The sequence below is a fragment of the Macaca mulatta genome, chromosome 1 (genome assembly GCF_049350105.2).
Source record: "Macaca mulatta isolate MMU2019108-1 chromosome 1, T2T-MMU8v2.0, whole genome shotgun sequence".
Classification (NCBI taxonomy): Eukaryota; Metazoa; Chordata; class Mammalia; order Primates; family Cercopithecidae; genus Macaca; species Macaca mulatta.
In genome coordinates this window covers 185,267,667-185,339,755 of record NC_133406.1, presented here as the reverse complement: position 1 = coordinate 185,339,755, position 72,089 = coordinate 185,267,667, and the positions used below count along the sequence as shown (strand labels likewise).

At 44.4% G+C, this 72,089-nt stretch overlaps 1 long non-coding RNA gene across 1 annotated transcript; it reads left to right on the top strand.

The window, feature by feature from the left end:
* The first annotated feature begins 33,402 nt into the window (after window positions 1-33,402).
* Window positions 33,403-37,855, top strand: LOC144333219 (uncharacterized). The gene is made up of 3 exons (XR_013401710.1): window positions 33,403-33,541; window positions 35,394-35,466; window positions 37,729-37,855. It is a non-coding gene; the product is annotated as an uncharacterized LOC144333219 (long non-coding RNA).
* Window positions 37,856-72,089: the final 34,234 nt, after the last annotated feature.

Here is a 72,089-nt window from a genome sequence, read left to right as displayed (position 1 = left end):
CACTATTTTATACACACACAGACACAGATGCACACTTTTTAATATATAGACACACACTATTATATATATATACACACACACATACACTATTATATATGTATATGTTTGTGTATGTGTATATACATATGCAGAGGGAGAGAGAGAGAGGGAACATGAGAGAGAAAGAGAGAGAGGTTTATTTTAATGAATTGGCTCACATGATTAAGGGGCCTGGTAAGCCTAAAGTCTGGATGACTGCTCAGTAGGCTGGCAATTCAATAGAGCTGATGTAGTCTTGAGTCCAAAATCTGTGTGACCGGCCAGCATGCTGGAAACCCAGGCAGAAACTCCACAGCTTCTTTGTTGCACACTTGAGGTAGAATTGCTTTTTTTTCAGGAAATCTGTGTCTTTGCTCTTAAAGCCTTCAACTGATTGGATGAGGTCCACCCACATTATTGAGGGAAATTTGCTTCAATTAAAGTCAATTGATTATAAATATTAATCACATCCACAAATACCTTTGCCCAAACATCTAGACTTGTGTTTGACCACACCTGGGCCCCACAGCCTAGCCAAGAGAGCACAACAGGTTGACCATCCCAGCCCCAGTGGATCATTTCTCCTAGGCCCGTGTCCTTCATGATGTGACTTTTCTTGCTTCTCTCAACAAGGGCTGAAGTTGATCTCTGTGCTCTCTTGACTCTAGTCTGCACTTGTAACTTGCTTTGGCCTATTGTAGAATGCAGCAGAATTGACACTCTGAGATGAAGGAGGCTTTTAAGGAGACTTTGTTTTCAGTCAGAGGGAAACACATGTGCCATGGCAAGAAGAGACAGGCCATGGAGAGGAACATAGACCCTGCACGGAGCAGAGAGGAGCAGTTCTCACTGAGCCCTGCCAAAATTCCTGATCCTCAGAATCAAGTGCAAAGAAAATGGTGTTGCTTTAAACCACTGAGGTTGGGGGTGGTTTATTATACAGCAATGGAAAACAGAAATGCTATTGCATTCCGTTTTAGTTGTCACACTGGGCAACAGGGTTGGAGCCCATGAATTCACAAATACTGAACAAATATTTTTATAATAAATACTTTGCGCATCATTGCTTATTGGAAGGAGCCCAGGCTTGGATCTGAGTTTGGACCTTGACCCTGTGGGTAATCTTTCTAAATGTCAGTTTCCAAATAGTGGAAACAAACAGAATATCATGAGTGTCAAAGGAGATAATGAATATAAAGCATGTGGGACATGTGAGTACCCAACAGATGGTGGCTATTAGTTTACTTTCATTACTGCAAAGAGGGCAGGGTCCTTGCTTTCAATATGACCACAATTTAGTAAGGAAGTATCATTAATTCTTGGGCTGAATATGATAATTAAAAATCTAATCATAAAACAGAGCATTGGAAAGGGTGAGAGGCATTCCTTCCAGGGAGTGGCTTCCTAAAGGAGGTGGCATTTGAACCAGGACTAGAAAAATATTTTAGCAAGCTAGCGTTTTAAATGATATGCAGTCATAAATGGCAGCAAATCTTCTTTTTTTTTTTTTTTTTTTGAGACGGAGTTTCACTCTTTTGCTCAAGCTAGGGTGAAGTGGTATCATCTTGGCTCACTGCAACCTCCGCCTCCCGGGTTCAAGGGATTCTCTCGCCTCAGTCTCCCGAGTAGCTGGGACTGCAGGCGCATGCTACCATGTTCAGCTAATTTTTGTATTTTTAGTAGAGATGAGGTTTTACCATGTTGGCCAGGCTGGTCTTGAACTCCCGACCTCAAGCAATCCGCCTGCCAAAGTGCTGGGATTACAGGCATGAGCCACCGCACCTGGCCTGGCAGCAATTCTTGTACTGGAGGTTTTCTGTATTGTTTGATTTTATTCCTTGTTTGTCTCTGCAGCCTTTTCCTCTTAAAGTACAATATACACACAGATCAGAGCTGAGCAATACAAGTGGGAGGTGGCCAGGGGAAGGCAAAGTGCTCCCATATGGCCTCCCCTGAGGCTGGACCTGGGGTGAGGAGGGAGCTCAGGATCTGTCCTGCATTTGCCCCAAAATTTGCAGCCCCCAGTACCATTGGTCGGAGTGTTAATAGGGATTCACCATCTTGGATTTCAGAACCACTAGGGGGGCTGGGCTCTAGCCAGATGCACACAGCATTTTGCCTTCATAAATCCTTCTGGATCAGGCAGCATCTTGGATTATATGTAATCCGGCAGGGGTGGCAGTGGACGTGTCAGGCAGGGGCCTTGGCAATGGAATCTTCAGCAATTCCTGAGTTACCCTTTCAATCTCCAGCTCCATTACAGTTTGCGACTTTGTTCAGTTTGCGACTTTGTTCAGTTACCTCTGTGCCCACTTTCCTCCTCTGTAAAATGAAGATAATGACACCTCTTCTCTAGGCCGCTGTGAGGAAGAGATGAAATACCACGTGGGGAGTATCAAGCCCCATGCCTGGCATGCTGTGGACCCTCAGCTCGTGCTCTTTCCTTTTCCCTTCCCCTCCCGCCATCACTGCTTGGCTTCACTTCAAGCAATGCCTCTGCCCTCGGCTTTCTCAGAAGTGCTGACTCCTCGGCTGTGGCTCACTAATCTTAGCAACCTCTGTTGGTGGGAGGAGTGTGGGCCTCATAGTACGTGAAAAGATGGGAGGCTTTGAAGAAGAAGGACCTGAGTTCAAATCTTTTTTTTTCTTTATAGAGACAGGGTCTTGCTCTGTAGCCTAGGCTGGAGTGTAGTGGTGTGATTACAGCTCACTGTAGCCTTGAACTCTTGGGCTCAAGCCATCCTCCTGCTTCAGCCTTCTGAGTAACTGGGACTACAGGTGCATCACACTAAGCTAATTTTTAATTTTTTTGTAGAGATACGGGTCTCACTATGTTGCCTAGGCTGGTCTCAAACTCCTGGCCTCAAGTGATCCTCCTGCCTTGCCCTCCCAAAGTGTTAGGATTATAGGTGTGAGCCACTGTGCCTGGTTCTGAGTTCAAATCTTGATGCAGTCATTCAGTAAGCGGGTGGCCTCAGAAAAATTATTTACACTTGCTAAGCTTCTGTTTTCTTACTTGAAAAACGACATCTAAATATCTACTTTATGCAGTCCTTATGAGATTGGACGACTTAATGAATGAAACATCCCAATCCAGTGCTTAATAAATATTTCACCACTTCACTTAGGAGCATGTAGTACCCCATCATGTTCCAACTTGTATTTTGATCAACAATTCTGATTTCTACATATTTTTAGCAGACAATGATCAAATGGACTGAATTTAATGACACTTCTAGAGTTTGTGGCCTCTGGTGACTTATCTGGAAGATGGAACACAGTATTGAGTGAAGTTTTCTGTTGGTCTGTCCTTGATGCCTGGTTGCCTTAGTTAACTGGAGCCAACAATCCCAGGTTAGATTCTAGGAATGGTGTGGTCCCGGGAGGAGCTGGATTTGTGATCACTTCTCGCCAGTAGATTCTGCCTCAGGCCCTGGGGCTACAGAGATAAATAAGAGAATTTCTTCCTCTCAGTAACTCAGAGTTTATCAGAAAAGACCAGCTAAACTAAATGCCCACAAGAGAAAGCAGGAAAGATCTGAAATCAACATCCTAACATCACAATTAAAAGAAGTAGAGAAGCAAGAGCAAACAAATTCAAAAGCTAGTAGAAGACAAGAAATAACTAAGATCAGAACAGAACTGAAGGAGATAGAGACACAAAAAACCCTTCAAAAAATCAATGAATCCAGGAGCTGGTTTTTGAAAAGATCAACAAAATTGATAGACCACTAGCAAGACTAATAAAGAAGGAAAGAGAGAAGAATCAAAAAGACGCAATAAAAAATGATAAAGGGGTATCACCACTGATCCCACAGAAATACAAACTACCATCAGAGAATACTATAAACACCTCTACGCAAATAAACTAGAAAATCTAGAAGAAAGGGATACATTCCTGGACACTTACATCCTCCCAAGACTAAACTGGGAAGAAGTTGAATCTCTGAATAGACCAATAACAAATTCTGAAATTAAGGCAATAATTAGTAGCCTACCAACTAAAAAAAATCCAGGACCAGACTGATTCACAGTGAATTCTACTAGAGGTACAAAGAGGAGCTGGTACCATTCCTTCTGAAACTATTCCAATCAATAGAAAAAGAGGGAATCTTTCCTAACTTATTTTATGACACCAGCATCATCCTGATACCAAAGCCTAGTAGAGACACAACAACAACAAAAAGAGAATTTTAGACCAATATCCCTGATGAACATTGATGCAAAACACCTCAATAAAATACTGGCAAACTGAATACAGCAGCACATCAAAAAGTGAATCCTCCATGATCAACTTGGCTTCATCCCTGGGATGCAAGGCTGGTTCAACATATGCAAATCAATAAACGTAATCCATCACATAAACAGAACCAATGACAAAAACCACGTGTTTATCTCAATAGATGCAGAAAAGGCCTTTGATAAAATTCAACAGCCTTTCATGCTAAAAACTCTCAATAAACTAGGTATTGATGGAATGTATCTCAAAATAAGAGCTATTTATGACAAACCCAGAGCCAATATCATATTGAATGGGCAAAACCTGGAAGCATTCCTTTTGAAAACTTGCCCAAGACAAGGATGCCCTCTTTCACCACTCCTATTCAATATACTATTGGAAGTTCTGGCCAGGGCAATAAGGCAAGAGAAAGAAATAAAGGGTATTCAATTAGGAAAAGAGAAAATGAAATTGTCTCTGTTTGCAGAAGACATGATTGTATATTTAGAAAACTCCATTGTCTCAGTCCAAAATCTCCTTAAGCTGATAAGCAACTTCAGCAAAGTCTCAGGATACAAAATCAATGTGTAAAAATCACAAGCATTCCTACACACCAATAACAGACAGAGAGCCAAATCATGAGTGAACTCCCATTCACAATTGCTTCAAAGAGAATACAATACTTAGGAATCCAACTTACAAGGGATGTGAAGGACCTCTTCAAGGAGAACTACAAACCACTGCTCAATGAAATAAAAGAGGACACAAACAAATGGAAGAACATACCATGCTCATGGATAGGAAGAATCAATATTGTGAAAATGGCCTTACTGCCCAAGGTAATTTATAGATTCAATGCCATCCCCATAAGCTACCAATGACTTTCTTCACAGAATTGGAAAAAACTACTTTAACATTCATATGGAACCAAAAAAGAGCCCACATTGCCAAGAGGATCCTAAGCCAAAAGAACGAAGCTGGAGGCACCACGCTACCTGACTTCAAACTATACTACAAGACTACAGTAACCAAAACAGCATGGTACTGGTACCAAAACAGAGATATAGACCAATGGAACAGAACAGAGCCCTCAGAAATGATACCACACATCTACAACCATCTGATCTTTGACAAACCTGACAAAAACAAGCAATAGGGAAAGGATTCCCTATTTAATAAATGCTGCTGGGAAAACTGGCTAGCCGTATGTACAAAGCTGAAATTGGATCCCTTCCTTACACCTTATACAAAAATTAATTCAAGATGGATTAAAGATTTAAATGTTAGATCTAAAACCATAAAAATCCTAGAAGAAAACCTAGGCACTAACATTCAGGACATAGACTTGGGCAAGGACTTCATGACTAAAACACCAAAAGCAATGGCAACAAAAGCCAAATGGGATCTGATAAAACTGAAGGGCTTCTGCACAACAAAAGAAACTACCATCAGAGTGAACAGGCAACCTACAGAATGGGAGAAAATGTTTACAATCTACCCATCTGACAAAGGGTAATATCCGGAATCTACAAAGAACTCAAACAAATTTTCAAGAAAAAAATCAAACAACCCCATCACAAAGTGGGTGAAGGATATGAACAGACACTTCTTAAAAGAAGACATTTATGCAGCCAACAGACACATGGAAAAAATGCTCATCATCACTGGCCATCAGAAAAATGCAAATCAAAACCACAGTGAGATACCATCTCACACCAGTTAAATGGCAATCACTAAAAAGTCAGGAAACAACAGGTGCTGGAGAGGATGTGGAGAAATAGGAACACTTTTACACTGTTGGTGGGACTGTAAACTAGTTCAACCATTGTGGAAGACGATGTGGTGATTCCTCAAGTATCTAGAACTAGAAATACCATTTTACTCAGCCATCCCATTACTGGGTATATACCCAAAGGATTATAAATCATGCTGCTATAAAGACACATGCGCACATATGTTTATTGCGGCACTATTCACAATAGCAAAGACTTGGAACCAACCCAAATGTCCATCAGTAATAGACTGGATTAAGAAAATGTGGCACATATACACCATAGAATACAATGCAGCCGTAAAAAACGATTAGTTCATGTCCTTTGTAGGGACATGGATGAAGCTGGAAACCATCATTCTGAGCAAACTATCACAAGGACAGAAAACCAAACACCGCATGTTCTCACTCATAGGTGGGAACTGAACAATGAGAACACTTGGACACAGGGTGGGGAACATCACACACTGGGGCCTGTCATGGGGTGGAGGGAGAGGGGAGGGGGGAGGGATAGCATTAGGAGATATGCCTAATGTAAATGACGAGTTAATGGGTGCAGCACACATACATGGCACATGTATACATATGTAACAAACCTGCATGTTGTGCACATGTACCCTAGAATTTAAAGTATTAAATTGTCTCCACCCAAAATCTCCTTAAGCTGATAAGCAATTTCAGCAAAGTCTCAGGATACAAAATCAATGTGCAAAAATCACAAGCATTACTATACACCAATAACAGACAAGCAGAGAGCCAAATCATGAGTGAACTCCCATTCACAATTACTACAACGAGAATAAAATACCTAGGAATCCAACTTACAACAGATGTAAAGGACCTCTTCAAGGAGAACTAAAAACCATTGCTCAGTGAAATAAAAGAGGACACAAACAAATGGAAGAAAGTTCCATGCTCATGGATAGGAAGAATCAATATCGTGAAAATGGCCATACTGCCCAAGGTAATTTATAGATTCAGTGCTATCTCCATCAAGCTACCACTGACTTTCTTCACAGAATTGGAAAAAACTACTTTAAATTTCATATGGAACCAAAAAAGAGCCTGTATTGCCAAGATAATCCTAAGCAAAAAGAACAAAGTTGGAGGCATCATGCTACCTGACTTCAAACTATACTATAAGGCTACAGTAACCAAAAACAGCATGGTACTGGTACCAAAACAGATATATAGACCAATGGAACAGAACAGAGGCCCCAAAATAACACCACACATCTACAACCATGTGATCTTTAACAAACCTGACAAAAACAAGCAATGGGGAAAGGATTTCCTATTTAATAAATGGTGCTGGGAAAACTGGCTAGTCATATGTAGAAAGCTGAAACTGGATCCCTTCCTTACACCTTATACAAAAATTAACTCACGATGGATTAAAGACTTAAATGTAAGACCTAAAACTGTTAAAACCCTAGAAGAAAACCTAGGCAATAACATTCAGAATATAGGCATGGGCAAAGACTTCATGACTAAAACACCAAAAGCAATGGCAACAAAAGCCAAAATAGACAAATGGGATCTAATTAAACTAAAGAGCTTCTGCACAGCAAAAGAAACTATCATCAGTGTGAACAGACAACCTACAATGGGAGAAAATTTTTGCAATCTATCTATCTTACAAAGGGCTAAGATCCAGAATCTACAAAGAACTTAAACAAACTTACAATAAAAAAAGAAACAACCCCATCAAAAAGTGGGCAAAGGATATGAACAGCCACTTCTCAAAAGAAGACATTATGCAGTCATAAATATCTTTCATAAATGAAGACATTTATGAAAAAATGCTTGTCATCTCTGGTCATCTGAAAAATGCAAATCAAAACCACAGTGAAATACCATCTCACACCAGTTAGAATGGCAATCATTAAAAAGTCAGGAACCATCAGATGCTGGAGAGGATGTGAAGAAACAGGAATGCTGTTGGTGGGAGTGTAAATTAGTTCAACTATTGTGGAAGATAGTGTGGCGATTCCTCAAGGATCTGGAAATAGAAATACCATTTGACCCAGCAATCCCATTACAGGGTATATACCCAAAGGATTATAAATCATGCTACTATAAAGACACATGTACACGTATGTGTATTGCAGCACTACTTACAATAGCAAAGACTTGGAACCAACCCAAATGTCCATCAATAATATACTGGATAAAGAAAATGTGGCACATATACATCATGGAATACTATGCAGCCATAAAAAAGGATAAGTTCATGTCCTTTGCAGGGACATGGGTGAAGCTGGAAACCATCATTTTCAGCAAAATATCACAAGGACAGAAAACCAAACACCACATGTTCTCACTCGTAAGTGGGAGTTGAGCAATGAGAACACATGGACACAGGGAGGGGAACATCACACACCAGGGTCTGTTGGGGAGTGGAGGACTGGGTGAGGGATAGTGTTAGGAGAAATACCTAATGTAAATGACAAGTTGATGGGTGCAAAAAACCAACATGGCGCACGTATACCTATGTAACAAACCTGCATGTTGTACACATGTACCCTAGAACTTAAAGTATAATAATAATTTTAAAAAAAAGACCAGCTAATACAATGAAAAGGTCTGACCTTATGTTTTGGGATACAGATATGGTCCTCCTCAGTGGTATCCTAGAGTAGAACCTTCTCATTACCCCTGTCCTGCTCTTACTGGGAAGAAGTCCACGCCTTCTCCTCCAGTAACCTCATTAGGACTCCATGGATACTTACTAGTGTGTGTGGAGAGGCCAAGTCCTATAGGCTCCCAAGTCATCACAAGAACGCAGTGGTCAGACCTTACCCTTTAAGACAGGAGGTGCCCTACCTTCCGCAGGAGATGGCTTGCCTTGAGATGCGCTGATGACTGCCAGGGTGTTTGGAGCGGAGAACTGGTGTAGCAATGGCAGTGAAGACAGTCTGAAGGGGCCTTTGCCTTTATTTTTCTTGCTACTCCTGTCCAGGTTTCTTCAAAGAAGGAAGGTTCTCTTTCCCAAGGTTAAACTTGGTAGCTAATCACACAGACAAACTCTTGCCTGGTAAACATGGCCAGGTATGGCCAAAAATGCTAGTGCTCAGCAGTATTCATGTTCTTTTCTTCTTTGTGGGCATGGAGCTCAACTATGTTTCCAGACTCCCTTGAAGTTAGGTGTTGTGTGAGTGGGTTCTTGCTGGGGGAATGTGAGTGGAGGTGACCGCAGCACTTCTAGAACTGGCTCACATGTGGTCCTTGCTCTTTCCTGACCTGCCTGCTATATGGAGAAGTCTCCGAGGCAACCTCCGCCTCCTGGGTTCAAGTGCTCCTCCAGCCTCAGGCTCCCCAGTAACTGGGATTACAGGCATGTGCCACTGCATCCAGCTGATTTTTGTATTTTTAGTAGAGACGGGGTTTCACCATGTTGCCCAGGCTGGTCTTGAACTTCCGATCTCAGGTGATCCATCCGCCTCGGCGTTCCGAAGTGCTGGGATTACAGGCGTGAGTCACTGCGCCCGGCCGAGAAGTAAACCTTTAATGATGTGAAGCCATGGATTTAGGCACTTAAGTGATTTTCTCTAAAAGCGACTTGCTGCCTTATTTCTAGATACAACAGAAACTGACCTCATTTTAAGTGTCCCTTGCCAAGGAGCCAATTCTACAAGTGATGAGGAAAATTCAATATGGTGAGATGAATGTGGTGATAGAGACACACAGAGGGCTCTGGGAACTCAGAGAAGGTGCCAAACCCAAGCTGAGAGCCTCAATCAGGAGAGGCACTGCCACTCAGAGCAGTTCAGAGGATGAGGCGGGGGATGGCGAGGACAAAGAGAAAGAGGCGAGCAGGTTTCTGTGCAGAGTAAGCAGGGGCGAGTGGAGTGCCTGGCCAGGGTCAGGTCAGGAGCAGAGGCTAAGGAAGAAATGAGGAACTTGAGGGCAAAGAGTTAAGATCCCAAGTCCTGTGAGAGCTGGCTTGGTGGGCTAGGTTTTAGGATTCAAGGCTGAGGAGGGACATTTGCATTTCAACAGGAGGGGAAGAAAACGGGTCACAGCCCTCCAGTCTCTGAATTACTGTGGGTTGGCTGTACTCACCACAGGATCTATAGGGAAGCACCTGCAGTCACCTGATGTATGCCAGGTAGGGTGCAGAGAGGGATGCTGGCTTTGAGGTCCATTTAAGAGGCAGAACCAGATTTGCTGACTATTTACAGATGGAGGATGTCAGGAAGAGAGGAGGTGAGGCCAATACCCAGGTTTTTGAGTCGAGTGCCTGCGTGGATGGTTCTGCCGTTCACTCACAGGGTGGACTTTGAGGTGGAACGGTGTTGTGCAGGAAGTAGGAAAATGAGTCTGATCTGGGGGGATCTTGAGTTCAAAGGGCCCATGAGACACCCAGTAAGAAAAGTCCCGTAGGCAGATTTGCAGAATGCGTCTGAATCTCACAAGTCAGGTTGGAGCTGGAGGCAGTAACTGAGAGGAGAAGCAGGCCAAGACTGAATCCTGGGGAGCACCAACATTGATGGGAATGATAAAGAAGGGCCTGTGAAGGTCCTTCAGGTCCCCACAGCCTCCAGTAGTAATACTTCCGTCTTGCTTAGCACACAACCGGGCATGGCCTGCATGGTTTCCTCAGCCCCCACTTCATTCTCTTAGATGAGCTGCTGGCCAAGGCCCACACACACACACCTCCTTTCTGAGCCCGCCTAAGCTAGGAGAGCCCTAGCAAGGCTAGTCACATTCTGCCTGAGGGCCCTGCTCTCCTAAGACTCCACAGCCAAACTTCAGCTTTCTACCTTCCCTGACTCAGCCCTAGTCTTGGGATTGGTGTTGGTGGCATGACTTTGGTCTGCAGAATGTCTTATGGGCCCCGCTCTCCTCCCCAGCCAGCCCGCTGACCGTCTGACTTAGGTGTGAGTTCACATTTTGGGAGTTTTAATAAATGCTGAGCATCCCAGCCAGTCTAGACTTCTCTGTTTCTCTGCCAGTGGTTTCTTTAAGGTGATCCACTTACCATTTGTCATTCTCTTTGCCAGACTTCCTCTGGCCCATTAATTAAAGTCCCCCCAAAAGAAGAAAGCATTTGGAAGGTGTGGTGAGTGCTCCTTTTAGCTAATTGACCAACATGTCTGAACGTCCATGTGGTTTTCTTTGCAGAGTCTGACCTGGATCAGAAACATTGGCTTCACTGGGGCTTATTCTCATTATTATTATTTTTTCCCTTCTTGAAACTTTTACGGAACTTTTCTTCCTCCAGATTGACTTAAGCCCAAATACTCACTTACCTTGTCTAAATTGTCACAGATGACTCGCTGACAACAAAAATACTGTAGATGGTCTGATTTGGTGTCATGGGCCGCAGAATGATCAGACTCCGTAAAAGCCACCCTGAGGACTTCTCCCAGCTCTCATGGAAGGATTACTTGGGCATTAGTCTTTATGTCTTCAGTTTGGGGAGGTCCCAGTTATCCCCGATTGGGTCCTTTATTACAGTGATTTCCTTCCTATTTCTGTCACTTTTTCTGCAGTGACCAGGTGAGCAGCGAGACCATTCACAAGAACAGGGATCCAGTAGCCATCCCAGACTCCTTCTTTCTTAAGCTCCATTTTCTATCAGCTCCAGGTCTGGCTGATTTGGCCTGCTGGTTTATTCAGCATGTATTTATTATGAGTCTACCATATAACAGGCACCACACTTTAGCCCTGGGGGTGCAGTGATGAGCAGGGTAGAAGCAGTCCCCACACTGGTAGAGATTTCACTTCACAAGGAAGCCAATAAAGCAATGACAATAGAGAGGAGTAAGTCTTCTGTAGGGGATATCACCCTGGGAGGATTCCATTCATCTCAGGCTAAATGAAGCAACACATGTGAAGTCCGTTTTAAGTTGCAAAGGGCTAATGCAAATGTTGGTCATGTGTTAAGATTATCGACTAGTTCTTAGAACCTGCTCTCCAAGGACAGAAAAGGAACCAGAGAAAAGGAAAAAAGCTGCTGGTTAAGGAGAGACACAGGAGGAGATGAGAAGCTAACAGTGAGAAAGAATGGGGCAGGACCACCAGTGTCAGGACTGAAGAAAGTTCATTTTCTTGAACTGTGCAAGTTACTAGTCTCTGTGGTGAAAGTGAATTTCCAAACAACTTGCTGGTCACCAGGAGGCCACCAGGACCACTTCATCCAATTGCTTTCTTTCTCCCCATCCAGCTACTTCCCATCAGGATTCTACAGCTGAGGGAAGCACGGGCCAGAGACAGGATGGGACTTGCCAAAGTCCGTTAGTAAGCCAGGTACAGACCTGGACTAGAACTTTGGCCTCCTGACTCCTGCTCCACGGCTTTTTCTCGCTATGCATGTTCTTCTTTTTCTTGGTCAAGAGGACTTTTAATCTAATAAAGAAAATGTACCGTTTCCTCTCTAACCAAAGATATCCTGTTCTATCTTTGGACATAGCAGCAAAAATGCAAACTGATTGACAGGCCTGGCAATGTGCTTTCTCAGGCAGAATCTGGGCCGTGCCCTGGCCTGGTTCCTGCCTCTCCTGGGGGCTGCTAGTGGTTATGAAAGGATCATCACAACACTCAGTTGTGGGGAATGGGGCCTCCCAGCAGGTTCCGCAACTGCAGCACATCTGAAGGATGCGCTGGCTAGTCCAGAAACCCCTAGCTTGCCAGTTTGGGGGCCCCCATTGTCCTAATCCCATCATGACTGGTCAGGTCTGAAGTTTCTCCTATAGGCTGTGCCCCAGAGTCCCTGAGGCACTCTGATGAGGGTGCAGCACCAGTTGCTTGACTTCAGCTAACTCAGCTCCTTGGATTTGAAATGAGCCTTGCTGTCTGGAATGAGCTGTCTGTGTGGCTTAAGATAACAGTAAGACCCAAAGTGTATTGAGAGTTTACAATTCGCCAGGCATTGTTGTAAATGATTCACATGCGATATCCTATTTGATCAACAGCCCTAGCAGAATAGTACTGTTTTGAATGCCTGCATCATATAGATGAGAAAACTGAGGCACAAGAGGGCACCTCTCACAGGCAGTAAATAGCTGAGCCAGGCAGACTCAGGCAGCATGATTTCAGAGGCCAGTGTACTTAACAATGAGAAACGTTGGGAATTGCAGCCTCTCCCAGTGGGTCCCGTACACCTGGGCTTTTGCCTCAGTTTTTCTAATCCGTACCCAAATTCCTTGATTAAGTTTAAGACCTTCTATATTAGTCAGGACTCTTAGTTCCATATGTCAGAAACTCAACTCAAATAGGTTTACACAAAACAGGGACTAGATTGGCTTCCTTCCAGTTCCTGAAACTGCAGGGATTGTGCTGAACTAAAGCATTACTGAAACTAGATACTCTGGTGATGGAGACGGGATTTTCCTTCTTTTCTCTGTCTTTCAACTCTGTGCTTCTTTGTATTTGCTGCATCCTCAGGCAGGTGCTTCCCAAGTGAGGGCAAGTTGGCCATGAGCAGCTCTTGGCTTATGTTCTGCTAGTTGGTGCTTCTTGTCCTAGTTTTAGAAGACATTTCCTGCCCCAGTTTTAGGAAAAGCCCTAATGCTGACTCTCAGTTTGTACTAAGTTGGGTCAAGTGTCCATTTGAGACCAATCATGAGGAAAGGATCATTCTCTCCTAAATACTCTAAGGCATAGTCCCCTGCATTAGTGTGGAGCCACAGCACCCCTATTTGAACCACGTGGAAAGAGAGTGGTAGGAGGTTGAGGTTCCTTAAGGGAAATGAGGCTGTAAAGACAAGGAAGAGAAATGGATGCCTGGCAGATAAAAACTGTCAGATGTTCCCAATACCTGCTCTGGGTCACTACTTAATGTTTGAGCCCTGAAACCCTATTCAACCTCTGCCAGCCCCTTCTACCTAACAGTTGTAGGTCATTTGACTCCAAACTGTCAGGTTCAGTGTTCCCAGTTAAGCTGGTCTCTCCGGACTTTGAATTTTGACCCTTTCCCAGAAATCCTTCTGCTGTGGCCCACCCATCCAGCCCAGGTGTTCTACAGAGGAACAGGGTGGAGGGAAAAAGCCTTACCAACCACAGTTCTGAGCTCTATCTCTTTGGGCCCCAGCTCCTCATCTGTAAAATGGGGATAATGACAAACCTTGCCGGGTTGCTGTCAGGATTAGAGAACATGTATGCTTTGGCGCCTGATAAGTCACTTGGGACATGTGACTAAGTGACTGAGTCTCAGTAACTAAGGCTAATAATGGTTCTGGAGACTAGGTTTTAGACTTCAGGACTGTTTCTAATGATGACCCTGAAATTAGCTACTTAGCACAATAATTCTGGTTAGTTTTTTAGGAGGGGCACCACCAGCGAGCGACCAGCTTCTCTGTGCCAGTCCCAGCTCACCTGGATTACAGCACAGTGCACCATGCAGAAGGTCAAGGGATAGCCTGTGCATCAGACAGGAAACAGACAGCACACTCCAATTAGGACAGATCAAGAATGTCATAGAGGAACTGTTTATGGCAGTATGGCAGGGTATAGGAAAGCCACAAAGAATGTTGCAGAACCCTGGATCTAATAACAGAGAAACTTCTTTACCTTTCCCAGCCCTGAAGGGATGGGGAAGGAGTGGTGACTGGAACAAGAAAAAGACAAGGCTGTATGGAAGGTCCTTCTTACAGCAGCAGAGACCTGCAGGTGAGGGATCCAGTCAGCCTGCAGTAACTGGAAAGAGCAGGAGCTGCAGGAATAAATACCCCAGTTTCCCTTTTCTCTTCTCCTCTAGTCTCCTGATCATATTTCCCATTGACTAGAGAGCAAGAAAGCCCATGGATGTAGTCTATACAAGTTAGGCACCAGGGATAGACAGCCAAGTCTAGAAAGGTGGATAGAGGGCCAAGTATAGAGTAGTGAAGGGGCATGGGTCAGCTGGCATATTGGCATGTGACCTTGTTTCTGCCTTTAGTTTGTTGGAGATGGGAGCAATAATTTAGCATAGAGAAAAAAGGTCAGTGTGCTGCACTGATATACTCTCAGTGCAGACCAGGGGCTGCTGCAGACTGAGGAAGAGCTGTGGGTAGAAGAAGGCAGGTGAACCCCCCCAGGCCCAAAACAGACCAACTGATAAAAAGCAGAGTCCACATTATTGAATAGATTCTGCCTTTTGGAGGATGTGAGGTTGGAGTTGAGGGGTTGGATGGTCTCTCTGCAGTTCTGAGTAGTTTTAAACATACAGGTTGCCTGAGTTCAAATTCTAACTCTTCTAGCTGTGTAACTTTTGGAGAGTTACTTAAACTCTGTGTTCCTCAGTTTCTTCATCTGTAAAATGGAAATCATGCTATTACCAGCCTGATGGGGTAGTGCTGCCGGTTAAATGAGTTAAAACATTCAAAGCACTTAGAACAATGTCTAGTACATATTAAATACTCAGTAAATCTTAGCTGCTTTTATTGTTATTATTATTGGAAAGAGTATTGAATGAAGACTCTTCAAACTTCTATACCAGTATTCACTCTGCCATGACTTGCTTCATGACCTTGGGCAAGTTACTTTCCCTCTTTGTTTCCTTTTCTGTAAGGTTAAGAGGTGGGATCTGACATATTTTGGCCAGAAAATTCTACATTCTGCCTGTCCCAAGTCCATTACAGATTTTGCAAAAGCCCCCAAAGGCAAACTGTGTTTCCAGGGCCTCACTGGCTTCTGCCAAAGAGAGCTCTGGTTTCTTCTGTTAGCATCAGCTGGAGGAGTTCCCAGTAAGGGGACCAGTAAGCCTCCTCCCTGCAGGTGTCTCAGGGGCTGTGCTAATCTCTTTTTGATGGCCTCCATCTGCAGTGGATCCCCTGGAAGCACTGGCTGCCAGGGGGAGGGGTAAGCCCTTTGCTGCTGGTCCTTGGGGCAAATCACTCATCTCTGATGGTCTCTCCCTTGGGGTCTGATGCCTGAGAGTTGGGAGAGGAGGTCCCCTGAGCTGGCTGGGGGAGGTGCAGATAGGCTTGGAGGCCGTTACACCAACCCTGGCTGGGAAGGATGGCCTGATTCCATGTGAGGCTCTGAAATCCCATCCTGGGGTTTTCAACTGCCAATATGATCTCAAATGGCTTAAACTCAGGAAATTTGCCTTCCAATTCTTTTTTCATGCTTCCTCATTGTGTTTCTTCTATTCTCTTCTCTTGATAAAAATGTAAGCCCCTCAGCACAACCCATGCATTTTGGCTCCTAGCTGCCTCTAAGCTCTCCTTGTTGCCATTGAAGTCCTTTGTTTTTGAGCTCCAGTCACTCTGGGGTCTCAGTTCCTTGGTTATACCAAGTGTTTTGTATTTCTGGAACTTAGCATGCCTGGAACACCTCTCCTTTCTATTTCCCTTAGCTAATTCCTGCTCAGCCTTCAGATCTCTGGGAGGTCATTTCCTCCTCAGAGCCTTCCCTGACACCTGAGGTTACAAGTGATGATAGGTATTGAGCATGTTGCCTATGACCGTCTTCTCTACGAGACCCCGAGGGCAGGGGCTGTTTCTGCCCTAATCAAGCTGGATGCCCCAAGCCTAGGACGGTGTCTGATGCTCAGTATCTATCATTAATGGAAACTTCTCCATCCATTACTCTTTCATTCTCTTTCTTGTCTTTCTTCTTACTTTTCTTTCAAAAATGTAAATTTGCTGATGTTGCTCACCCATTTAAGATTGTCTGACATTTCCCTCCTTCTTGGATAAAGGTTTTATTGACAAGGCTCATGAGGATGTTTTCTTCTTGTTCTTTTCCCAGCCCTGTCCCCATAAGCACACCACTCCACCCATGCCCACTTGCATAGTTTCCAAGGGTATTGTGTTGTTTCTCCTCTCCAGCCTTTTGTACAGGCTGTTCACTCAACCTTGCCTAGCCTTCCTGACCATCTTTACCTAATTAACTCTTGTTCTTTTAGATCACAGCTCATGAGTCCCTTTCCCCAGAAAATCTGTCCTTAACCTTCCAGATGGGTCAGTTGACTCTTCTCTCCCCCATGCTTGCCTGTGCCTGCTTTCCTCATTTTTCTGGTCATGCTGGCTAGGATTTGTTTATTGTTTGTTGTATTTCTCACTAGACTAAGAAGGACCTTAAAGGACTATGCCTTTTATTTCTGAATTCAGGCCACCTAATATACTGCCTTGCACATAGTGGGTACTCAGCAAATGTTTACTGAATAATGAGTGTCAGTAACAATTTAGTTAACCAGATCATGCCCAGCTTTGTATTGTGATAACATCACTTACAACCAGGATAGACCTCACTGGGTAAATGTATGTAATAGTCATTTCTTACTGATGAAGCTTCAATTTTGAAGTATTAGGTGCTTAGGGGAAATGGCTCTATCCTCATGCCTTGGAGGATGAGTCATATTGGTTTAAGTCATCCATGGTGGTGTCAAACTCTTTGTCATTTTTTGGGTTGGGTATAGACATATCAACCAATCATATGGTCCATGGGACTTGAGAAGAAACTCGCTATGGGGTTTCTGGGAAAGAATTTCATTGCTGATAGGAGAGATTCACAGGGGGAAAAAAATCCTCCTTTTTGGATAATATGTCCTCAAGTTACCCCTGCTGTACTGTCTTGTGACAAGGAGGAGAGACCTCAATGACATGCAGAGAATGGCATAGGACAGGGATGGTAAGCACCTGAGCCTTTGATGACATCTCCTGCCTCTGAGTTAACCAAAAGGAGAATTTCCCCTTATTTCTGGACTTCTTACTATGTGAATTAATAAGCCCTCTATTGTTTAAGCTATTTTAGATTAAGTCTTCTGCTACTTTTAGCTAAAATCATTTAAAATGATTTTCTGCCAATGTGTTCTTGGACAAGTCATTTATTCTTGCTGAACTTGAATTTCTTTACCTGTGAAAAAGAGATGCCAGTCTTTCTGCACATCTGTGCATCAGTGATCTTGTAAAATAAGCGAATTTGCTTGGAATGAGGGCAGCACTAGACAAAAGGAAGAAGGGATTAGCATTAGTCCCTGCTAGGGGACTTGGAATACAGTTATTGGAGCTGACTCTTGTTCTTTCTCTCCTTATTCCTTTCACTAGGTAATAGGTTTAAACACCCAAAGGTACAGAAACATATAAGAAAAAAAGATTCTCATCCTTCCCTTTCCCCAGTGTGCTAATTCATACTGCCCACCAGCACTTCAGCAAGTAGCCACTATTGCTCATTCCTTGTTTTTCTGCCCAGGGATGTTTTATATACATATAAATGCACACTACAAGATGTGGTTTGACTGTGTCCCCACCCAAATCTCATCTTGAATTGTGGCTCCCATAATTCCTACACACCATGGGAAGGACCCAGTGGGAGATAATTGAATCATGTGGGCAGTTTCCCCATACTGTTCTCATGGTAGTGAATAAGTCTCACGAGATCTGATGGTTTTAAAAGGGGTTTACCTTTTTGCTTGGCATTCATTCTCTCTTGTCTGCTGCCGTGTAAGATGTGACTTTCACCTTCTGCCATGATTGTGAGGGCTTCTCCAGCTATGTGGAACTGTGAGTCAATTAAACCTCTTTTTCTTTATAAATTACCCAGTCTCAGGTATGTCTTTATCAGCAGTGTGAAGCGGACTAATACAGTACACAAACGTAGAGTACTATTCGCTCACCTGATTTTTTTTAACTTAAAGAGCACAGTATACCACTGTCCTGGTCCACTTTACTTTTTCATTTAGCAGTGTATCTTGAGATTTTTCCATAACAGCACACAATGAACTTCTTGTTTTCTTTCATAGTGTCCTAACATTCCATTATAAGGATGCATTAATTTATTTCCTGAGTTCCTCATTGATTATCCTTTAGCTTGTTCCAAGATATTATCATTATTAACAGTGTTGTGGGCCGGGCGCGGTGGCTCAAGCCTGTAATCCCAGCACTTTGGGAGGCCGAGACGGGTGGATCACGAGGTCAGGAGATCGAGACCATCCTGGCTAACACGGTGAAACCCCGTCTCTACTAAAAAATACAAAAAACTAGCCGGGCGAGGCGGCGGGCGCCTGTAGTCCCAGCTACTCGGGAGGCTGAGGCAGGAGAATGGCGTGAACCCGGGAGGCGGAGCTTGCAGTGAGCTGAGATCCGGCCACTGCACTCCAGACTGGGCGACAGAGTGAGACTCCGTCTCAAAAAAAAAAAAAAAAAAAAAAACAGTGTTGTGATGAATAACATAATAAGTCTGGTTTAACTGTAGAAAACATTTTTAGGAGTGAAATTGTTGGGGCAAAGGATATATGCATTTATAGCATTTAAAAAGGTGGCTGCTTGCATCTTAATTACTAAACGAGGCCTGAGGGAAAGAGACTGCAGACTCCCGCTTTCACCCAGCCCCATGCCATACCTGCTCCAGATATTATCCTGGGTCAGTCTGACCTTTCTTCGCTCCACAAATGTTTATTGTGGACATTAGAAGAATAGTCATGTGGGATGGCTCTTTCCTGAATGAATGAGCTAGATGAGAACCAGGAGATGACTTGGTAGATGATGACTGGGAGCCCAGAGAGGTCAAGTGCTACAGGACTGCACAACAGAGCTGGAACGAAGACCTAGGGCTTTGTGATTCCCAGTCCAGGATTCTTGCTTTTGTGCTGGCGCTCATCTCTCCACTGCAGTGCTAGTCTGGAAACAACCTCAGGGAGACTTCACCATAATTAAGTTCACATCTCGAGTATTGTTTTGCATGGACTCCATGGGCTTTTCACACATTCTAGTCCTGTCATATGCAATCACTCATTCATTCATTCATTCATTCATCCATCCATTCATTCAGGGTTCACAGAAAGGAAACATCAGGGTATATCTCCAGAGGTGTTTGTGGGGGTGCTGTGTGCAGGGCAGTCCTGCTCTGCCTTGCAGTGGCTGGTCCTCACCAAGAGCAGGAGGTCATTCTAATCTGTTCCACTTCAAGAGGATAAAGACAAATTGGATATCCAGGGGAGGGAACCGGAGTGGGGAGGGGACTTGAAAACAGGTCCCATAAAGATGATTGGGGGAAGTAGAGCGGTTGTCTTGAAGAGGAGGTTTGGGGAGCCTGAGTTAGAGAGGGCAGAGGATTCTGCGCTGGTCCTGAGAAGAGGTAGAGACAGACTCCTGGGAGCTGTTGAGAGGGAGTAAGAGTGGACACTAACATCAGAGAGGTCCAACCCTGGGCTGGGCAGCTCTGAGGGGTAAGTGTGACATTCCTGCTGAACACCTTTCAGTGGAAGGGTCTTCCACTTCCTTAACTGGTAGAATGAAGGTCAAACTCTTTTTTTTTTTTTTTTTTTGAGGCGGAGTCTCGCTCTGTCGCCCAGTCTGGAGTGCAGTGGCCGGATCTCAGCTCACTGCAAGCTCCGCCTCCCGGGTTCACGCCATTCTCCTGCCTCAGCCTCCCGAGTAGCTGGGACTACAGGCGCCCGCCACCTCGCCCGGCTAGATTTTTGTATTTTTTAGTAGAGACGGGGTTTCACCGTGTTAGCCAGGATGGTCTCGATCTCCTGACCTCGTGATCCACCCGTCTCGGCCTCCCAAAGTGCTGGGATTACAGGCTTGAGCCACCGCGCCCGGCCGAAGGTCAAACTCTTTACCATGGCTTGTGAGAGCCCACACGCTGTGGCCTCCTGCCCCTGACACCTCCCTTTTAGCTTTGTCTTATGCTACTGGGCCTTCCTTCTTTAGCTCCCTGATCATGCTTACCTGCTTCAGTGCCCTTGCATATGCTGCTCCCTTTAGAATGAGACCAATGAGATTCCTTCCTTAATGGGATTACATTATAATACCAATAATAATACCAATAATAATAATAATAATACCAATGATAACAGTAACAGCAAATACATTTAGAGCACTTCCCACACTCCAGGGATTTTAAGCACTTCATATGTTTACTCATGTTGTGTGCACAAAAGCCCTATGAGGTAGGTGATGTGCTTGTTCTCATTTTATAGATGGGAATCCAGGAGATTGTTGCTCAGGAAGCCAACGCTGAGATGGACATGGGCATGCAGGCTGTTTAGGAGGGAGAGCTCTTGGGACCAACACCAGTGGGAAGAGGAAGAGGCAGGAGGGGCCCAGGGAGATTTTGAGCTGTAACATGGTCTCAGCCAAGACCTCAGCTGGCCTCATGGGGTGCTCTGGAACTTGGATGGTCCTTCAGTTGATTCAAGTTGGGATAAGGGGATTAGGCTTTGCACTCCTATGTTTATCAGACATCGAATGTGAACATGAACTTGGGTGAGTCAGTTTTCTTGACCCAAGCGGGCTTCCCAGAAAGGGCTGACAGTTGTGGGCTGTCTTGCCACAGCACTTCCAGCCACTGAGGGCAATGAGTTCTTCATTCTGGAAGGGGTACCCAGTGACACATCACAGCAGCCACCACAAGAACTCAGGCACGGAAAGGCCAAGTAACTGCCCGAAAGTCCTGCAGCTTTAAGTGGGGAGGGGATATCAGGATTGGAACTCAGGTTATATTGCCTCCTAGGGAATTTTTGTATGCATTTAGAATAGTGTCTGACAATAAGTGCTCAATAAATGTTAGCTGCTCTTATTATTGTTGTTATTATTTTATAGCTGGAAAACTAGACAGTGGTGAAGTTAAATCATGTTCCCAAGGTCACACAGCTGCTGGGGACTAGAGGTGGGGTTTTAACCCCATTTCATTAGCTAGAAAACGAATGTAAGTCCCATTAGTGCGAGGACTTCTTTATCAATAGGGTCTAGAATGCCTGGCACATTGTAGGTGTGCAGTAAAAATTTGTGGAGTTAACTATTTGCTTATTTAATTAAAATATTTATGAAGCTTTGAGTCTGACTCCCCAGGCCTTTGTTCCCTCCACCAGCAGATTTGAGTGTTTTCTGTCTGACATTGGAGACTATCTGGCCTAAACACTCTCATTTTACGGATGAGCAAACCAAATCTCAGAAGAGACTCACCCAAGTTTCCAGAGCCTCTCAGTGGCTGGTCAGGACTCCTACCCAGCTCTCTGGACTTTGTGGTCTTGTGTTCTTTTGCCTGTGTCAATGTGTACTGCAGCCGCCTGGAGATCAAATGCGAAGGCTGACTCAGAAGGTCCTGGTTGGATCCTGAGTTTCCGGATTTCCAATGAGCTCCCAGCTGGTGCCAATGCGATGATGCTGGTCCATGGACCACCCTTTGAGAAGCAAGGGAGTCAGCGGTCACAAACATTTGAGAGCAGGAGATCCCCAAGAGCCAAAGCAGGTCGGTGCTATGATTTGGTGTTGAATGGCTGGGGCCTGTTCCTCTTCCTGCCACACGTAATCCAGGTGCTGTCAACAGGCAGCAGGAACACCTGGTTGTGGGGTCACAAATTCACTCAGGTGCCTGGCTGTTCCCTACTGAGCCTCTCCAGTAAATCAGTCATCTGTCAGAACTGGCTTAGACCGCCCGGTGTGCCGGAGCTGTAGCAGCTGGGCCTGGTGGGTTCCCAGAAGGGGCGCCTGCAACATTGGTTGCACAGGCAAGTTGCGACTCTGACTCTGCTCAGGTGGGCCGGAGGCAGGCCCCAGTTTGAGCCCAGGATCTGCTACTTACTCACCTGGAGGTCTTGAGTGAGCCTCCTATGTCACCTCTCTGAGCCTCAGTCTCCTCATTTGTCAAATGGGATCATAGTACTTGCCTCCTCATAGGTAGTTGCGAGGCTTCAATGACATAATGCATGTAAAGTCCTCAGCAGGCACTTAGTAAATGCTTGATGAATATTTATTTTTCTTATGTTTATTTTTATGGGAGCTAGGTCTTCTAGAGAAATTCTTGGCAATAGGAAGGAAGGAGTGGAGGATTACTCAGCTTCCTATACATGGGGCTAGTAGGCATGAGTCAGGCTGGGGTCTGTGTGGGAGGGATTCCCACATCTTAACATCCACTTGTGTGTTCAGGCGGAAATCTGAGCATCAGCCTGGCCTCTGCCCTTACCCTCACCCCCACATCCAGTCAATCACCAGTTCCTCTCCTTTCTAACTTCTGAGTATCTCTTGGTTTCCTCTGAGTATCTATTATTTTCTGTGGCCTAAGTAAACGGACCATGCTTGGTGATGTACTGGTATTTTCTCTAACTTTCCCAGGCCCCTGCAAGACTTGTGAGAGAGACCTTATTATATTCACTTTACAGATGGAAATATCTAGGCTCACAGTGGTCAAGGGGCTTCCCCCGTTAGTCAGTGACCACATCCAACGAAACCCAGGTCTGCTGGGTAGCGGAGACTGTGCTTTAGATACTACATATTAGTTCTAGGTAAGCAATCTTTGCAATGTGTTTTGCTTAGCATTTTTATGCATTTATCACTTGATCTTGCCTGTGCCAGATGCCTCTCTTTGCCCAGTCATTGAACCACTTTCCTAACCGCTCATTTCCACATTCCAAAGCCTCCAGCATCTCTGGTTGGGGGACAAGGTTTGACTGCCTGCCCAGGGTCCCGTGAGTCAAGCACATCTTTGGATCAAAAGTGACACAGATTTGTCCTGAAGTCCTGAATTTCCTCAGAGAAATAATAGATGATGAGCCTTTCACCATAAATGACTGCTGAGCTCTTTGAAATCCCTTTCACACTTCCCCACTCCTCTCTTCACTGTCACTGGTCCAAGTCACCGTCATCTCTTGGATTTCTTTCTAAGCTTCTTGAATTGACTTTTTTACTTTTTCAGTCTCTGCCTCATACCACAACTAGACCTTGCTTTATAAATGCAAATCAGATTCCTATTTTTTTTTTTTGAGATGGAGCCTTGCTCTGTCACCCAGGCTGGTGTGCAGTGGCATGATCTTGGCTCACTGCAACCTCTGCCTCCTGGGTTCAAGTGATTCTCCTGCCTTAGCCCCCTGAGTAGCTGGGATTACAGTCATGTGCCACCACACCTGGCTAATTTTTGTATTTCTAGTAGAGAAGGGGTTTCACCATGTTGGCCAGGCTGGTCTCGAACTCCTAACCTCAGGTTATCTGCCCACCTTGGCCTCCCAAAATGCTGGGATTATAGGCGTGAGCCGCCGCGCCCAGCTGCAAATCAGATTCTTACACTCCTGCATAAAACCCTGCAAAGACTCTCTTTTATCCTTGGAATAAAGTGTGGAGTCCTCACCCTGACCTACAAGGGCCTTTACAATCTGGTTCCCACCTACCCCCACCTCTCCAGCCTTTTCATGTCCGTTTGTCCTGTCATTGCAGGCTCGTTAACTGTCTGTTTCCTCCCAGGCCTCTGCCTGGATGACTGTTCATGCTGTAAGTCCCCTCAGCTGGGCTCTGAGCCTATGTTCTGTCCCTCCGAGAAGCCCCTGCCTCTCTCGTTATAATGGGCCTCATGCTTTTACAATTGGCACATTGAATAGGTTGGTCTTGGTGAGATTTAAGCATGAAACGATTTTATTTTTCCTTGAATCCTTACCTTCACATGTGTTCAATGGAATACACCTTTATGGCAGATCTGAGCATTTTCTGGCCAGTTAGTCTTTTAAAACTGCAATCTCATTTCCAATTTGGGATTCATCTTTCTCCCTGGTCCAGGCAGGTTTTGGCATCTGGGTCTTTCAGGGTCGTGAAAGCCATGGGTGGAATAGAGCATAAACATCTATTATGTGCTAAGTACTATATTTTAAACAAATGAGTGGGTGAAGGGCATGGGGCTTTGGAGTTAATCCCAGTTTGGGGTTAAGATTACTTATTTCTCAGGATCTTGGGCAAGTTGCTTGCCTTCTCTAAGCCTCCATTTCTTTATCCCTAATGTGGAGTTAATAATCTCTACCTGGCACTTTGGGCTGAAGAGTAAATATAAAATGAGATGATAACTACAAACTTCTTAGCATAGCACTGAGTGCGTAATTGGTGCTCCATAGATGCCAATTCCTCTTCCTCATCTGTGACCATGGGGATGGTAATCTACTCCCCCGCAGGGCTGTGTTCACAACAGCATGGGAAAACATGGAAATGAGGGCTTACTAATTGTCATTTATTTTTTCAGGATTCCCGTTATGGTGTCTTCTAATGCCTCTAACTTTGCCTTGTGCAAATCAAACTCTCTAAAAAATATAGGCCAAATGGATTGAGGTGGGAGAAACCCCCCTCCTCCTCTGTTGGGTCACACAGCTAGCCTGTGTGAGGAGGGGTCTTGCTCAAGTTGAACTGGCTATCCCTGCCCTCCTCATACCCCCTCACGTTCCTGCTAGGAACGTGAACTCACTGAGCAAGCTGTCCCTGGCTAGCTACAGAGCCTGCACCTTGCAGGGTGCACGTCTGATGCCCCTGCAGCTTTTGAAAGTGCCTCATCTGGGGAGCGAGTACCTCTCCAGGTCTGGGAGCAGGGAGTTAACCGTTCAAGGCTTTTAGGTCCATGAGCAGGTGGTACAGAAGTAGGTGGTTGGGACACATGCCAAAAACGATTGGCAGAATGTGGGGAAAGCATTTCATTGAGGAAGTAGAAACGTGTGCACATGGGCACATATGTGCGTGCATGTGTGCATGTTTGTGTAGGTGTGGGGTACTGGTGGTAGCTGCCACACCTCAGTTCCAATTTCCCTTCAATCATATTCCACTCAGCACCCTCTCCCTAAGTCTCTGCTTTGTGCTGGGCTCTGTACTGGGCGATGGAGGCGGATACATGAGATAAGACTGCATCCCTGACCTCAGGGAGCTCAGAGTCTCACCAAAGACAAAGATACTCCCAGTTTAAATTTTGAGTAACGTAAGGTGTATTTTTCTAGGATGCAAAAGAGAGGTGGGAGCAATTTTTCTCTTGCCTGAATTAGATTTCAAAGATGCCATAGGCTTTTAGACCTTGAAGGAAATTTAACAGGACTCAGGCCACCCATATATTGTGTGAGTGGGAAACTAGAGGCCCAGAGAGGGGAAGGAAGCTGCTTGAAGTCACACTGTCATTTGTTGGTAGGAACAAGGGCATAGCACACTTTGCTGATTCCTGTCTCCTTTTGCTAGCCAGTTTTTACTGCTCCTTCCACTTAAATGACATTGCGTTAGAGAAGTCCTTCTTGTTATCCCCGTGCCCCTTGCTAGGGAAAGGCCTCACTTTTAAACTCACTTGCCCTTTAAGCTTCCTGTTGGATAATGGATAATTACTCATTCAACCTTCTCTCTCCAATTAGATTGTGAGTCCCAGGAGAGTAGGAGCCACATCCGTCTTGTTCACTGCTCTATCTACAGCACAGTAGGTGCTCAATAAATATTTGCTGAGGGATTAAATGCTTCATGCCCCCGACGTCTGTCCTCTGAGTGCATTGGGGTTTTCACCTGGCTCTTTTTTTCTGAGCATTACTAAAAAGGGTTGCATGGGAAGTGAGGAACAAGGAAATAGGAAATTGTATGTTCAGAGTCCCCTCTGTGCCTGCCACTGGGCGGGTAACCTTTCCAGGTGTATCAGTCCGTTTTCATACTTCTATAAAGAACTGCCGGAGACTCGGTAATTTGTGAAGGAAAGAGGTTTAACTGACTCACAGTTCAGCATGGCTGGGAGGCCTCAGGAGACTTACAATCATGGCGGAAGGCAAAGGGGAAGCAAGGACCTTCTTCACAAGGAGAAGTGCTGAGTGAAGGTGGAAGAGCCCCTTATAAAATGATCAGGTCTTGCGAGAACTCACTCACTATCATGAGAACAGCATGGGGGAAACTGCCCCCATGGTTCAATTACCTCCACCTGGTCTCTCCCTTGACACATGGGGACTATGGAGGTTACATTTCAGGATGAGATTTGGGTGGGGACACAAAGCCTAACCATATCACCAGGTGATCTCACTGGATCCTCTAGACGCCTGAGTGCCTCACAGGGCTGGAGAAGGGAACAGAGTCAGGAAATGGGCAATGGGGTGACAATGACACTCAGAGGCAGCCAGAGCCTTTCCAGGTGAGCTAGTCATTCAAAGTTCAGTGGGCCTTATGTCATCAAAACCAGCATGGGGAGGGCGTGGCTGGGTTTTGTTGGTGATGGTTCAAGCACAGGCACATCTTGGCAGTCCTGTTTGCTGGCTGGTCTGCTGCATGCCAAGTATTCATCAAACCAGTCAAGGGGGCTGTGGCTGTTGCCAGTGGCCTCTTAACAGTTCCCTGCTGGACATTCATTTGCTGTCCAGTATACTCAACCTTCCTGGAAGCTGAGTGGTGTCTTAGATAGCTGTGTGATCTTGGGTAAGTGCATATCCTCTCCGGGCTTCAAATGCCTCATCTGTAAAATGTGAAATAAAAGAGTACTCAGCTAATAGGCATTCCACGAGGGTTTAATTTCTTGAACCAAGCCAAATGCTTAGATGATGATATTCATACCTAATAAGACCCTGTTCTCTCCCTAACATCTAGAACAGTGTCTGGCATTGAATAGGTAATGGTATGAGTTTGCTAGGGCTGCTGTAATCAAGTCCTGTAGACTGGGTGGCTTAAACAACGAAATTTTTTTCTGCACAGTTCTGGAGGCTGGAAGTCCAAGATCAAGATGTTAGCAAGGTTGGTTTCTTCTGAGGCCTTTCTCCTTGGCTTGTATGTGGCTAATCTTCCCTGTGTCTTTACATTGTCTGTATGTGTATGTGTCCTCATTCCCCCTTTCTTATAAGGTCATTGGTCATTTTAGTTTAGGATCCATGCTGATGACCTGATTTTAACTTAATTACCTCTGTAAAGACTCTGTCTCCAAAACTTGAGTCTATTTAGGCGTGCATTCTCTGTTGCAACTGCACACCTCTGCTGTTGTAGTCAAAAGCAGCCATCAACAACATGTCAATGAATGAACATGGCGTGTTCCAATAAAACTTTGTTTATGAAACAGGCCATGGGCCAGTTTGCTCACCCCTGGCCCTCTGGGCCTCAGTTTCCTTATCCACAAATGGAGATAATAATAATTCCCTCCTTGAATTGTTGTCCCAAGTAAACACGATAGTTAGCAGTCCTCAGCTACATCTTATTTAGCTCTTAATTTATGCCAGGCTCTCTGATATTTTTATAACATTATAAAGGAAACACTCTTGTACAAGAGTCCTGGATTAGGAATCAGGAGATTTGAGTCTATGATGGTATGTTTCTCACTATTTATGTAGTCAGGGGTAAGTGATTTCCATTCTGAACCGAGTATCTTCATCTGTAAGGCAGGGACCATAGTGACTAGCTCAAAGGCAATAGGTGGAAACATGCCAGGGCAACACAAACCCACTCTTTTTTTTGAGACGGAAGCTTGCTCTGTTGCCAGGCTAGAGTGCTGTTGTGTGATCTCAGCTTACTGCAACCTCTGCCTACTGGGTTCAAGCGATTCTTGTATCTTAGCCTCCTGAGTAGCTGGGATTACAGGTATGCGCCACCACACCCAGCTAATTTTTGTTTTTTTAGTAGAGACAGGGTTTCATCATGTTGGCCAGGATTGTCTCGATCTCCTGACCTTAGGCTATCTGCCCACCTTGGCCTCCCAAAGTGCTGTGATTACAGGCATGAGCCACTGCGCCTGGCCACAAGCCAACTCTTACCGTTCCCCATAACCCACAAGGAAGAGAAAGGAAGCCACCCCATCGCTTGATGTTAGGTAAGTGTGGGCAGGCTTTTATTCAAGCTGCTAGATGGCTCCTGGCCGATTAAGTTGCCTCCAGTTGCCCCTTTTATCTGATACCCTGAACCCTCTTCTTGACCTCCTCATCCTTAGGCTCTCACCAAAGCATGGCTGCTGTGGAACTCAGACTCTCCCAGAGATTAGAAAGGAAACTTGCATAGGAAGTGCTTTCACTGGCTAAGGCAGAAGCAGTTTTTTTTTTTTTTCAGAGCTCTCCAAATTAGACAGTCCAAGGCCCCGAGGAGAAGTTTTCTTTTGGTGGGGCTGAGGTGGGACTTGGATGGGGGTAGGAGGCCATGTAGAGCTTCTCGCAGTGCTGGCTGTGAGACGGGAGACAGACCTGGTCTGGTCTTAAGCAGATAACCTTTTCAGAGCTGTAATTTTTCCAGGGCCTTGCAGAACTTAAACATTTGCTGAGATAGTTTTAAACCCGATTCTTTCTTCTCTTTCTCTGTTCATGCATGTGTGTGCGTGTGTGTGTGTGTGTGTGTGTGTGTGTGCGTGTGTGTGTGTGTGTGTGTGTGTGTGTGGGCATGTGCACACAAAGCCGTGGAGGCCGTTGAAAGACTTTCTACTTTCTTAGCTTGCTTAGAGGACATGAAGTTGGGGAGTGAACATAACTGTGATCTCTCCAGCACTTCCTATGTGGCACTCTGCTAGGTGGTTTGTACACATGATTTCTTTTAATAATGAGATAGACATCACCCTTCACAATTTAAAGATGAGGAAACGAAGTCTCAGAGAGGCTAAGCTCCCTCCCAAGGCCACATAGCTAGGAATGGAGGGAAAGAGGGCAAAACCCGGATCCACCTGGGTGTGAGAGTACATCGAGAAGGTCTCCATGATGGGAAACCTCACTCCATCCTACCTACTGCTCAGTTCTGAGTCCCTGGTTAGGTTGAGGCTCCTAGAGGTGGAAGATAGAGCAGCAGTTACCTTTTGCCTCAGGTGTTTATAGACCTCCACTCACTCCTGCATGGGGGATGTCCTTCCCATTGGGACTCCAGTTGCACTGAAATACTTCCGGCTGAGTCTGGCTTTGGGTTCAGAAAGTCTCTCTTATACCCCCCTCTGCATGTGGCCATTTCAACGGTGATGCAGCAGCTCTCACTTATTGAGCTGCTACTCTATGCAGGCAGTGGGCTAAGTGATTTTCATATTTTAATTCTCACCTAACTTTATGAATTAAGTACGACTTCATATTTGTATGTTACAGATCAGAAAACTTAGAGAGTCTAAATAATGCACCACACAGCTAGTAGGTTACAGAGCTGTGTAGTGCCTCTAGGTCTGTCCAAGTTTAAAGTCCATGCTCTGAACCTCTCTGCTTCATTGTCCTACTTATCACATGGTATGACACATTTCCATTTATGGGTCTGAGTCTCCTCTAGTATGAGACTCCCTGAGAGCGGGGCCCTAGGTGGTGGGCAGATGCTGGATTTAGAGCCAGAAAGAACTGGTTGGGACCATGATTTTGACCTTTAATGACTGTGTGCCCTTGGCACTTAATCTTTCCAAAGCTCTGGTTTTTTTTTTTTTTTTTTTTTAAGATTTTTGAAGTTGGGGTAATCATGTCCTGTATAGTGATATGATTATGGTAATACCACTCATGACAATATCAAAATGCCTTGTATATGTGCCACGAATATCAGATGATTGAACAAATTCAAGCTCAGCCTTCCTGCAAGGCCGACTCTGCTGATACCCTGGGTGCGCCCTCAAACTTGCAGTCCTGGGTTAAGGAGAGGCTATTTCTGCTTTCACTTCCTTACACCGACAAAAGCTACTTGATAGGGATGCCTATGTGGTGCCGCAGGAGATGGCAAGCGTCCAAAATATTCTCCCCACACAAAAAATCCAGCCTTATTAGGTTTCATATGACTCTCTAGCTTCCCGCTTCCCTTTCCTTTCCTTGACTAAAATAAACCTTGCACATCAAAATCTTACTCCGCATACCCTACAGGGACAAGTGCCTTCTCTGGAACCCCTTGGAGTCTTGAAACGCAAAGGCTAACTCAATCTCTAGGGAGAGGGGCTATTTTGAATTTCTCAAGAAACTAATTCAAGAAGTGTGCCTTCCCACTGCCCCCTACTCCCCAATTTCCCACAGTTGCAAGGATAATTCTGTGTGACAATCGGGCCTGAAACATCAGATAGAAACTCAGGCCAGGCTGGGAGGATGCTGTAAACCCAGCCTCCCAGTCTGGCCTGAGTTTTGTTGCTCCCTGCCCATCCCAGCCCCACCCTGGCTTCAGGACACATAATGAGGGCTGAGGAGACACCCTTGGAATGGATAGGAGAGGTAAGCTGGAAGGGGCATGGGTTTTGAATTGCGACAGGAAACAAAAGGCTTGAATCTCAGTGCTTTACTTTCTGACCACGTGACTTTGGGTTTATCCCCAAATTTCTCTGTGCCCCAGCTTCTTTGTATGTTAGCAGGGATAGCGTTGACTAATTTGCAGATGGCTGTTACATGGCATGTTATCAGAAAATTATCCTGCTTGGAGTCTGACATTGAAAAATCACTACTATTTATCAAACACCTATTATCATAGATGGGTCTAGCCGAGCCCAACAGAGCCTGAGAACATAATCAGGCCTGCTCAGCCTCTGGCTCCTGGTTCCTGATGTGTTTGTGGGGTAAGGGAGCTGCTGTGGAGGTTTTGTTCATGGGAGACCGAGATGAGGGAGGAAGAGAGCGTGGGAGCCCTTGGTGAAATTTGGGTTCTAAGTAGGGCTTTTTTGGAGCTCAGCCAACAAGGTAAAATACAGCTTTGGGGGTGAAGGCCCCTTCCCAGTTATCCATGGAATACGGAATGAGTGGAGGGCTGCAGTGAGGACTGAAGAGAGTTCAGTGAGTTTAGTGTGTGATGCTCAGGGAGCTGTGGGAGGGAAGCACTGTTCTCACTATGGGGATGGCAGCCAGGACGAACCCTCGAGAAGCCTGTAAGCTGAGGATATCACTGAGGGTAGCACAGAACGTAGTGTTTGTGAGTCTGAGATGTCTCAGCAAAACCAGGCGGGACTTTGAGGAAGGCCAAATTCCTTTATCAGCATGTGAGGGCTCTGAACCAGTAACATCTGAATTATTAATGTGACCTCATTTGTGCCGCCAGTCTCCTGGGACCTGGGGACATTATTTTAGCTGAGGGTCCCAGGGTAGGGTATGGCATCTGGATCAGCTGCGGTGGACTTGGGGCAAACCAGCATCTGGCAGTGGAGTGAGCTTCCAGGAGGAACTTGGGCTACACTTTGCTAATGATCCAGGCTCGGGTACAAAGGAGGGAGCAGGGGCAGGAAGACAGACCCCAGGCCTTCTGGGAGCAGGAGTGAGAGTCAGGGGCTCCAGCTGATGGGCTGGACTATGGAAGGTGACTAATAATTGGTGAGAAGCATGATAGCATGGCTAGAAGCGCTGTGGCCTACTAGTTAATTGCATGGATTGGAAGCACACTACCAAGGTTCAAAGTGTAAGGAACAGCTCTACAGTTCCTGACTCTGTCACCCTAGCCTGGCTGGCCACTTAGAAGCATGCTAAGTAGGCTTAGCGCGTCAACTTTTATGATGTATCTCACCTATTATTTTGTGTGCTGATGGTTGTACATTCAAGGTGGGTGGAGTCTGATCCTACAGTTGGGCCTTCAGTGGATCTGATAGGCAAAAGAGGGTGAAGCAACCAGGCTGCAGATAACAAAGTCTGGTCTTCCAAAAGCCTCCTGGCAAGCAAACAACAACAACAGACATTATGAATATTTTTGAGAAGGGGATATATTCATATTGGAAACATTCAACTAGTATAGAAAGGTATAGAGTGAAAACGACATTTCCATCTGACACTAGAACCTTATCTAGTCCTTCTTCTCAGGAGAATAGTTTCTTGAAATAGTCCATGCATATACAAGTGTATGTGAATGTGTATGTGTATAATATACATACTGTCGTGCACCTCAAATTAATTCTATGTAACTAATATTTTTTAAGTTCTTATGATTTCCCAAGAACAAGGCTAGTAACTTCACATATGCTGTCTCATTTAGTCCTATAACAACCTTGTGTGGTATCTGTTACTTTGACCATTACGCAAGTCAAAGGAAATGGAAGCTTGGTGACAGGAGCCACATAATTTGCCCATGGCCACAGGACTTAAGACCACAGCAGCTGGGAATCAAATCAGGTCTGACTGGCTTTAAGGGGGGTACACTCCCCACTACTTCATACCGCCTTTTAAATGCTTATTGGGAAAATGCTTTTTGTGAATTTCCTAACTTGACATTAGAAGGTCTACTGTGGGCTCTCAATGCTGAAAGGTATAGTTAGAGAATGGAGAGACCATCTGGGACAGAGTGAACTTACTGGGAGCTCTTGGCTCCTCCATGTGTCCATGGACCGTGTATCCATAGCTGTGCATTTATTATCGTCTGCTGCAGAAGTTGTGCTGGCTCCCATGGAACGTGGCTGGACTTTCTCGTAGGTCCAGCCTACCTCAGCTGAGTGTGTGTGTTTGTGTGTGTGTGTGTGTGTAAGTGTATGTTGGACATTTGGCTTAGGCCTAAGAAGCAGCCTGTTGCAGGTTTGCCATCAGTAAAGACCAAAGGGGACAGTGGAATGAACTTTTGATTGCTTGTTCAGACTTTGCCCAACCTCCTTTCCTTTTTGATTTTACCAGTTTTTATAAAAACTCAAAGAAGGGCCTGTCCCAGTGAAAGGAGTCACCTCTCATTTTGTAAAGCTCTGAAACATGACAATAATACTGACTTTGCTCTGTTATCGTGAGGACTGGAGATAACAGTACATGTTTGTACTTCTCCAACTCAGACTAGTTGTAACTTTGATTCCACAGTTACATTCATCAACCTCCAGAGAAGGCAAGGATGGCTAATGATGTTCTAAACTACGAATGCACAGTGAATTTGAAGATACAATTCATTTTATTAATTCAAAGAGAGCATGAGCACATTATGGAGGAAATACATCACAGTGGTTAAGGAAACAGCTTCTGGAGCCAGACTGTCTAGGTCCAAATTCTGGCTCCGATACTTCCTGGCTTGGCACTTCATCTTTCAGTTAAGTTACTTGAACTTCAGGTAAGTTACTTGAGCTCTTTGCACCTCAGTTTTCTTACCTGCAGAATGGATGTAATAATAGCACCAGTTTCATAGGCATGCTATGAAGATTGAAGAATTAATATATGTAAAGAGCTTAGAATAGCATCTGTTTTAGGTACTCAATAAATTTTAGCACGTACTACTATATGGAACAGAATACAAAAATCACATTCACTTAAAAGATAAAACAGAACACTGCAATGAATTTTTATACTTGTTGCAGTCTGCCCTGGGCTGTATTTTTGCGACAGACTGAATTTGGACGTTCATTCTGTGCAGCAAAGGACACTTTTCTGGAAAATTTGGCATATAGTTAGTATAAAATACATTACAGCTGTCATCATTGACATTGTTAGTATCATCCAAAGGAGTATAATGTCTGTGAAATTTGAGAGGCTGTTTGTTTATTTTAATGAATCGGCATTGTTACCTGAGGGAAACTTTCAGCTTCTCCTGGAACAGGGTCTTTAGAGGTTGTTGTAAAGCCTAGGAAAAAATCAGACCTAGATCTTTTTAAGGTTTGGAAGTTAAAAATGAGGTCTGACTGTTCTCCCTGTTGATTGCCCGCTTATTCGCCAGGTAGCTGTGAATGACTTCTGGTGATTTCTAAAAGTCAAATCCACTCTAAAAGGACAGAGATCAGCCACTATGAAAGAGCTTCTAAAAATTTGCTGGGTAATAAATATATGAAAATAATTTAACCTCATTAAAACCTCCTGAATGTAAATTAAAACAATTGGACCATATATATATATGTGTGTGTGTGTGTGTGTATATATGTATATAAATTAGCCAACATTGGGAAACTGATAAAACTCAGTGCTGACAAAGGGATGGTGAGATGGGTATTGGCATAGGGCTGAATTACATCTGATCTCATAAAGTGAAAACGGTATATAATCAACATCACCCCTGTACTGACCATTAAGCATAGCACGTGTGATCTGTGTTTTATAATTCTCCATATTATTTGATTTTAAAAACTTTTTATTTTGAAAATTTCCATCACATAAAGAAGTATTTTTTTTTTGGTGGGGGTGGGGTCTCACCCCAAGCTGGAGTGATCAGTGGTGATCATAGCTCATTGTAGCCTCTAACTCCTGGGCTCAAGCGATCCTCTTGCCTCAGCCTCCTGAGTAGCTGGGACCACAGGCCCCTGCCACTACACTTGGCTAATTTTTATTTTTATTTTTTGTAGAGATAAGATATTGCTATGTGGTCAAGGCTGGTCTGGAATTCCTGGGCTCAAATGATCCTCCCACCTCATCCTCCTAAAGTGTTGGGATTACAGGCAAGAGCCACCATGCCCAGCTGAGAAATAAATTGTGTATGATAAAATTCTTCTGTGGCCTTCATTCAATTTCTACAACCATCAGCATTTTGCTGCACTTGGTTCATCCATCGAATAGCCTCCCCAGCTTTTATTTTCTTGTAATATTTTAAAGCAAATTGTAGCCATCATGTCATTATGCCCTAAATATTTAAGTCTACTTTTTAAAAAGTGAAGGGTTTTAACCTAAGCATAGTATCATTATCACATTTAACAAATTAATACTTTATTGATGTCATCTAATACCAAGTTTCCTTTATTATCTAAAAAGTGTCTTTTTACAGTTGGTCTATTGGAATGAGGATTCCAACAAGGCCCACATTGTTCACACTAATTCTTATACATAACATATAGTTGAGAAGCTCTAAGCCCAATTAGGAGAAAAAAGGAAAGGACGATTATAATTGCAACCAATCATAATGGCTTAATGGAGGTCATGTTTTGAAAACTATTAATGTGCTTTTCTATTTTGCTTCCTTCCTTTCTCGACCTTTGCTCTAGGTGTCTTGAGGCATCCATCATCCTGGAAGAAGACTGTGATTTATAACAGAAGGAATGCAAAAAGAAAGAACAAGTTAATATTTCTCTTTTGGCATGTCAAATAGAATTATTCAGCAAGAAAATAACCTTGCAAGCCAGGTGTTGTCTTGAAAAACCATTTCTAAATTGCTTTAATCCTCCCCTTTGGCTTTTCAACAATGCAGCCTGATTGAACCAGTTTATGGAGTTCCCCCCAAGTGCGGAGAAAATACCCACATCCTTTATTAGGGTATCTCTAAGAAACTGCAGTATGGAGGGCATGATGCAGGGGAAATCTGTCATTTTAGGGCTCTTTGTGATAGAGAGAAAGAGATAGAGAAAAAGGAGGAAGAAGAAGGTGAGAGAATCAGTTTAGATCATGTATTCTCACAGCTTTGGCCCAGAAAATAGAGAGGGCTATTGGATAAGTGGGGATATCATCAAGGGCAGGGGAGGCTTTTGTCCTTCTCCCTGCTTGAGACTCTGCGGAATAGACTGTCATCCTGGGGTGTAACCACATCCACATGGCAGTGTGGTATGATGTGGCAGAGGGAGGCCTTGACACTTAGTTTTCCTGAGCCATTCTTATTTCCAGTGAGGCACAGATGGACCCAGAAAATGGTGGGATTTTGGCTGGGGAGTATTACCAATGGGAATCACCATGGTTGGGCAAGGTCAAGGTACTCTGCAGCAAGGGCTGCCCAGTGGACTACCTGGGCCAGGCCAATTGGAGTCACAGCAAATGGGAAGGAGTCTAGACTCAATAGATGAGTCCAAAGAGCTGCAGAGAGTGAGAGCTAGCAAGGCAGTCCCCTGGGCTCTGATCAGCTTAGGAAAGCCTAGGCTGTAAGTTACTCTTGTACAGACACAGACTTCAGCTGTGAATGCCAGTAGGGTAAGATGCATGCAGGTGGATCAGGGACCTCCACCTAATCCTGCTTAGAAGAGTAAGAGGAATCTGACCTTTTGCCTGCCGCGAAGGTGTTCAAGCTCCACCTCTCCCTCTTCATATGCAGATGTCATCTTGGAGGGGAGCTAGAAGACTGATGCGTTTGAGAAACTAAGCCTTTATTTCCCCTTAGAGGAGACCATTCTTTGAAGGGACCATTTAAATTATTGTGCAATATGAAGGTTCAAACCTTATTAGATATTAAAACAATCAGGTTGTCCTTTTGAATGGCTTTTGGCTATTTCCAAAAATCAAATGGTTTAGAAGACAAAGATTAGACATCCTGAAACGCTTCTAAAAATATTCTAACTGGTGAATATATGAGAAAAGAATTAACCTCATTAATTATCCACTCAAATGTAAACTAAAACAACTATTCTATACTTCCTTCTTTGAAATTCATAAGCATTGGAAAAAAATAGAGGAAATCTACTAGTTAGTAGGAAAAAGGTTATAGACAGAACAAAGGGGCCACATGCTCTTGGTCAATCTGAGTTTTGATGGAAGTTAAATGTTGCTGCCCTGGCATAACACTAACATTTATTAAGCACTTTCTTTGTGCCTGGTGTGTTTTAAGAAATTCAGGTGCATTATTTCACTAAACTTTGTCAACAACCTTACGAAATATATGCTATTATGGCCTCCTTTTATCAATGGGGAAACTGAGCCACAGAAAAAATAAATACCTTGTACAGTTAGAAAATGGCAAACTTGCCAGGTGTGGTGGCTCATGCCTGTAATCCTAGCACTTTGGGAGGCTGAGAGAGGCATTCAAGACCAGCCTGGCCAACATGGTGAAACCCCATCTCTACTAAAATACAAAAATTAGCTGGGCATTATGGCGGGTGCCTGTAATCCCAGCGACTCAGGAGTCTGAGACGGGGGAATCGCTTGAACCCGTGAGACGGTCGGTGGTTGCAGTGAGCCGAGATCACGCCACTGCACTCCAGCCCGGGCAGCTGAGCAACACTCCATCTCAAAAAAAAAAAAAAAAAAAAAGAAAAAAGAAAATGGCAAACTTAGGATTTGAATCCAGGAAGTCTGATGTGAGGGCCACTGGCCTTAACCTCTGCCCTCTGCTTGCCCACAGGTTGGGACATGCTCAAACCCTTCTTCCTATGTGACAAACATCAGATCCTTACCACTGACTAGGGGGTGGGTGCGTAATTCTAAACTATCTCTTCTTGTCTCTATTTCAGTTTTAAGCCTCTGTAAACTTAATGCTTGTCGACAGATCTGTTTGAGGATTGATATGATATTTCTGAAAACAACTAGCAAAGACATAGCTGCTTAATCAGTGTTGCTTGTTGAACCCAAATCTTGCTTAATTAGGCAAATTAACACACTCTATTCTTTGAAAATTTCTAGGGAAGAACTTGCCGCTTGCTTCCTGCCTTTGCACGTGAAATTTGCTGTTGAGGCTTCTCTGAATAGCACTGTCAGGCCCTGGATCATTTATATCACCTTATCAGGGGCTGTGAGAGTTTAGGAAATCTTCCAGCCAAGCCCAAGAGATTGGCTCTTGGGCTCCAGTGATTGATCCACCACAAGAAGAGCATATGCTTTTGGGTAGCTGCTGCCCCTTCAGCCTGAGCCCTGGAATAAATACATGTGGAGCAGACTTGACCACAGTTTGCCGCTACACTTAGCTGTCCAGCAGGCTGAAGTGGAGCTTCCCAGTCAAGCCTAGCCTGAATTGACTGAACCATCGTTGATCTGCAGATCTGTAATTGTGAGAATAAATTCTCGTTGTTGAAAGCTATTGAGTTTTGGGGTGTTTGTTATGCAGCATTATGGAAACAAAAGCTGACAAATACAGTGGGTTGTGTTCTAAAGTCTGCGTGCAGGTTAAAAATGTGAATGATGGGACCTACACCCTGCTGCATCTGGAAACATAAAAGAGCATACATTTAGGAAAGCAACATGAAGCTATATCTGTATGAAGATCTTTATTTTCCACCTTAGAAAATAACCAGGGGCTGGACACGTTGGCTCATGCCTGTAATCCTAGCACTTTGGGAGGCTGAGGCAGGAGGATCACTTGAGGTTAGGAGTTCAAAACCAGTCTCGTCAACATGGCAGGACCTCGTCTCTATTAAAAATACAAAAAAATTAGCCGGGCGTGGTGGCAGGTACCTGTAATCCAGCTACTTGGGAGGATGAGGCAGGAGAATTGCTTGAATCCAGGAGGTGGAGGTTGCAGTGAGCTGAGATCTCACCACTGCACTCCAGCCTTGGCAACAGAGTGAGACTCTGTCTCAAAAATAAATAAATAAAGCCCCACAAACCAGGAATATGGATAACAGTTCATCACAGTGTTATTCCTAATAGTAAAAATTGGAAACCGTCTTAAAGAATAACATTAGAATTATGATCCAGTAAACAATAGCCATATAATGGACTATTACATAGTCTGTTAGGATTAGGCTTAGCTAAGAAATACCTAAAATAGTGATTTAAGCCAGATTGAAACTTATTTCTCTGAATAAGTGAAGTCTGGAGGGGGGCAGTCCACACTTGGTGAGATGGCTCAGTAGTCAGCCTCTTTCCAGCTTTCCACTCCCCATCCTTAGAGTGAGGCTCAGTCTTCATGGCTCAGGATGGGTGCTGGAGCACCAGCCATCCATCACATCCACATTTCAAGCAACAGGATGATGTATGTATGCTGTCACTTTAAGGGAATATTTTAGAATTCCACATACAACACTTTGTTTATATTTCAGTGGTAAAACATAATCACAACAATGTTCCCAACTAAACATTTGGGTACTGTAACCATGGAAGAAAAGGAGAATACATTGGGAGGCACACATACACCTACTCATTAAAATTATAACCATGGAGACCTCCAGGGTGTTCCGCCTTACAATTTACCTTGGTGTCTGATAGCTACTGACTCTTTGCCTCCGTTATAAAATAACTACATTCCCAGAGTTTGTTGGAAAAAAGAATGCCCGAGTGTTTCCCATGGACTGACTGTGGGCCATGTGTGAGAGGGAGCTAGTGTGAGTGGTAGAGGGAGAAACAGACTCTGTAGAAAGAGGCGAGAGGTGAGTGTCTGGGTTCCTTGGGGCTGCAGGAGCAGCGCGTCAAGGGAACTGCAGGTGTGGGACATAGAGAAGCCAGGAGACTGGGTTCACAGAATGAGCTTTAAACACAGCTGAACTGAGAGTGTGATAAAGCTGTCTTATGACAGTACCAGTCCATTAAGAACTTCCCTGCCTCTCTCACTTTACCTCTCTTTCCTCTCTCCCCATCCCTGGGGAGCGAAGAGGAAGAGGCATAATTAGTAAGAAGAGTGAAGAAGTGTGGAAATATCAAGCGGAGAAGGAGGGAAGAAGCACCATGCCTTTCCTCAACCTACTCCCCTGCAAAGAAAACTTCTGGCTTGCAGCAGACCCTTAGCTATGGGGAGGGGAAGTAGTTGACCCTTCGAATGAAAAATGGAGCTCTGATTATTCCATGGGACTTTTCATAGTTGAATTGAGACTACATCTTTGATGCAAAAAGAAGGTAAGGCTTTTTTTTCTTTTTTAAATCACATGCGTGTGAACAGAAGATTCATGAGAACTGTCATAGTTTTCGTCTAGAGGCAGAGGAGGAACAATTCTTCCCAATGTATTTTAAAGGCTATTATGAGACAAAAATAAAAACACCACATCCTATGAGTCCTATTTGTTCACCATCCCAGTTACATATAGGGCTATACTTACGTAATCATGTTAGCCAAAAAGGCAATGTGCAGATTTATATAATATGACCCAACTATGTGAAAACACTGAGAGAGAGAGAGAGACAGAGAAGGAGAGAGAAAGAGAGAGGTGGGGGGAGGTGGGGAGAGAGAGAGAGAGGCAGAAAGAGGAGAGAGAAGAAAAAGAAGGCATGATAGGAAATAGCAAAATGTTCAAAGCATCTTTGTCTGCCCTGGGATGGAGGGCCTAGGGGCAATCTTGTCCTCTGAGCTCCCCAGCCATTCATTATTCCATGGCCTGTTGGCTTCCATCTCTGCATCATAACACTTTTTAAATAAAAAATTTTCACCAGGCGTGGTGGCTCATGCCTGTAATCCCAGCACTTTGGGAGGCCGAGGTGGGTGGATCACTAGGTCAGGAGTTCAAGACCAGCCTGGCCAACATGGGGAAACCCTGTCTCTACTAAAAATAAAAAAACTAGCTGGGCATGGTGGCAGGTGCCTGTAATCCCAGCTACTCAGAGAAGAATTGCTTGAGCCCAGGAGGCTGAGGCTGCAGTGAGCCGAGATTGTGCCACCGCACTCCAGCCTGGGTGACAGAGCGAGAATTTGTCTCAAGAAAAAAAAAAATTTTTTTTTGAGATTATTGGTTTATATGTCTCTGATTAGACAGTAAACTACTTGAGTAAAGGAAACATGGCTTCATTCAGCTTTCTCTCTACAGGGCCCAGAACAGAGCTTAGAACACAGTTAGTGTAGAATAAAGGTTAAACACTTATTTAAAAAGGAGGAACATTATTAAAGCAAAACCAGACAAAAACAATAAGCAAAGTTGAGGTCAAATGCTTTAGCTGAGTCGCCAAATGTTGCAATCATTCTCCTATCTCTACGCCCAGACAATTTGCTTACCTTCCCATAATGCCCCTCGCCCTGTATTAATGATCTCTGCGCTTGTATTAGTTATCTGTAAACAGCTTGAGGATTGGACCCACATAATAACAATAATAGTATTTATTTGATACCTATTGCCTGCTGGGCAGGGTGCCAGGGCAATGCTGCCCACACTCTAATACATACCTGGGGTCTTGTTAAAAAACAGATTCTGATTCAGTAGGTCTGGGGCGGGCCTGAGTTTCTGCATTTCTAAAGGGTGATGCCTATGCTGCTGGTTCCAGGACATGCTTGGAGTAGCACAGTGCAAAGGACCTTAACGTATTTAATTCTTCAATCAATCCTTCAATAGGCAGGTACTATTTTACTCAATGCATTTTGTGATAAGAAAACCGAGCGTCCAAGCAGGTGAGTGAGGGTCGTGCACTTATTAGCAGCCTTGGTGTTTGGACACAGTGCTGTCTAACTTCAAAGTGTGGAATCTTTCCACAGCGCCACATGCTCAGCTTGCACTGGGGGCCTCTTACGGGGGCCGTTTTGCGCTATCAGACCCTGGAAGGAAAAAGAAAAGGGAGAAAAAATTGTGTTTCTAAAAATAAACCTTGGGCTGTGTTTTGGCTCTGGAGGAAGGCAAGGGTCTGTGAGGGATTACTGTCCACTGGAGAAAGCACGAGCATCCTTTTCCGGAGTGTGCTCGCAGGTTCCTCTCACAGCCCCAGGCCTGCCAGGAAAGGGCTCTCAGCTCCAGCTGGGGGAGGGCCTGGACCTATCCCAGTCTGCTCAGTGGTATAGCACCAGAATGGAAGCATTAGCTTTAATGGGAAAGGCCTGTTTGCAGGGGAAGTAAAGTGAGTACACTTCAAGCACCTGCAGGTTCATTAGAATCCTGACAACCCTCATGTGAGGCAGGAGATATTATCTCCGTTGATGGGAAAACTGAGGGTCAGGCTGGCTCTCAAACCTGAGTCTTCTGATTCTTTCAAATCCTGTGTGACACTACACTGAGCTCTTTGGGGTTCATAAAAGGAGGACCGGGAATGATGGAAAAGATCCAACATACTCCTCTTTGAAGGAGAGAAATCTGGGAGGAATGCCCCTGGGTTCAAATCCTGCCATTCCGGAGCTACACTGCAGTGAGCAGGTCAGTGGGCCTCTCTGAGCCTCTGTGTCCTTCTCTATAAAGTGGGTATATGATTGTGTGTGTATACGTATCTACAGATCCTCATTATTCATAGATTTCCTATTTGCAAATTTGCCTACTTACTAAAATTTATTTGTAACCCCCAAACAATGCTCCTGGTGTTTCTGCAGCCATCTGTGGACATGTACACAGTGGTGATAAATTTGAGTTACTTGATGCATGTTTCCCTCTGAGGTTGAACAAGACAGTTTCCTGCCTTTTCGTGATCTGTTTAGTGCTATGTTGTTTGCATTTTTGTGCTTCTTTTGTTGGCGATGTTGCTGTTTATGATGGCCTCAAGAGTAATACTAAAGTACTGTCTAGTGTTTCTAACAGCAAGAAGTCTGTAATATGCCTTCTGGAGAGAACGTGTGTTACATAAGCTTTGTGTATAATTTGCAGTGCTGTTGGATGTGAGTTCAATGTTAAATGCATCAACAGTATTTGTTTAATAAAGTGTGTTTAAACAGAAACACATGAAACAAAGTTATGTATTGATTACTTGATGACAATGCAACAACCGGAGGTTGAAGGAACCTAACTCGGCACTTCCCCTAGGAACAATGGTTCAGCATTCACAAATTCTGTGTTCACAGCAACTTTATAGAAGATAACTACTGCAAATAACAAACAAGAGTTAACTGTATATATTTCAGGCACACATTGAATGTCAGTTCTTTTCTTCTGCAGTTTTACTCATCGACCTTTCTTGGAAAGGCCATGCTGGTGAGCCTTAGAGACTGTAGCCATGGTCAGTGGCAGTGTGGCAGGGTAGGTAGAATAGTTTAGTGCATGAGTGTGAAATCTTCTTATAAGACCTTGAGCAATCTACATCACCCCTCTCTTTCCCACGTCTGCAAAGGAGTGTCTTTGTTGTCCATGTCTATAGGAGGTGATGATATGGTATCTGCTTTATGGTTTGTTATGAGGACTAAATAAGCTAAGATGTATAAAGTGTTTAGAACAGAGCTTGGTAAGCAGGGCTGGGACTAGGGTGAGGTGCCTAGGGTGCAAAAATCTGTGAAGACACTCACCCTGTGCTTGCTTGCCTCACTAAATTTTGTGCTGTGGGTTGGATGCAGTGGCTCACGCCTGTAATCCCAGCACTTTGGGAGGCTGAGGTGGGGGGAATCACCTGAGGTCAGGAGTTCGAGCCTGGCCAACACGGTGAAACCTCATCTCTACTAAAAATACAAAATTAGCTGGGTGTGGTGATGCACGCCTGTACCCCCAGCTGCTTGGGAGGGGCAAGAAAATTGCTTGAACCCAGGAGATGGAGGTTGCAGTGAGCCAAGATCACACCACTGCACTCCAGCCTGGGCAACAAGAGAGAAACTCTGTGTAAAAAAAAAAACAAAAAACAAAAAAACTTTTGTGTTTTGTGTGTCTTTCTCATTTTGCTGTTGTCCTGGCCCTGCTGGCAAATGAGTATTAGTTACTGCTATTATTAGCAGGAAGTCCCCTCTGTCCTTCTGGAAAGGGTCCTTGGGCCGCTGTCAGCTGGCCTAGTTTTCTTTGAGGCTTGGCCATCACTATGGGTGCGGCATGCTCTCTCTTTGGGCCTCTGTTTCTTCATCTTTCAAATGGAGATGACCTCATTCTTGATATCCTTGACCACACTGCCCACCTCTGAGGGTGGCTGTGAGGATCAAACGAGATAACGGGTGGGCAAGCTTTTGCAAACTGTAAAGTGCAGGACAAACAGGAGGTGTTATTACTTGTCTGTATTACCCCCTTCTAGCTCTGTCATCCATCAAACAATCACAGCTTGAGTTGAACCTGCTCATGGCTTCAGCCCGCACCGCCAGTCAGGGAAATGAGTTCCATATGGCTAACCCCCGTGGCAGGAAGGAGAACATTATTTTTTATTTATACTAAAAACTACGTTTGAAAAAGCTTCACTCCTGGCCTTTTCCAAATCTGGAATCCTGGACTTGGACTTTTACCTCGTAGGCTTACTTTGGTCTTTGAAGATACCGCCATAATTTTATAGGAAGACAGAGATGAGACATTTGTTGAGGACCTATTGTGGGCTAGGCAATGTGTTAAGTGCTTCAGGTGAACCCTCGGCAGTCCTTAGAACAACTCTGCCAAACAGGTCCTTTTATTCTCCTTTCACAAGTAGGGAAATGGAGGCTAGTGAGATTGAGTAGCTTACCTGGAGTCACAGTCAGTCAATGGGGTGGTCAGGATTTGAATTTGGTTCTGTCTGAGTTTAAAAGTGAGGATAGGGAGGTGTTGGAGGCAGGTGCTTCTATCACTGGCAGGCTTGGGGGGGCCACACAGATTGTATATAACCTCCTTCCTCACCTGCTGGGTGACCTTGGGCAAGTTACTTTAAATTCTCTTAACCCTTAGTTTTGTTTTTCACCTGTAAAAACAGTGATCATCATAATGTTTACCTTGTAAGGTTGTTAGGAAATTGAAGCGAAGTTAATGTGTGGCTAGCATTTATCACAGTTCCCTGGCTCAGAATAAGTACTCATCAGTGTTAGTTACTGTTTTAGGATGAGGAAACTGGCGAAATAAATGGCCCCTTGGTATGGAAGGATAGCTGTGTTTTGTGGTGGGGTGCGGAAATGATGTACTTACACATGCTCCCGGCCCCCTTCCTGTGCCTGAGGGGGTGAGTGCCATTTTTCAGGCTCAGCTTCTTCTCCACCCACTCCCTCTCCTTTGGAGCCTCTTGTAGTCAGCTCTGCTCAAGTCCAAGAGCTCACAGTCATTCGCATGTCCTCCGTCACCTGAGAGCATTATTCAGTACTTAGAAAACATTTTTTGCTGTCTTCATGATTTTGTCTGTAGCTCACTTTGGGCCTTGCAATGAGAAGGAGAGGCCTTGAAGGCTGGTTGGGTGTGTGGAAGAGCAGAGACAGGGGCTTTGGCAGCCAGGTCCTGAGTGGAGCACCTTTTTACCTGGGAGGTGCTGGGAGAGAAGCTGGGGTCAAAGCCTGAGTTCGGTGCTTCTTCTCCGTGCAGAAAGGAGTGATCCCTCTGTGTGTGTGTGTGTGTGTGTGTGTGTGTGTGTATATGAGAGAGAGAGAGAGAGAGAGAAGGAATGTGAGCAGGAGGATTGGGAGGGCTTGTGTAAGAGTTTGTACGTATTAGAAACATGTAGAACGATGATAAACTCAGTGTTTTTAAGACAGGAAGCGATTGGATGTGCTGGGTAGTGAGTGTGAGGATGTGCGTGAGGGAGTCCGTGTGTTTTCCTCATATGAGTGAACAGTGGGGGTGCAGCAGATGTGTGGCCATCAGTACGTGTTGGGGTCTGCGAAGGATTTATTTTGTCTTCCCTTCTATGGATCTGAGTGGGGAGGTCACCGTCCCAGTGGCTGGGATATGGAACAGAGCGGGCTGGGGAGTGGGAAGTTCTCTTTATTCCTGCACAGGAAGTCCCTTCACAAAGAGATTGGGTAGCAACGGATGCCGGGAGACAGCTGTGGCCTGGCCTAGTGGCCTGTTCCACAGAACAAGGAAGGGAAAACAGATACAGTGTTTGCACAAGAGATACTGAGAACCAAGTGCTTATGGGATTATGGAATCAAATTCTTATGGGATTACCAAATTGGGCAGGCTGTGAGGGATGATCTGGAGAGGACCCACTTCCTCAATGTAAGGTGGGATCCTGAGGTCCAAAGGCAAAAGTCATTAGCCTCTGGTCACAGACTTGACCTTGAGCTTCACAGGGGCCTCAGGGGCTTGGACCAGTGAAAAGGAGGAAGCCCTGGCTGGTACGATGGAGTGGCTGTGTGGGTGGACAGGACGGAGGTCTCCAGGAGCAGTGGTTCAGTGCATAGATTTGGTGCCATCCAGAGTCATCTGGTGGGATGGCGGTGGGTGATAATCAGCTGGAAGGGGCACAGCAGCACTTATATGGCTGGTGGCAGAGTTGTGGGGGTCAGTGTCCAGCCCTCTGCAGTATCTGGGAGGAGTCAGAGAGAAACTTGTGGCAAGGAACAAAGGGAAGACAGGAAATGGGGGTAGCGAACGGGGCAAACAAGGCAGAGGAAGGCCCATCTTGGGCTTTGCTGGAGGAACCCTGGGCAGCTGCATGCCCTCCCAGGCGGTTTGACTAGAGTGGCCAAGGCCTGGGTGGGCACAGTGATGGCTTATCCCTTCCATCTGCCCTTGGAGGCAGGCTAGCCTCATCCTGAGACACTCAGCTGACCCCACAATAGTCCTAGATGCACCCGAGGTAATCTTTCGGGAACCCATCCTCTCCTGTTTCATCCAAGTGTGCTTGTTCTGAATCCTTTCCTCTGGGTCTGAGCTCCCTAGTCCCTGCTCCAGTTGTGACACATCTCTGCCTCTCCTGGATTTGGTGCATAAGACCTGCAGGTGTCTCCCACCCTGGTCACTGTCATTGTTTTAGGCAGGGATTTCTGTGAAGGTCCCTCAGATAGGGCCTCAACGGGGCCACCCTGGCTCTGCCTTAGGAGACAGAAGCTGTGCCCACCAGGGACCCCACCACCACTGTGGAGGATGTATGGGTGGTGGAGGCTGCCCCTCAAGCAGGCCACTTGTGGGAGAGGCCCTAGGGCTGTGTCGGAGGAGGCATGGCCCAGCCTGATGCGGGAGCTGTGGGAGGAAGATGAGGTCAGTGCCAGGAAGTGGAGTTGTGTTGGAGGCTGGGAGGGAGGTGGCTGGAGGGTCAAATTAGGGGGGCCGAGTGCCCCGGAGTGGCAAGCAGGCTGACATCAGCATGAAGGAGGTGCAGAGAGCTGAAGAGGTCTGAGAGAATAGAGCAGGGGATCTGGGGATCCGGTCTCCAGATGCTGGTCCTCCCAGTGTCTCCTGGGCGGGGAGAAATGAAGGACATGGGTCTCATTTGCTGATCACGTGTGAACTCATCTCCAGCAAAGAGGAAATGCTAGTTCAGGTTCTCTGAGAAGCACATGCCAAGAAGGGTTACTTGTTCAAGACATGTATTCGGGGAATGCTTATGAAGGTGAAAGGGGAGAGGGCAGGAGTTGGCAGGGCGAGCCAGCAGTCTTGTTGCGGATCTGTTACCTGGGAAAGCACAGGGGAAGGAAAGAGGGTTGGGCAGGAAGGTCTCAGACTGCAGCACACCTCGGGGTAGTCTCGGCCAGGCTGCTGTCATAGTTCCCAAGCCAAGAAGCCCATGGCTGGGGGCCCACATCTGGTAGGAGTGGGTGGGCACCAGCACCCTCACCGTGCCTGTCATTGGCTGGGTGCTTGTCCGGGAAAGCTTTGCCTCAGTGCATATGGGGAGGAAGGTGCAGAGGGGCAGCAGCCATGGCGGTCACGTCGGCATCCTCGGCTGGGCCTCCTGAAGGGCAGCTGGTGGTGTATTTCCATGGCCTTTAAATGGCCTAAAGAGGCTGGGGGAGGTGGCTCCAAACTACTTCTAAGGGCACATGACTCTTCATATTGCCTCTTCCACTCACTGGCAATTAGTTCCTTCATCCAATTCACCTGGCACTTACTGAGAGTCTATAAGGTGTACTTTCTGTACAAACTTTAAGACAAACAGTCTCTGCCCTCGAGGGGCCTGCTCCCTAGTGACGGTGATCACATGTGCTAATGCCATCAGAGTCATCAGAGGTGCAAGATGAGCATTCCAAGGGGTTGGAGGAGAGGGAGAAAAGTAGGTTGAAAGAGAGTTCAGGAAAATGGGGTATATGAGTGGGTTCTCCTGAGGGATTGGGATTTGTCAGTGGAGGGAGGGAAACGGAATTTGACTCCAGATGAGTTTGGTATGTGGCAGAGATGAAGAGTTGGAAAGAGCCATGTTTGAGCAATAATGGGGGCTCCTTTTGGCTTGAGGGGAAACACAAGGGCAAGCAGTAGTGGATAGATCTGGAAGAAGGGATTGGAGCAGGCAAGGGATTTTATGCTATAACCTGTAGGGAGTTTAAGTATCGATGGGACATGATCTCTGTGGGGCTTGAAGGATGTTTATATGATAGACCTAAGAAGTTTCATTAGTCTCCCACTCCTAAATTGTCCCAAACACTACAGCTAGGTAACTCAAGGTATCTTTCATTCTATAATGACAGAGTCATTCCTTTGGCTAAATAATACCCCCTTCAGCCATGCCCTGTTTAATGCAACTTCTCTTTGATGAGATGACAGAGCAAGCCTACTCAGCAATCAGTCACACCTTACTATAAATGAGTTTGTCAGCTGTTTTCTACTCAGACTACTTACTGTTAGGAAGGCCCTTAGGAATTACATAGTACCATCCCTCTCCTTGTTCACAGATGAGGCTACTAAGAGTCAGGGAGCAGAAGTGATTCTCCAAGATTATGCAGCTGGTGGGTGCAGAGCATACCCTCAAACCCAGATCCCCTGAGAGCACAGAGTCTGGAGGAGGAGGTGGGGGAAGGTTTATAGCAGGCACCAGAGGCAGAGGAAGGGGCAGTAGGGAGGGTGGGGTGGAGCAGGAATCTGTGGGAAGAGGGTGGGGAGGTCAGCAGCAGGGAGAAGAGTCCTGTAGTTGATTTTTTTTTTTTTGAGGCAGAGTCTTGCTCTGTTGCCCAGTCTGGAGTGCAATGGTGTGATCGCAGCTTACTGCAACTTCCACCTCCAGGGTTCAACCAATTCTCCTGCTTCAACCTCCTGGGTAGTTGGGATTATAGGCATGCGCCACCACGCCCGGCTAATTTTTGTATTTTTAGTAGAGACAGGGTTTCACCATGTTGACCAGGCTGGTCCCAAACTCCTGACCTCAGGCGATCAGCCCACCTTGGCCTCCCAAAGCGCTGGGATTACAGGCGTGAGGCACCATGCCTGGCATGGCAGCAATTCTTATACTTGAGGTTTTCCATATTGTTCAATTTTATTCCGTGTTTGTCTCTGCAGCTGAGTCCTGTAGTTGAAAAAGCACTGGTGCCCAGGATTGAGACCTGGGTTCTCTGGTTCTGTCACTAATTCTCCTTGCCACTAGCAAGTCACCTCCCTTCTCTGGGCTTGTTTACACAGCTGTAATTGGAGATAATAAAAATGTTCACCTAGACTCATCGTGAAGATAAAAGAAATTAAAGATGTGACAGTTTGCTTTAACCAAAAAAAAAAATAAAACAAAAAAACAACAACAAAAAACTATATAGATATATGGTGTTGCATGCATATTATTAATAGGGGTAGGCTAGGGTTATGATGATGAGTAAATAAGTCACTCCATGTGACATGCTTAGCGAGGGATAAAGTGCTCAAAAATTAGTTATTATTTTTCTTTTTTATAATTTGACCAAGAGCCAATTTATCCAGAGACACTTTTGGAATGTGTTTAGGTGTAAATCATTTTCCTCAAGAAATCTGAACCCGAGCTGCTGTCCAGAGGCCAGAGTGTCGGGACTGAGCTCTCACTCCTGCCTCAGCCCCTGCTCAGTTCAGGGGTCTCTGTGGAGGGCGGCTGCAGCTTAATGTTTCTTACAGTCTCTGCTACTCCACCTCTGTGAGATAACCACTCTTATTATCTCTGTTCTACAAAACATCTCAGAGAGGGGACATGCCTTGTCCGAGGTCACAGAGCCGGCCTTAGTTGTGGCCCAGAGCAACCTGGAGTGGAAGCCGCCAGATTTAATGCCACCTCTGGGGAGTGTGAGCGATGGCCGGAGGTCATTGTGTGTGGAGGCCTAGCACTGTGGTGACAGGGGCGGGGGGAGGGGAGGGTGGAACAAGCAGTCCTCTGCTCTTACTACCTTCAAAGGACTCGTGTTTTTAAGGAGATGGATACATTAACATTTAACTGTGGCAAGAAAGTCGTCTTTACATTCCTGTTCAATCCCATCTCCAACATTTACTAGCTATGTGACTTGAATAAATTAATAATAATGATAATAATCATAAAAAGCTTCCACTATTTCATACTTGTCACTAACACCATTCTAAGTGCTATATATTACAGCAGCTCTAATTTTTTTCTGACAATTTGGCAAGAGAGGTATTATTTTCATCTTGCAGAAGGAGTTGAAGCTCAGAGAGGTTAAGTGAATTTCTCTAAGCGTATCAGTCAGGGTCCAGTCAGAAGATAGAAAATGCACACTCATTTGAGTAGGGAAAGTTTAATATAAAGAGCTGCTAACTAGCAACAAGGAAGATTAACTACTGAGGGGTAAGGGTTACTTGAAATAATGCAGGAATAGAGGATTTAGGGAGCAGTACCACCCCTAGGGCTGAGGCAGGGTACCCAAGGAAGGAACACATCTGGAAGATAACACCCTCTCCTCAACGCTGGGATTCAGACCTCGTTGGAGGGGTGTGGCTATAGCCCACTGGAGGATGGAGAGTTTTGTTGAGGTGCCACAGTGGGAAACCAGCCTCTGGGGTGCTGAGAAAACTCTCCAGGGATTTGTCCTCTGGGGGTGTGACAAGACTTTCTGGGGAGCCACTCCTGGAAGCACTGCTGAAATTTGCTGGGAAGCTGCCCTCTGGGATGTCAGTGAAACGTGCTAAGCTATGAGCATAACTGGATGTCCTTTACAAGTCGGTTGCTACCGACAAAGAGCAAGCAGGTAAGCATGTGGAACCAGGAAGAAAAGTCCCTTGTAGTGGGCCTTTAGTGCCCTCTACTGACAAAGCATAATATAATACCAGCTGGTGAAGGAGAAATGTTCATACGGTCCAGCTCTAGTCTCACAAGACTGGGCAGTTGAAGGATGAATGTGGCACTGAGAGGTGATACACTGATGACTGGCACAGTAAGTATTAGAACCTACGAAAACCCAGGCTTCTCTGACACAAAACCCAAATTTTTTCTACTATAACACTGCCTGATATGGTTTGGCTGTGACCCCACCCAAATCTCATCTTGAATCTTAATCCCCGTAATCCCCACGTGTAAAGGGCAGGACCAGATGGAGGTAATTGGATCGTGGGAGTGGCTCCCCCATGCTTCTCTCATGATGGTTAGTGAGTCTCATGAGCTCTGATGGTTTTATAAGCATCTGGCATTTCCTCTACCACCCTGTGAAGATGGTTCTACTTCTTATTGGCCTTCCACCATGATTGTGAGTTTCCTGAGGCCTCCCCAGCAATGTGGAACTGTGTGAGTCAATTAAACCTCTTTCCTTTATAAATTACTCAGTCTTGGGTTTTTATTCACAGCAGTGTGAGAACAGACTAGTACACTACCTTTTTTTTTTTTTTCAGTGTGTATGATTTTTATTGGAACATGGCCATGTTTGTTTACATATAGTCTTTGTCTGCTTTCACGCTTCTACTGAAGAGATGTGTACTTGTGACTGAGACCTTAGAGTGCTTACATTCTGCTCAGCACCCTACAAATCTCAGTGATGGGGTTATAATGCCGCAACGTTTTGAGGGTTGTGTGTATCTCTTTACTTCAACATTTTATTTAGTTTAACTGCCAGTTCATATCCAGAATACTGACTTTTTTGACCTTTAGTCTTCCCATCTCTACACTGGCAACAACAATACTTATACCTCATAGCAGGCTGCATGTATCAAATGAGATGATATAAGTGTAGGTTTGGAAAATGACAGAAGTTCATTGAGAGTGGCTTACTGGCCTGCCTTTTTGATAGAACTCTGTAAGAGATGTGAGGCATATTCAAGTCCGTTTATCTAATTTCATAGGGGACAAAACTGAGGTACAGATAAACATGATTTAGCTCAGGTCTCAACACCTACCAATGGTGTTGAGGACAATAATTAGAATCTGGGCCACCTGATGTTTATTTCATTTATATTCTTAGTCAAACTCTGCAGCTTCAAATTTGAAATCTTAGTTAGGGTTGAAGTAGGGAGAGGCTATAGTTCCATGTGAAATTATTTAACAGTGGCTGGCCTTACACTGAGGCCAATACCAAGACTTAAAAAAAATTTACGAGAAGAAAAGGCCATTTTGACCAGTTCAAAATTTTTTCTTAAAGATCAAGTTAGAGTTTTTATTTTATTACCAAATTCACAACATGTGACAAGTCAAATTCATTAACAATAATAACGTTTTGACATGGAGAGGAATAGAAATAAATATTCCATTGCCATAAGAAGTCTTGGACTTCTCATTTCCATCCCCAATTTCCTCCTGTAATTGCTTGGAGACCTGGTAACAATATTCCAGCCTGAGTCATCTGGGAAGGCTACAGTCTCTTGCTCAGTTTTTCAAGAGTTTCCGCTTGTGGGTTTCTCTTCGCATCTACATATTCTCTTTGGGGGATTGCAAACGTAAATCTGGTTTTAGCTGTGTCCTCCAAACTAATAATTGCCAAACCACTGTCTTTGGGTCAGACCTCTCTGAGCACCTTCAGACCTCCCTTTCTAATGCCATCTGGGCATGTCCACATACATTTCTCCAGGCACCTTAACCTAGTAGTCCCTCCCACAATGAGCTCAGCATTTGCTTCCAGACCTGTTGTTCCTGCCTTTTGTCACTTCTTACTGCACTTTGAGTTTTGATTCTAGATTCCTATCATGAACCACAGGCCCTGCCTATGTTGGTCTCTGCTACTCTCTCTCATTCATATTGTGCCACTCTTCCTTTTACTCATTTTCTTACTTTTTCATTTACATCTTCAAAAGCCTTTCCTGCCCCAAGGTCTTCAAACAGGATTTTTTTTATTTGTTTGTTTTTGTCTGATGTACTTGTTCTCTGACTCTCTGTCTGGTTAATTTCTTTTCATTCACTAGGCTTTAGTTTAAATTTAATGTCTCCAGAGAGACTTTCTCTAAGTGCTCCTGCCCAGTTGTAAATTGGAACTTTCTTATTATTCTCTTTCATGCCACTTGTCCTACTTTGTAAGTGTGTGTTTATCTAAGTGTTTATTTGATCAATGATCTTCACCACCACACTTCAGAAGACAGGGTTCCTGGCCAGTTTCACTTACCAATAAATCCCTAATACCTGTGCAGTGTGCTTGACATATAGTGGACCTTCAGTAAATATTCATTAAATAAATGAAGAAGTAATTTGTTGTTATATACAACTCTGCTTTTCTCTTCATTTTTCAAATAAAAATGACTGGCAACTTCTTTTAACATTACCTCCTAAATATTTCTCAAGCTACTCCTTTTCTCTCCATCTTCATTGCCAATTCCATGATTTAGGCCTCCTTATTTTCTCACTGGTGCTATCAGAGCACATTTCTAATTGGTCAGTGCATTGCAATTCTTGCTCCTCTCCACAGCTACCAAAAATATCTTTTTAGAATAAAAATCTACTTATATCACTTTACTGTTTAAAAAACTCTCAGTTGCTACTCATTACATCTTGAAATGTGACCAAGATCTTCTGTGAGGCCTTTCTGACCTTCAAAAATTGGTCTTGCTTTACCTTTCTCCACCTTCATTTCCCTTTACTCTTTGCTGGAATGTAAGCTCCATGAATACAAGAGTATTGTCTGTTTTCTTCACTGCTGTATCCACACTGCTTATGTGTCAGTTAGCTATTGCTGTATCACAAACTATCCTCAAATACTTAGTGGCTTAAAACAACAACCATTAATGATTTCTTATGAACCTCTAAATAAGCATGATCTATTAATCTGGGCCAGACTCGACTGATTTTGGCTGGGCTAGCTCATGTCTCTAACATGTATCACATCAGTTGGAAGGTTGGCTAGGTGCTGGCTGGCTTAGGATGACTGTGATGGGAAGACTCAACTTGCTGTATGTGGTTTCTCAGCCCCCAACAAGTTATCCCAGACTGCCCGGTGTGTGTATGTGAGGGGCAGGAGGGTGGTGAGGTGTCCAAGAGGGGAAGTGGAAATATGTAAGTGTTTTCTCAAGCTTCTACTTATGTCAAGTTTGCTACTGTCTCACTGGACAGGGCAAGTGACATGACCAAGCCCAGAGCCAGAATGGAAGAGACTGCAAAGTTACCAAGCCACTGGTAGATATAGGAAATCTATTATTTGGGGCCACTAATGCAATCAGTCAGCTACAGTCTAGAACAATGCCTGGCACAGTGTGGTGTGAAATACATGCTTTTTAAATGAATATGTGATACTTTCTGAACATCTTGAATGAGCACAGTCTTTTCCATAGTCATACCAGAATACAGGCTGACTCCTAACCTGTGGTTCTCAATCTGAAGGTCATGATTAGACCTTGAATGTTCATGAACACCCTGAAGTTGTAGGTAAATTTTTGTGTGCTTGCACCTCTATGTGTTTCTTTGAAAGACAGTATTTATATCTCTCACCAAATTCTCAAAGAGCCTCTGCCTACACCAAGAGTTAAAAATCACTTTTAAAACCAAATAGACTTTTATATATTTTTGCTTTTGTATATGGTGTTTCCTTTGTTAATAGGCTCTTCTTTCCTTTCCCAAAATTGGCAGGTTCCTATTCATCCATCAATGATGAATGGAGTTGGTTATCTTTTTGTCTGACCATATAAAAGAGGAAAAGAAGTCCTCATGCCCAAAACGTGTTATTCAAGATGAATAAACTTAAAATGAGGACAATGGCTTCATAGAGAATCATAAAAGGCCGAGATTCGGTGGGAAATTATTTTGAAAATGGAACAAAAAATTGTCATGTTTATTTAATAAAATTGAGTTGCATTGCAATTATATGTGAATGCTTATGATGAACCAAGAATGAATCAATTGTTTCTTCAGTACAGTTATCCCAATACATTGTATGCTAGCAAAAATATATTCTTTACCTTTGGCCTTTGCAGCATGATCAACAACAGAGTAATTTTGTAAATATAGTAACAGTCTTATTAAGTTTTCCTTGAGCTTTGTTTATATTAGAAATATTTTCCTTTGAAGCACCTATCATGTCATTATCCTTTTTGATTTTCTTCGATGGCTAATGTGTCTAATTCTGCCATCTGTGATCTGCCAAATGTATCTAACTCTGCCAGATTATCACTTATTGGTGATTCTACTTGTGATTTATGCAGTTCTTCTGTGTTACTTTCCTTGACTTCATGACATCCTGCATCTTTGGTAAATTGCAGTATTATTTTGTGGGCCATTTGCATTTTATATTCCTTGTAGTATAGAAGTGGTACATTTGGCCATGAAGGAGAAGACTTCCACCATTCCAGACACTTCTTTGTGGGTTATAATCATCAGTGTCAAACAGCATGTGTGTGTGTGTGTGTGTGTGGGGGGGGGGGGATAGTGCTCTTTGAATGGGGGTTAAATTTTATAAATAGTAGGTGATATGGTTTGGCTCTGTGTCCCCACCCAGATCTCATGTTGAATTGGACTCCCATAATTCCCACATGTTGTGAGAGGGACCCAGTGGGAGATAATTTGAATCATGGGGGCAGTTTCCCCCATACTCTTCTCATGGTAGTGAATAAGTTTCATGAGATCTGATGGTTTTATCAGGGATTTCCACTTTTGCATCTTCCTCATTTTTCTCTTGCCACCACCCATGTAAGAAGTGCCTTTTGCTTACCGCTGTGATTCTGAGGCCTCCCTAGCATATGGAACTGTAAGTCCAATTAAACCTCTTTGTCTTCCCAGTCTTAGCTATGTCTCTATCAGCAGCATGAAAATGGACTAATACAGTAAATTGGTACCAGTAGAGTGAGCGTTGTTGAAAAGATACCTGAAAATGTGGAATTGACTTTGGAACTGGGTAACAGGAAGAGATTGGGATAGTTTGAAGGGCTCAGAAGAAGACAGGCAAATGTGTGAATGTTTGGAACTTCCTAGAGACATGTTAAGAGGCTTTGTCCAAAATGCCGATAGTGATATGGACAATAAAATCCAGGCTGAGGTGTTCTCAGATGGAGATGAGGAACTTGTTGGGAACTGGAGCAAAGGTGACTCTTCTTATATTTTAGCAAAGAGACTGGTGGCATTTTGCCCTGCCCTAGAGATTTGTGGAACTTTGAACTTGAGAGAGATGATTTAAGGTATCTGGAAGAAGAAATTCCTAAGCAGCAAAGCATTTGAGATGTGACTTTGGTGCTGCTATAGGCATTCAGTTTTATAAGGGAAGCAGAGCATAAAAATTTGGAAAATTTGCAGCCTGTCTATGCAATGGAAAAGAAAAACCCATTTTCTGGGGAGAAATTCAAGCTGATTACAGAAATTTGCATAAGTAGCAAGGAGCCTAATGTTAATCCCCAAGACCATGGGGAAAATGTCTACAGGCCATGTCAGAGAACTTCATGGCAGCCCCTCCCATCACAGGCCCAGAGGCCCAGGAGGAAAAAGTGGTTTCATGGGCCAGGACCAGGGTTCCTGTGCCACGTGCAGCCCAGGGACTTGGTGCCCTGTGTCCCAGCTGCTCCAGCTATGGCTGAAAGGGGCCAAGGTAGAGCTTGGGCTGTGGCTTCAGAGGGTGCAAGATCCAAGTCTTGGCAGCTTCCATGTGATGTTGAGCCTGTGGGTGCACAGAAGTCAAGAATTGAGGTTTGGCCTAGATTTCAGAAGATGTATGGAAACGCCTGGATGCTCAAGCAAAAGTTTGCTGCAGGGGTGGGGCCCTCATAGTGAACCTCTGCTAGGGCAGTGCAGAAGGAAAATGTGGGGTCAGAGCTCCACCACAGAGTCTGTACTGGGGCACCACCTAGTGGAGCTGTGAGAAGAGGGCCACTGTCCTCCAGACCCCAGAATGGTAGATCCACTGACAGCTTGCACCGTTCACCTGGAAAAGCCGCAGACACTCAATGCTAGCCCATGAAAGCAGCCAGGAGGGAGACTGTACCCTGCAAAGCCAGAGGGGCAGAACTGCCCAAGGCTATGGGAACCTACCTCTTGCATCAGCGTGACCTGGATGTGAGACCTGGTGTCAAAGGAGATCATTTTGGAGCTTTAAAATTTGACTGCCTCACTGGATTTCACACTTGCATGGGCCATGTACCACTTTGTTTTGGCTGATTTCTTCCATTTGGAAGGGCTATATTTACCCAATACCTGTACCCCCATTGTATCTAGGAAGTAACTCGCTTGCTTTTGATTTTACAGGCTCACAAGTGGTAGGGACTTGTCTTGTCTCAGATGAGACTTTGGACTGTGGACTTTTGTTTTGTTTGTTTTTTGAGATGGAATCTTGCTCTGTCACCCAGGCAGGAGTACAGTGGTATGATCTTGGCTCACTGCAACCTCCACCTCTCAGGTTCATGTGATTCTCCTGCTTCAGCCTCCCGAGTAGCTGAGACTACAGGTGCACACCACCAAGCCTGACTAATTTTTGTATTTTTAGTAGAGATGGGGTTTCACCATGTTGGCCAGGCTCGTCTTGAACCCCTGACCGCAAGTGATCTGCCCACCTTGGCCTCCCAAAGTGCTAGGATTACAGGCATGAGCCCCACGACTGGCTGGACTGCGGACTTTTGGGTTAATGCTAAAATGAGTTAAGACTCTGAGGGACTGTTGGGAAGGCATGACTGGTTTTGAAATGTGAGGACATGAGATTTGGAGGAGCCAGGGGTGGAACGATACGGTTTGGCTGTGTCCCCCACCAAATCTCATCTTGAATTGTACTACCATAATTTCCACGGGTTGTGGGTGGGACCTGGTGGGAGATAATTTGAATCATAGAGGTGGCTTCCCCTATACTGTTCTTGTGGTAGTAAGTCTCACGAGACTGGATGGTTTTATCAGGGGTTTCCACTTTTGCATCTTCCTCATTTTCTCTTGCTGCCACCAGGTTAGAAGTGCCTTTCACCTCCTGCCATGATTCTGAGGCCTCCCCAGCCATGTGGAAGTGTAAGTCCAATTAAACCTCTTTTTCTTCCCAGTCTCGGCTATGTCTTTATCAGCAGCATGAAAACAGACTAATACAGTAGTACAATAGTGAATGTTTTCATGACTTTGCCTCCAGCCTGACCTCCTAATGGTGGGAAGTCTGACGATGAACACTCAGGCCCTGAAGATGTCCTATAGAAGTATGCTTCTCAGAGCTTGCCCCTCCCCATATTTATTCCCCAACATTCCTTACACTGGAATCCTTATGAACTGTTTTTGTTTTCTGAATCTAATAAATGTCCCCCATGCTAAAGGTTGTCCAAGAATGCTGGCCTCCCAGTGGGGCCCAAGCCATCCTTTCTGGGCATGGTCTTGTGAGACAAAGAACACGTTCTCTCTTTTGGTCCCTTGCATTTTCCAGGTCATGCCTTACACAGAGCTGTAGAATATTGGAACCAGATGGACAACATTTATTAAGGGTCTATTCTGTGCCAGGAATTTTTTCATATGTGCTGACATTTGACCTTCAGAGTTTTCCAATGAGGTCAGTGTCTTTTTCATCCCCATTTTAGAGATGGGTGTATTAGTCCATTCTCAGGCTACCATAAAAACTGCCCAAGACTGGGTAATTTATAAGGGAAAGAGGTTTAATTGAATCACAGTTCCGCAGGGCTGGGGAGGCCTCAGGAAACTTACAGTCATGGTACAAGGGGAAGCAAACACATCCTTCTTCACATGATGGCAGGAAGGAGAAGTGCTGAGAAAAAAGGTGGGAAAAGCCCCACTATAAAACCGTCAGCTCTCTTGAGAACTCACTATCACGAGAACAGCATGGAGGTAACTGCCCCATGATTTGATTACCACCCACTGGGTCCCTCCCATGACATGTGGGGATTATGGGAACTATAATTCAAGTTGAGATTTGGGTGAGAACACAGCCAAACCATATCAATGGGGCTCAGAGAGAGTAAGTGACCTTTATCAGGTCACACACCAAGGAGTGGAGCTGGGGTAAAGACTGTTGTCCTTTCCTAACTCCAGGCTCTTTCCCTCAATTCACAAATGAGCAGACCTGGGCTTAGGAAAGGCCTTGCCTGAGGCACATCAGTAGGTTAGTGGTGGGACTAAAACTAGACCACATGCACTCTAGCTCCCTGTTTATCTTATTCCACTCTGCTTTTCTTCTTAGACTTGTTATTGTATAGCTATTGTTTCAGAAGAAGAAAACTAATTTCACATGAAATTATTTAAAACCATCCACACGCTTACATAGTTGCATAACCAAAATGTTCCATTTTATTTACAAGTGGTTTTTTTTTAGCCTTTTAAGACTTCCAATGATACATTTATTTCATTACTGAATTGGCAACATATGATAACTCAAAATTCATCTGATTCATCAAACTTTCAACACTCTTTGACACAGGGAATATATTGTACTGAGATTTCATTGTCCTAAAACAGCCACAAAAATTGATATGTGATCAAAGAGAAGTATCTGTCTAGAAGCCAGGTTTTCTGATTCCAAGTCTAGTGCCCTGCCCAAACTCATATTATTTATTAAAGAAAGTTATATTTTTTTACTGATTAATATGAAAGCTATAATTGGATAGTACTTGCTATGTGCCTGGCACTTTCAACGTTACTTTGCATATATTAAATCATCTAATCCTTAGAATACCTACCATACGGTAGATATTACCATTTCTATTTTATAAACAGAGGCATTCACAAGGGAATATATTGATAATATTAAACATTCACATATATTTTCCAGTTTTTGTAAAGATTTATTTTCTACTTTTAACTCTGGAATTACTACTCCCCCTGAATTTCCTTCATGTTCCAAGATGTTGTTATGCTAGGGTTTGATAATGTGTGAGGCGTCAGCTAAGATGCTTTTGACCGTAAGGAATAGGATACCTGCCTAACAGTGGCTTTAAGAAGTAGGCAGTTCTAAGCTGGTTCAGTGGCTCAATAAGCAAAAATACCCATCCTCTTTCCACCCTTCTGTTCCTCTTTCCTAGAGCACTGGCTTTTGTCTTCAGGTTTGTTGCCTCGGGATTTAAATAGTCCTACCTTAGTTTTAGTCCTAAAATGTCTAATTTTTAGAGACAGAGTCTTGCTCTGTCAACCAGGCTGAAGTACAGTGGTATGACCATAGCTCACTGCAGCCTCGAACTTCTATTCTCAAGGAATCTTCCGGCTTCAGCCTCCCTAGCAGTTGTGACTATAGGCACACACCACTATACTTGGCTAATTGAAAAAAAAAAATTGTAGAGATGAGGTCTTGCTTTGTGGCCCTAGCTGGTCTTGAACTCCAGCCTCAAATGATCCTCCTGCCTCAGCCTCCCAAAGTGCTGGGATTATAGTTGTAAGCCATAACACCCAGCCTCGAATGGCAATTTTCAAAGGCAGGAAGCCAAGGGATGGCCAGAGATGCCAGAGTATCATCTCTGTCTTTATCGCTTTTTATCAGGGAAGAACATTTTTCCCACAAGCCTTCCTGTATTTTTTTTTTTTCTTAAATATCACTGAGTTGAACAAAGTCACACAGCCACTCCTACTTGTAAGGAAGGCTGGGAAAAAGTGAACTTTGTATTTTTAGCTGTGGGGTGTGTGTGTGTGTGTGTGTGTGTGTGTGTGTGTAGCTGTCACCACAAAAAAAGTGGGAAGGAAATGGCTATTGGGCAGTCAACCAACAGTTTCTATGATATACAGTAAATTGTTAGTGGATAATTATCTTTCAATGTGGTCTCCAATGGGTAATCTTGGGAGGTTGTCAAGTTAAATGGTAGAAGTTCATGGTTACTTTGAACATTTAGATGTCATAATTCTATGATTTGAAAATGCTCAGTGGATCAGGAATCTTTTCTCTCTCTCTAGCAACTATCCTTCCTGTGAGGTTTTTGTATGAGAATATGGGTACCACTTCTTGCCTTTTCCCTTGTCCTACAGTTTATTTTAGCTGAAGAGTGTAGGTGGAATAAAGGACCACCGTGAGGCAACCTCAGAACCCTGGGACTGAAACAAATAAAAATACTCATTTCATAAAATGAGATCAGTGATGAGATGAGCCCCCTCAGAGATGGATTTGTCCCAGGCCCAGAAAAGGAAGAGCAGGTGTGTAAAGAGGGCCTCAGCATCATCCTGAGGGAGGGGTGGCTGGGGACATCTCTGGGAACTCGGCCCTTCCTTCATGGGAACATGCCCCAGGCATTGTTGGCTTCTTCTGGGAGCCCTCATAGAGGGAGAGCTCTCTCTGTGGGCCCATCCTCAGAAATTGCAAAGCAGATGTTTGCTATGGGGAGGTAAATGTTTTCCCTTCTGTCTTATTTTCAAAGATCAGCAGAGAGGGCTGTAAGATCAACTGTCTAGCCTGCCTAGTTTGGAGGCCGGTTTGCTGGTAGGCCCAGGGCTAGCATGCCCATTGTTACCGTCTGTCTGCTTCTCTGATGGGCAAAAATGTTTCTTTTGGTGTGATCTGGTGGAGGTCAGCAGGGGAGGGGAGGGGAAGGGTCTCTTCTGTCCTTCTAGAGTTTGGTCCTCACTCTACATTGTGGAGGCAGCAAAATGCAGTACTTTCTCCAGAGAACGGCCACATTCTTACTCCTGGAGTTAGACTGAAGAGAGGCAGAGAGAGCATAGCCAGCACCTTGCCTGGAGCCAGGGCTGTAGCATTCACCTGTCTGGCAGGTATGCAGGGAGCTCCTGCTCTATGCCAGGTGCCCAGTGAGTAGTCAGCCCAACAGAAGAGTCAGGGCCCCACACCTCTAAGTCTAGTGCCCTTTGCTCTATTCATGTGAAAAGAAAGAGACTTAACACTGAGCACATTCTATATGCATGGCATTGTACTGTTCCTATTTTGCTGGTAAAGAAATGGAAGATCAAACATGTGGGTACATGATCACAGCTACACAGGAGGTGGTGAAATCAAGGCTCAAACTCAGATTAGTCTTTCTCTAAAATTCACCATCTTCCCACTTCACTCAATAAGCTCAACTCAGAAGACAGAGCCTCACTCGTCCAATCCTTTGGGTGAGAACCTGCTGTGTTTTAATTTTCCCATGATGGTGAGGAGAGAGGAAATGTTAGCTGTTCTTTGCACCATCACCTCCTGATGTAAATGTAGAGCATAGGAGAAGAGAAGAACTTCACATCCATTTAGTTCAGCTCAACTCAATTCAACCTTTCTCAGCACCCACTGCCACCAGGCACAGTGTTGTGCAGTAGAACCCAGAGATGAGCATGGCATGGCCTTTGCTCTTACAGAGGACATTGTGATGTTCCAGCACCACACACAGGACTTCCAAAGTGGGTCTTACAAGGTTCAAGGTATTTGGGAAGGTGATCTGTCCCAGAACCCCTTGAGGAGACTGTAAAAGTCCAGCTAATCCAAGGTCTATCCTAGACTTGAAGAATCTTGGCCTTCGGGAGCAGAGCTGTGAATCTGCATGTTCACAAGCCCCTGGTGATTCCGATGCATGCCAACGTTGTGAACCTTCCTGTTATATGGACATAGTGGAGAGAAAAAATACACGAAACTGTAGTTGTTATTCCTCAAGGTAGGGGCAGGATGACATCCCAGATAAGGACAGACTTAGAGAAGGGAGGAGGAACTTCACAGTAATTCCTTGTGGGACTCATCTGTCAGGTACAGCAGGCACAGTGCCTTGGGCACACACGACTTTCAGTGGACCAAGGCAATATTTTAATTTCTCTCAAAATCAGAAGGAATGTTTTTAGTTTTTTAGAACATGGAATGTTTTAGTTTTTTAGAAAAATGTTTTAATTTTTTTCCATATCAGAATAAAAAAGGGAATTTCTAGGGGTTATGGAAATCTATTAAATTTTGCCAAAAGAAGAAAAACCTCAAAGTATTTAAAATTATACCAGTAATAATTTTTTAATATTAATCTTCTTATGGAGGTAATGGCCCATAAGACAGACGTGCATAGGGCTGCGGTGGGGACTGGCCACACACACTGGGTTGGGTGTGGTTTGATCGTAAGTGGGGAGGCTGGGGAAGGAGGCAAGGGCCACGCTCTGGAGGGTCCCAACTACCAGGCTGGGGAATCTGGACCTTATCCTAAGCACACTGGGGACTGCTTAAGGGTTTAAACAGGGAGATATATGGTTAGATTTTCATTTGTTAAGGCAATCCCTTTGGCAATCCTCATCTGTGGGGCTGTGGTGGGATTGGTGTGAGACTGGTGTTAGGGAATCCTGAAGGAGGCAGTGTGTCTAGGGCAGAGGTGCTAAGGAGGAGATGGATGCAGATACCAGAGGATGCAGAATCAATAGCACCTGGTGAGGGTTGATTGGACATGGGGGCAAGAGAGGCAGATGCCACGGACGTCTCAACCAAATGATTAGGAATGTGATCAATAACCCTCATAATCAGCACAGTTCTGGCTTCATGGTATACTTCCTGCAAATTACATTCGTTTCCAAACATGAGAGCCTGGCCATTCCCACCATGATTCCTCTGTTGTATGGGCTTTGTTGAAGTTGGTCATCTTTTGCTCTATATTATTGCCATCTTCAGGGTCCTCTCACTGTCTGCTTCCAACTTTACTGTAGTAGTTAGGATAATACTTACTCCTGTAACAACAACAAAACCCCACCCCCCCACCCCATCCTGCCAGCCCACATTTCAGTGGCTTAAGGTAATCAGTTCCTTTCTCCCTCACCTAATAACTCAATGTGGGTGTTCTTGGTTGGTAGGTAGCTTCCCACCAGGTGGTGGATCAAAGAAGGTGTCCCCTTCCATCTTGTGGATCTGCCAACCTCCAGGGCCTTGGAGTCCTCTTTTTGTAGCTGGAAGATGGGCAAACAAGAGGGTGGGGGAGGCCCACCTGATTCTTACCAGCCTTCATCTGGCAGTGACATCTATCATTTGCAATCACACTCCATCGTGGACGCTCATCCCCAGACCCACCTGGACATAAAGGGACTGGGAAACTTAGTCTCTATTAGGTGGCTGCTTCCCATGGCAGCTCCATGTTGTAGATGGACAATCATGAATTTTACCACCACACCCCAGGACTATTTCCAGCCCAACTGTGAACACATCGAGGCTACATAACAAGTAACTTTCAAGGCATTCATAGCCCATTTGTCACATCACATTATGAAATATGATAATGGAGGTACAAAACATGTGAAAAACCCCTATTGTACCTATTAGGTTAAACCATATGGTTTGTAGATCAAAACCAGTCAAAAATTGACAATTTCATATGATTCAACCCAATATACTAGAGAAGTGCTTCCAAAAAAGTTTTTGTTAGAACTCTCCATCATAAATTTGGGAAAATATTGCAGTGGGAGACACTATACTTGATACTCCTCTGGGAGATTTAAATATGCTTTAGTCAAGTAAGAGCTCTGAAACATTCCGTATTCAAGAAAATCCCATGCTGTTTAGTTTCTTTAATTAGTGATTTCCTAAGAAATTGTTGCTTAATCGGTGATTTCCAGGTTAATTTGTGCATATAACTAATTTTTCCCAAATGCCTCTTCAGCTCTCCTTGAATTACTCTTCTATCTTATGTACTTTGGGAAATTTCATGGAACACTGAGAAAGTCCATTAATGAATCGTTTTATCTAGCAGAGAAAAAAGAATAAGGTTTCTCTTTGCAGAAATCCACACCAGGCACATTGGTGAAAATGATAACATTTGTTGAGTGCAAGAATGACTTTAAACTAGTCACACATCTTTCTGAGCCTTAGGTTTTTCAACTACAAAAGTAAGATGACAAATTAAAAGAGAAGACCCATTTAAAAGAGCTTAGGAAGAAGTTGCGTGTGTGCTAACTTCTTCCTTCCAATAGCATCGCTGAGGTTGAGGAAGGCAGCCCCTTGCCACGTAGAGGACACCTCCTTTCAGCAGCCACATGTGGGATTGCTCAGGGCCTGACGTGCAAACATGTGTAAGCCCAGCTTCTTGAGAGCTCACATGGATATTTGGGTCAGGCAGAGTTATTTTTATACATTCAAAAGAGAGGAAAATAAAGAGCAACATCCTCATGTTGACACGAAATGGCTGCCCTGTGACTCTGGGCTGGAGGTGGGGGGTAGTGCTGGGGGTTGGAGAAGTGACCAAACCTAAAGGGCCACATGGAACCGCTTTTTCATGGTCTAATCTGGGAACCGGAACACTCTGAGCTTGGAATAAAGTCATGGTTCTGGTTAGAGGATTGATTCTCTGGGGCCAGCATGGCTTCTGGCAGAGCCTTGGCCTCATCTGTCCTTCCCCTGGCCTGGTCTCCTTCTGGCAGGCTCATCCCCATGTCTGGCAGAACCCCCAGAACAGATCATTCTCCTGGCCCCCAGCAAAGCTGTTCACTGACTTCCAAATATGTGTGACTAGTTTGGCCATCTGGGCGTGAGTCCTATCTGTGAGGTGGGCCTTGTTGGGTTGGGTCTTCCTTTCCCCTACACACTTGTCATGGCCTCCAGCTGAGTGTACTTACCTGGTTCCCCTGCAAAACCTCCACCTCCAGGGCTCTTTCTAGCACTAAGAGGACACAGCAAAGAGAGCTGATTTAAGAATGGATACTGTGTCTGTTTTCAGTCTTGCTGTGGATCTGATGCCTTCTATAGGACCTCCTGCTGGCAGACCTATAATGGTCCTCAGAGCCAGAATGACCAGGTTTGAATCTTGGCGTGGCCACTTGTGAGTCATGTAACCTTGGACAGATACTCTAATCTATCTGGACCTCAGTTTCTTCTTCTATATATTGGGGTAATTGCTGTTGTTTCATCCATCAAACCATTACACATTCATTGAGGATGTTTTTCTACATGCCCAGCATTGGCGACACAAAGATAAACTGTAACTTGTCCCTGTCTCAAGCAGATGATATTCTCTAGATAAAAAAGAATGTGAAATTGCCAAGCCCACGGCTAGGGACCCAGAACCCAGCGAGGTGTAAATGACTGAGGCTTTAAAATCAGACCCTCTGCTTGAATTCCAGCTCTGATACTGAACAGCTGTGTGGTGTTGGGCACAATCTTTGTGCTTTCTGGTCCTCAGCTCCCTCATCTACTCGAGGAGGCTAAGACATGAGAATTGCTTGAACCCAGGAAGTGCAGGTTGCAGTGAGCTGAGATTGCACCACTGCACTCCAGTATGGGTGACAGTGCAAGACTCTGTCTAAAAAAAAAAAAAGAAAAATAAATCAAAAGGAAAAATAAGTTAGTTGAATTGGCCACTTGAAATCATGTAATGAAGCCAAATGGGTGCCGTGGCACTTACAATTCTATCCTGGATATACTGTATTGAAGATATTTTGAGGAGTCCTATGTTTTCTTGGGGAAAGGGCCTGAGCTTGACATCTAACAGACTTGTAATCCAATCCCAGTTGTGTCATTTACTGGCTGATTGACTTTGAGCCAGACACTCAGTGTCTCTGAGCTTCCTTGGCCCATCATAAAATTTAGAGAAAAACATGCACTTTGCAGTGTGGTGAGAATGAGAGAGTGCTTAGGTGAAGTCCTGGCTTAGTCATCCCCCACCTCTTGGTTCCGTGACCCAGCCGACTGTGAGTCCATTGGGAGCAGGCTCTGCATCTGGCTTCTTGTTTTCTGTGAGGCCCAGCACAGGATCCGGCAGAGAGCAGATTCTCAGTGAGCATTTATTGAATGAATGAATGAATGAACGAGCAGGTTTCAGCATGATGCTTTGTAACCTGGGCCCCAAAAGGGGCAGTATAATTTCCTTTGTTGCAGGTGGTGTTTAATGGGGAAATGCAAAGAACTTTGGACCCAGATATATAGGCTGGACATATGAATTGTATAACATAGACGCTGCTCGTTAATAACTGTAAGTCCCTGGGCAAGTTGTGGCGCATCTTGAAGCCTTGACACCTCAACTTCCTCATATGCGAATAGTCTTGCCTAATTTGCTGGGTTCCAAGGAAGTCGGAAGAATTTCCAGCCGTGAAACTACTCTGTAAACTCTAAAGTACCATCCTCACGTGAAGGGTTGTTGTTGCTGACAGCATTTGTGAAAGGCCACAAAGCTGTTGACATCTGCTGCTTGGCCCTGGCTGGGAAAGAGGTCAGAGGGTCCCATACTCATGCATGTGAACTTCTGGGATTTTCTCATTCTGGGAACATTATCAAGAGGCACCAGTTGACTCCCTTTGTCCCCAAGGGAGCAAATATGCTTGGCTCACTGTCCCTGTGGACATTAATGAAGCATTTGTGACAGCACAGCAAAGTTTCCAGAATATCCTAAAGCACCTCTATCCAGTGCTTCATAGTTAGCACATCATCAGTACACCTGTTATTTCATTTATTTGATCTTCCTAGTGACTCTGGAGGTCACTGTGGATAGAGGCATTATTTCTATTTTATAGGTGAGAAGGACAAAACTTGGAGAAGCTAGAAATGTGCAAAACAACACAGAGGTAGTTAGGGACAAAGCAACCCATGCTTGCCGACTCTAGTTCTGATACCCTCTCCATTCATTTCTGTGAGAAAAAGCATCTTGATATTACCCAGAAAATAAAACCTCCATGTCTGATTTGTCTTGCTATTCCCCGTGGCACTTTGTCCTTGCGGGGAACATAATAGATATTCAATAAACATTAGAATCGTGGACTCAATGACTATAGATTTTGAACACTCAATCAATGAGTGCAGGTTTTGGATACAGACAGATCTGTATTCAAATCCTGATCAGCTACAGACTAACTGTGTGACCTCGGGCAAGGCACGGTACTTCAATGCTCTGATCTTCAAATTCTTCCTTTGTCTAGGAGTGAAGGGTGTACATTCTGTCTGGGGCTGCAGTGAGCATCAGTGGAGAGAGCATCCCTAAGGCATCAAGTACTCAACCTGGAACATAGTAGGCACCTAATAAACATTGGGATTTCTAGCTCACAAAAGCTCTAAAAACTGGCCTTTAAACCCTTTCATTTGAGTGAAATGAATGGAGGGTGATTGTGAGAATTCAATTCTTTTTTATTGCTTTCTGCCTCTCTCATTAATCTTTAAAATCATATGCACAAAAAAGGTGATGGGACCACATGCTTCTGGTTCACTCATGCTTAGGTTAGCAGGCATTGTGTGGTGGTCAGAGGCCTTAGGCAGGCTTCCTGCTCCATGGCCCTGACTTCCTTGGCCCTGCAAAGGTGGAGGTTCCCTTTGCCCTAATCCAGATGCACTCCTACATTGAATCAAAAACAGGGCACTTGCCCAAACTCACCTGGAAAAAAGGAAGATTAAACCTTTACCTCTTATCTGTGCAAAATACACTATACCTCAGGTTGCTGGCAGCTGGGTCCTGACTGTGTAAACGGTATGGTCCTCTGTCTCATTTGAGTTTCACAAAGAAATGATTAATACACCCATTTTACAGATGAGAAAACCAAGGCCCAGATAACCATTTAACAAGCTTTTATGATGTGTCAAGTACCGTGTTAGGTGTTCTGTTTGCCTTCTCTTCATGGGGAATTTAGAGATGTGGCTATTGAGGCTTAGGGATGTCAAGTAATTTGTTCAAGGTCACACCATTAGTTAGGGTAAAAGTTAAGATGCTCCAACAGAAACCTCAAAATCCTATTTCTTTTTTTTTCTGTTTTTCTTTTTTTTTTTTTGAGACAGAGTCTCGCTCTGTCACCCAAGCTGGAGTACAATGGCGTGATTTTGGCTCACTTCAACCTCTGACTATTGGGTTCAAGAGATTCTCCTGCCTCAGCTTCTTGAGTAGCTGGGATTACAGGTGCGTGCCACCAGGCCTGGCTAATTTTTGTATTTTTTAGTAGAGACGGGGTTTCACTATGTTGGTAATGCTGGTCTTGAACTCCTGACCTTGTGATCGGCCTGCCTCGGCCTCCCAAAGTGCTGGGATTACAAGCATTAGCCAATGCACCTGGCCTGTCAAAATCCCATTTCTAAAACAAGATCAATGTGGACAGCACTGTCATGTAATAGTCTAGTCCACAGCCACGTGGATGAAGTACATGGGGTGTGTAACTCTGCCCTATGAGTTACTCAGGTATCCAAGTCCCTTCTAGTTTTGCTCTTTCCTTAGACTGTTACCTCCTCCATCTGGTTGAAGGTGTTTCATTAGCACCACATAAGAATTTCAGTCCATAGGAAGGTGGAAGGAGAGGAAGTGGAGGGGAAGCAATTTCCATGTATAGTTTATTGGTAAGAACATAGCCACACCCAGTTGCAAATGAGTGGGGGATATGTAGTTGCAAGCTGGCAGCCATTTGCCTATCCCAAACTTAGAGAGTGGAAGTTCTCTGTTAAGACATATGTGTGTTAATACACAGTGAGTAGCAGAGCTGGGTTTTGAACACAGGTCTGTCTTATTCTTTCCATCACTCCACAGACCTTGGAGAAGAAGGCAGATTCTTTCTTCTGCTACTCTCTATTTTTCCAACTGTCTTGGTCCACATAGTAAGATACCTGCCGATATTAGCATAATAACTGAGCATTTATGATGTGCCAGGCACAGAGTGCTTAACCTTAATTGTTTAATTTAGCCTTCAATCAGACTGAAAGTTTTGTGTAAAGATCTCATAAAGGGCCAGTTGATCAGAAGAGCTTAGTGACCCTGGGCTTGAGGACAGGGCATACCCACTTCTTAGTACTTCCCTGTAAATCCCAGTGCTTAAAAGCTTGGGGCCCATATGTACTCTTTTTTTTTTTTTTGCTTTTATTATAATTATTATTATTATTATACTTTAAGTTCTAGGGTACATGTGCACAACGTGCAGGTTGGTTACATATGTATACATGTGCCATGTTGGTGTGCTGCACCCATTAACTGGTCATTTACGTTAGGTATATTTCCTAATGCTATCCCTCCCCCCTCCCCCCTCCCCACAATAGGCCGCGGTGTGTGATGTTCCCCTTCCTGTGTTCAAGTGATCTCATCGTTCAATTCCCACCTGTGAGTGAGAACGTGCGGTGTTTGGTTTTCAGTTCTTGCAATAGTTTGCTGAGAATGATGGTTTCCAGCTGCATCCATGTCCCTACAAAGGACATGAACTCATCCTTTTTTATGGCTGCATAGTATTCCATGGTGTATATGTGCCACATTTTCTTAATTCAGTCTGTCGCTGATGGACATTTGGGTTGATTCCCAGTCTTTGCTATTGTGAATAGTGCTGCAATAAACATACGTGTTCATGTGTCTTTATAGCAGCATGCTTTATAATGCTTTGGGTATATCCCCAGTAATAGGATGACTGGGTCAAATGGTATTTCTAGTTCTAGATCCTTGAGGAATCACCACACTGTTTTCCACAATGGTTGAACTAGTTTACAGTCCCACCAACAATGTAAAAGTGTTCCTATTTCTCCACAACCTCTCCAGCACCTGTTGTTTCCTGATTTTTTAATGATTGCCATTCAACTGGTGTGAGATGGTATCTCATTGTGGTTTTGATTTGCATTTCTCTGATGGCAAGTGATGATGAGCATTTTTTCTTGTGTCTGTTGACTGTATGAATGTCTTCTTTTGAGAAGTGTGTATTCTTTAAAATAAATCATGACACTTTCAGATGGTGGACTATTAGCCCATGCAAAGAATGAGGCAGATATTTCTGCACTGATATGGAAAGATTGCCTAGTGATATTGGTAACTAGAAAAATAAAGGTGCAGAACTTTGTCTATAGTGTGTGGCCGATGGGTAAACATGACCACTGGTTTCTCTTAGTGGAGAAGACCTCTTGAAAGATAGGCAAATGATTACTAATATTGATCCTTTCCCATAAAGACAGCAGATGCTGGGAGACCAGGCATAGGAGAAACATACTGCACACATCCTTGTACCTTTCAGATTTTGTACCATGTGATGTATTTCATATTTAAAAAAAGTAAAAATAAAAACTAGACTTTGAAGTATAGAGATACCTAGATAATCTTAGAAATGTCCCTCAATCTTTGGTTCCCCAGTTTCTTGACTTGTAAAATGGAGAATAAAATATGCATAATAGTAACAATTTATGTTTCTGTATATAAATTACAATTCACATCTGCCTCACATGAGAATCAACTTTGGTAATGCCTATAAAGTGCTTACGCAATGCAGGACAAATCATTTGTGCACAATAATTGCTAACTATCATCATTATGGTTTCTTCTTGGAAGAGATAGAGAGTAGAAATTCTGTTTGTTTCAACGAATGGACCCCAGGTTCTGGCATTCTTTTTGGCCCCAGGAAGGCTTGCATACAATGAACCTCCTGCTGAAAGATCTTGGTTCTTTGTTTCAGCTGTCTTTGGGAAGTTCTTGCCTGGAACTTGCAAGAGACCATTTGCAAGGTGCCCACATGCTAAAACTGGAAACTGGGAGAGGATTCTTCAACTTGGACAGCATGATCCCTACTGGCATCTGGATGCCTTGTAGCCCATGACCCCTTCTGACCTTTGGAGATACCAAGACCTAGACTGATGGATTAGAATAGCTCTCAAAATCATTAGTTCAAGCCCCTTATTTGATGTACGGGGCAAGAGAGGTCCAAGAGTAGCCTAAGTTTGCGTAACAAATTTGTTAACAGCGCAAGTCTGGAACCTGTTTTTGAGTTCCAGCTCAGGTTTTTTTCTACATTTCCTAAGAATGCTGTCAGGTTAAACCCATCTCTTTAACCAATACTGAACTGTGTTTTATTGGAGTTTTTGCTTATTGATGCTTTGCAAACAGATATTGGGCATTTAGTGTGCATCAGGACAGTGAAGGAGGCTGGGGTGAAATGGGATGAAAGATGAGTTAGACCTCATCCCTTCTCTGAGGAATGAGCTATGGGGTGAGGGTAGAGGGTGGGGAGGGGAGTAAGGCCCATCTAAGTGGGAAGGACAAAGTACTGGGAATTCAGAGGAGGAAGAGTTCACATGAGGACAGGAGAATCAGAGGGTGCTGTATGTTCATCCATTGTCATTCATTCATTCATTCCAGGACATTCTCTGCAAGAGGGAAGGCTGTATATGTATTTCGACTACTCTCTGCCAGGTAAAATGGTTCAAGTTTTCACATAACATGATCTAATATAAAATAATAAAGAGGCAACTTAGCAGAGTGGGAAGATTATAAACTTGATTTTCAGACAAACCTAGGTTTAACTCCTCGTACCACCATCTTTTTAGCTTTGGGACTTGGGGAAAATTCAGTTAACTTCTCTGAGCTTGCTTCCTTATCTGTCAAATGGGGGTTAATTATCAAAGAATTATCCCGACGGTTGCAAGGGATGATGTTTGTAAAACCGTTCCACATATGGCTTGGCACAGAGGAGCCTCTAAATAAAAATGCTGGCTTCCTTCCCTTCCTGTGTCCTTGAGAACTATTTTTTTTTTAAGAGACAAATTATTGCCTATCAAAACTTTTAGAATTGGACTGTATTTTCTGAAA